This window comes from Eschscholzia californica, unplaced genomic scaffold, assembly GCF_041429995.1.
Source record: "Eschscholzia californica isolate CP2 unplaced genomic scaffold, dmEscCali1.0.p SCAF_5, whole genome shotgun sequence".
NCBI lineage: Eukaryota > Viridiplantae > Streptophyta > Magnoliopsida > Ranunculales > Papaveraceae > Eschscholzia > Eschscholzia californica.
In genome coordinates, this window is record NW_028238472.1 from 34479428 (window position 1) to 34538849 (window position 59422).

Consider the following 59422-nt stretch of genomic DNA (forward strand, 5'->3'; position numbering starts at 1 on the left):
GTCGTCGTCACTCCTGCCCTGCCAGGGCTCAACATCTGGAAATCCCAATCAAGTTTAAGCAATGCTTAAACTTGGAAGTTGTAACTGCCTTAGTCAATATATCCGCTGGATTATCTGCCGTAGAAACCTTCTTCATCGTGATCTTCCCTTCTTCAATCACGTCCTTGATAAAGTGATACCTAACATCAATGTGTGTAGTTCTCTCGTGATATATTTGATTTTCGGTCAAATGAATCGCACTCTGGTTGTCGCAGTAGACCTCTGTCACCTCCAGCTTCAGGCCCAAATCACCTACTAAACCACTCAGCCATATTGCCTTCTTCACCGCCTTTGTTGCTTCCATGTACTCAGCTTCCGTTGTAGACAGAGTTACTACCGACTGTAGCACTGTTCTCCAACTAATGGCACTCCCGCAGAGTGTGAATGTATAGCCTGTCATCGATCTCTTCCTATCAAGATCCTCTGAAACATCTGAATCTACAAATCCAACTACTGAACCACAAGTGTCAGCCCTTCTGTCGTAGACCAGACCAACGTCTGCAATTCCTCCCAGATACCGCAGTATCCATTTCACATCCTGTCAATGACCTCTCTCAGGTCAGCCCATGTATCTGCTTACTACACTAACAGCATGTGAAACACCCGGCCTTGTGCACATCATAGCATAAATAATGCTACCTACTGCACTTGCGTAAAGCACCCGAGACATGTACTCTTTCTCTTCAACAGTTGTTGGTGACAGTTCCCCCGAAAGTTTGAAGTGTGCTGCCAATGGAGTATCGACAGGTTTTGCCTTAGTCATACCAAAATGTTCCAACACCTTCTCGATATACGTTTTCTGAGACAAGAACAATGTCCCAACAGACCTGTCTCTTCGTATCTCCATACCCATTATCTTCCTTGAGGCACACTGGTAAGAAGCGAAAGTGCATTTGCAGTGATAATGGTGGAGAGTATTCTGGACCATTTGATGCTTACTGTAGGGAACACGGTATTCATCATCAGAAGATGCCACCAAGACTCCACATCTGAATGGGTTGGCTGAGAGGATGAACAGGACGATTGTCGAGAGAGTTAGGTGTTTCCTTTCACAGTCAGGCTTGGCGCAGACTTTCTGGGGAGAAGCTTTGAGCTCGGTTGTTCATGTGTTGAACCTGTCACCCAGTGCTCCGTTGGAGGGTGATAGTCTAGAGAGGGTATGGACCGGTACGGATATTTCTTATGGTCATCTGAAGGTCTTTGGGTCTAAGGCGTTTGTCCACATCTCCAAAGATGAAAGATCAAAGTTGGAGTAGAAATCGCGACAGTGTGTGTTCCTCGGTTATAGTCAGGATGATTTTGGGTATAGATTCTATGACCCAGTGGAGAAGAAGCTCATCAGGAGCAGAGATGTTGTGTTCACGGAAGATCAAACGATTAAGGACATTGACAAGTCCGAAAACCCAACTCAGGGTTATGAAGGTTTGATTGATTTGGATGTTGCTCCTTCTACATCTGTAGATGGTCATGTCGAGGTTGAGGTTCAAGTTGATGCACCCGGTGCTGATGCTCCCACACAAGGAGATGGTACTGGTGGTCATGGTGACGATCATGATGGAACACCAATTACTGAGAACCTCCCTACTGTTAGGAGATCTGAGAGAGGTCTGAGACGTTCGACAAGGTATGATCCTAGTGAGTATGTGTTACTTATTGATGGAGGAGAACCTGAAAGCTTTAGCGAAGCTTTGGAAGATGAACATAAACATGAATGATGGAAGGCAATGAGAGACGAGATGGATTGTCTAGAGGAGAACCATACGTTTGAGCTAGTGGAATTACCTAAGGGTAAGAAGGCATTGCTTAACAGGTGGGTGTATAGAGTTAAGCATGAGGAGACCATGTTGCTCCCTCGATACAAGGCTAGGTTGGTTGTGAAAGGATTCAGCCAAAGGAAGGGAATTGATTTCGATGAAATATTCTCTCCTGTTGTGAAGATGTCATCCATTTGGGTTGTAATTGGATTAGCAGCGAGCCTTGATCAAGAGGTGGAGCAAATGGATGTAAAGACTGCTTTTCTCCATGGTGATTTGGAGGAAGAGATTTACATGATGCAACCGGAAGGCTTTGTGAAGAAACGCAAAGAGGACTACGTTTGTCGCTTGAAGAAAATCCTTTATGGATTGAAACAGGCACCGAAACAGTGGTATAAGAAGTTTGAGTCAGTTATGGGGGAGCATGGTTATAACAAGACTACTTCAGATAATTGTGTGTTTGTTCAGAGGTTTGGTGAGGGTGATTTTATCATCTTACTGTTGTACGTAGACGATATGTTGATTGTGGGGAGGAATTCGAGGAGAATTCTGGAGTTGAAGAAGCAGCTCAGCAAGTTTTTCGCCATGAAAGATTTGGGTCCAGCGAAGCTGATTCTTGGTATAAGAATTGTTAGAGATAGAGAGAACAGGTTGATTCACTTATCTCAGGAGAAGTACATTGAGAAGGTACTTTAAAGGTTTTGCATGGATAAATCTAAAGCTGTCAGCACTCCTCTTGCTGGACACTTTAGATTGAGCAGTCAACATAGTCCGAGTACAGATTCAGAGCTGGAAGTTATGGAGAGGGTTCCATATGCTTCTGCAGTTGGTAGTTTGATGTATGCTATGGTGTGTACCAGACCTGACATAGCTCATGCGGTTGGTACTGTTAGTAGGTTTCTTTCTAATCCGGGAAAGGAACATTGGGCTGTAGTGAAGTGGATTTTGAGATATATTCGAGGGACTTCTGGTTTGAAGCTTACTTTCGGAGGTGATGGGCCACTACTGGTCAGTTACACTGACGCTGATATGGCTGGGGATGTTGATTCGAGGAAGTCTACTTTAGGTTACTTGGTAACATTTGCAGGGGGAGTTGTAGCATGGCAGTCAAGGCTGCAAAAGTGCGTTGCACTTTCTACCACTGAAGCTGAGTTTATAGCCGCAACTGAAGCTTGTAAGAAGTAGCTGTGGATGAAGAATTATCTTGAGGAGATCCGATTCAATCAAGATAAGTATGTATTGCTTTGTGACAGTCAAAGTGCAATACATCTCGGCAAGAATTCGACGTTTCATTCGCGTTCGAAGCACATCGATGTGGGGTATCATTGGATAAGTGATGTGGTTGCTTCCAAGGAGTTAGAGCTGGTTAAAGTTCACACAGACGATAACGGAGCTGATATGATGACGAAGGCTCTACCGAAGGGGAAGCTGGAGGTCTGCCGAGGGATAGCGGGGCTGGTTGTTCAGGTTTTCAAAGGGACAACAGGGCTGGCTAATTACAAGACTGTCAAGGATAGCAGGACTGGATGTTTCCAGGGCTGTCAAAAAGAAGCAGGACTGGTTATTCAGGGCTGTCGGGGGAAAAGCGGAGCTGGCTGTTTCCAGGGAAGTCAAGGGGACAACGGGGCTGGTTGTTTCTCCAACCTAGTCGGAGGGGGAGTTTGTTGGGTTTTTCTCCTAGTGGGGAAACCTAGTTGGGTTTGGATTAGGAAACCAAACCCGGACCCAAGTCGAGCTTCTTTGGGTTGGTTACTTAGGTCGGTGATTAGGGTTAAGCTATAAATACTTCCTTAATCTTAATTAGAAGTAAGTTGCACAATTAGAAATGCACAAGGGAAGATGGGAGAGAAGAAGGTTGCCGAGAAGAGCAGGGTTGATCTGTTTCAGCGCGCACAGTCTTCGTTGTTCGGAAAATCCAACGGTGAGTTCTTTTTTTATTAAGCTTATTTGCAGCGGTGTTCTTATCATGTTCATCTAGTATTTGTACAGAGGGATCGTTGATTGGTCGTTGGAATCCTAGTGAATTTAGGATCGTTTTAGACTGAATATTTATGGGTTATTTTAATCTTGTTTGTGAGGTTTTTTTCGTGCTTCTTCGTGTTTGAGATTGATTCTTTTTTGGAAGGGTCTAAGTCTCGGGTATACGTAGTCTGTAACTATTTTGCTTATTATAGTTGATTTGGTTGGACTACGAGTCCCGTGGTTTTTGCTTCTCACGTTGAGGAGGTTTTCCACGTTAAAAATCATTGTCTTATTTACTTTCATTTCTTTGTTTATTGCTCCCACATATTCTTCTGTATTATCCTCGTAACTAACACAAAGGGAAAAACTCTTGTTTCCGCTGCGCCTAAGTGCCCGTTTTTCCCAATAATGGGTGATTTAGGTTTCGGATATTTGTGACCAATGGGCAGGTACTAATTAGAGACTGCTAGCTATAGAGTATGCGTACGATTCACTATGATATTGGTCTCAACCTTATTGAAGGTCTGTTTGCAGACCTTTTATGATCTGTGAACAGACCATCTAGATCTGGTGAACCAGATCTGGTTCATCAGATCTAGAGAGAGGGAGGAAAAACTTAAAAAAAAATTATGTTTGAAGGTCGTCAGCCGGCGACCTTCACCGGTGAAGAAGATGAGGTGGCGAGAAGGTTAGGTGGCAGAGAGAGGTGATGAGATGGAGGAGAGAAAAATGATGACTAGTTAACGGTGTTATAACGGAATCTGGAAAAGGGGGCCATCTGGGTATTTTTGAGAAAATGGGGGCTAGGCAAGAAGCTAGTTACAAAGTTGGGGGCTTTTTGAGAAATAACCCTATTATGTTGACTGGATGGAAACTCTAACTAGTAGTAGTGGTGGTGGTGGTGATGGTGGTGGTGGTGGTGGTGGTGGTGTCAGTGGTAGCGGAAACTCAACGGAAAGTTTGATGCACCCGAAAAGGTTACACACCCAAGCGGAGGTATCAAGTAGTAATTCGGCAAAGCCGGGATCGATCCAAGGATAGGAAGGTAGTTTGGATATCAAAGGGTCTTGTCCCTCGGTCTAGATATTTCAAGCTAACTTAGACTAAAAAGGAAAGGAAACAAAGATAAATGGGGGTTTGATCGAATGAGGTGATAAGAGAATAAAGCAAACAAGTAAAATAAACTAAACTAAACAAAAAAAGTAAACGGGCGAGAGAGATTCGAGAGAAGAGTTGGAGGAACAAGAGTCGGGAGACGGTAAGACTCGATTCGGGCAACAAATAAGTGAAAGAGGTGTCGAAGTCCGGGAATCCATAATGATAAACCTACGACTATGTGTAGTCCGATTTGATGTGTCAAGGTGCAATCGATATTCGACTCCTAAAGTAGATGTCTCTAAGTACTATGTATATCCGGAGATCATACTTAGTCAAACAAACGTCTAAATCGGTTAATCCCGAGTCACCGAAAGTGTCGTCTAGTCGCCTAACTATGTGAAGTGCATGACAAGACACATGAAATTATGACTTAAACTACGATCGATATCGAATACTTCGTTTCGTCTATTAACTATGCGAAGTGCTTGACAAGACACATGAAAATACGATCGAAACGATAATCGAAATAAATGAGCATCAATTTGTAATCAAAACATCAAATCATATAAAACATAATCACGAATTCATCACATTTCATCTCATATAATCGACATACTAAAGTTGGCTAAACATGGTGATTGAATAAGAAATGGAAAGAAAATGATGAGAGAGTTCCCCTTTTTCGATGTGGCTCGAGGCTAGGTTCGTCGAGAAAAATGAGTCTCTAAGTGTAGTCGAGCTCCCCGTAGCGATTTTCTGGATTTCCCTTTAATAGTGCACTTTGGGTGTCCCCGAGCAAAAATCAGATTTCCCCATAGCGACCACCATCATCTTCTCCATTTTCACCCAAACTCCATTAAAGCTTCATCAAGCTTTCTCTCTCTAAAGATTTCTTACCCAAAATCAAAATCAAACCCATAGGAAGCTAGATCATAGCACGGGGAATAAAAGCCCCATGGTTTCGGATCAAGAAGGTTGCCGGAATACACAAGAAAAACCGGCTAAAGAGATGAAGATTCAGGCCAAAACCCTAGGTTATCCGGCAAGAAGCTGCTGTCCCGGCAAGAAGCTACTGTTCCGAGCCGTTCCCAGCAAGTTGCGGCCGTCCTTGCAGCTCCCGTACGCGTCCCTATTGCTGTCCCGTGCATGAAAATCGCGTCCCGAGCTGGTGAGCAACCGGAGCAGCTGCTGTGTGTCCCGGCCGAGCCAGCAGCTGTGCGCGTCCATGGCTGTTCCCGTGTAAGCTGCTGCTCGTGCACTATTGCTGCCCTGCCGTGCTGCTTTGCACCTTCTCCCGAGCAGCTCGAGCTGCTGCCGTGCAGCCCGAGCTGCTGCCGGCCTTGAGCTTGGCCGGCCTTGCTTTGGCCGGCACTCCTCCTTCTCCTTCTTCTCTCTTTCTCTCACTACCAAACCCTAGAAAACTTCAAAAACACCCCAAGAACCCTAGCCCTTTTCTCTCTCCCTTCTTCTTGGTTGTTACTTGGTGAAGAAGATGATGAATAGTTCTCACTTGAATAAAAAACCCTAGACTTAGTCAAGTCTTGACTTGGACCAAAAAGAGTGCCCATAGAATCTCTATTCTTCTCTTCCTCTTTGGGCTCTTGGGTTGGGCTTCTTTCTAAAGCAAGGGAGTGCCTTCATCTTGTCTCTACATTTAGAACCAAGGGGGTGCCTTCATAGAATCCTTGTTTCAAGACCGAACCTCGGCTTCTTTCATTCACAACTTTTCCGTCCGAACTCCGAATCGACTTCCGTTTTCACCGTCAGACTCGTCATTGACCTCACTTGTTGTTTGACTTCTGATATTGACCAAAATGACCAAAATACCCCTGGTGCTCTTTTCTTCCCTTTTGCCGCATAAGATGAAAATGTGATAATTCGCTCTCTTTATTCCGAATTACACGCCAAACCCCAAATAAACTACCTAGCAATGAAAACACATAAATAATTAGAAATAAAACTCTAAAAGAACTAACTCATCAAAGTTAAGTGACCTAAATGTGGCATTTTCACGCCACATCAACATCCCCAAACTTAGAATTTGCTAGTCCTCGAGTAAACAAACAAAACAAGACAATAAAGTAAACCTAGCTCACTTTCGGAGGACTCCCGGTTGCATTTAGCGTATGCAACAAGCCTTTAAACCCTTAGGTTACCCCTAAAGGACGAGTTTTGTCTCGTGAGGGTTTCCAGTGAATACACCCACAAAGTTCTAGATTTCCAAGAGACATAAGGGTTCAACTATCGATGTAAATAAGGTGATGATCAACAAGTGAGAGACTTAAGTATGTCAAACATATGAACCAAACCAATAAACACAAAAGCATGCTAAGAGTGTCCTCACTAATAGTTTTATACTCACATGTAAGTATCCCATCATCATGAGTATCATCCAAGGCTAAAGTAACAAAACCTTGTTTTCTATCATAGCACATTTCGCCTCGACTTTAGCCTCACAGTCATACGCTCTTAAACATGAAATCACTCAAAATCGAATCGTAATGGTTCACTTTCAGGTGTGAGCATGGAATAAACTAAACTCAACACAACAAAATTAAATGAGGATAACAAGTTATAAAACGAAATGATCTCTTAGGAATGGAAATAACTACTAACGGAATGGGGAAGCTCACTCACTCTTCTCACCCACTCTACCCTCTAATAATGTCTCCTAAAGGTCAACGGATACAAGTGATGGAATGGAAGATGATGAAATCCCGAGAATGTCGACGCCTTCAACGATAAAAGAACACTCAAACAACCTTTAAACTTAACTTCTTGCATTGAATACTTTATTTTCATAACACTTACACAAACACAAAATAACACATAACCAAACTTTCTTTTTTTTTTTCTTTCTTTTTTCTTCATTTTCACTTTTCTCTTTTTCTTTTTTTTTTTCGTTTTTTTCGTTTTTTTTCCTTTTTCACTTTCTTTCCCTTTCTTTTCTTTTTTACACACATACCCAAACACCAAAACAAAAGTACAACTAGTATTCTCAACAAATCACCTTTACTTTCACATTTTGCTTTCACATCCTTTTTTCTTTACTTTTCATGCCTTCATTCCCGAGAGTAGTAAGATGAATGGATGGTGGAGTATCCGTTTTCCTAAAGTTGACACCATTATCGGGTTTCATGGACTACAAGAGTAAGGTTTATTCGCTATCCTGATGTCACTCCTAGTGGCTAAGGAAGTTAAGCTCATGAGATCGTCTAAGCTCTATTAAAAGTTGCGAAGTTGAGTAGCTCTTCATTCTACTCGGAGTTAGCGCGGAAGAGTACACTCAAAGGCAATAAAAAGGCTCAGATATCTCACATGGGTTTAAGTCTCCACTAATGACTATTTTAGGTCACTTAGAAGTGTTCCTTCTTCCTTAAGATGATACTCACATGATAGCACACGAACACTAAAGGACTCAACATTCATGAAAAGACTAAGAGCATGCATAAGATTTATCGAGAAAGAGCCATATGCATCAACATACTTAAGAATACAACTAGTATCATACCAAATCTACCCAAAAAAATTTCAAATTTGGTCAATTTGTTGAACCCTCTTGTCTTTTGAAATCTAAGGTCATGATGTCATGCGACTAAATGGTCGTATCCCCATCCCCAAACTTAAAACTAACATTGTCCTCAATGTACTAAGCATATACTCACCAAAAGATAAGAGGTACAATAAGTTAAAGAGAAGAGTGGAAGGATATTACCATAGCCGACGGAGATAAAAATTGATACTACCAAGACTTATGTATTCGAGTTCCAAGTTGATGATAAGCCCATCGCCATCCCCAAACTTGGAACAAACCACGTCCCAAAAGTATACAAAGTGAGAAACACTCCTAACACATCAATATATAACATAAGAATGAAGCATAAGCATGACAACATAAAAATGACCACTCACGCAGGATCACTCGATTGCATCGAACCATGCAATTAGTCATTGATTCTCTTGCTTTCACAAGAGCACGAGTTAGGTCTCGTGGAGGGTTTTCAGAGATGATACCCACAAACATCAAACCCATCTAAATAGACCAACCAATCATATAACAAAAGACGAAATATTTGGGGGTCTACCCATACGAAAGTTTTAACTGGTAAAAACCGTCTCACAACAATGTAATGGTATGGGTTTATACGTGAGATGACAAAAAGTAAAAGGTAATCCCCAAAATTGGATGACGACAAGGCCACAAAGTTTGACATAATAATAGGGAGGACATGCATTTCACTAAAGGGATCTACGTATGTATGAGATATTGGTTTAGATGTCGAACTACAACTTAAGGATTTGCCCATAAGGCTCGGGACTAAGTCAGAAGTTTCCTTAAGTGAAGGTTCAACCAATCGTTTAAACATTATTCTCGTCTCGATATCATACGTGTCCTTAGAGAAATCTATAGCTCCGCTTAAGAGGGCATCCACATCTAGCCATCTTTACTAGCTACAAAGATCTCAGGTAACAAACTAGTCATGTCGTTATGGTTCTCCTGAGCACTAGTAGTATTGTCCCTCTTAACTATCAATGCAAGCATATTCATATCACGAGTAGGGAATAATTGTTTATGAAAAGCGGAATGAGGTTCATCAACTAGTTCAGACTCAGATTTCGACTTTAAAACCTCGTTATGTCCATCTCCTCTCTCAGAATTTGTAAGATCCTCGGGTATGTCTACCTTCATAGGAGTATCCAAGCTAATCATTTCATCACTTCCAAGAATGAAGTTGGACTTAACATTAGCACTAGGTGTATTACCCTCACCTGTACCCTTGAGATTTGTTGGAGTTTGGGGTTGCGAGACCCTTTTCTCGATGTCTTTCAATTCTTCCTCCATCTCTTTAAGGGCGTGCAAGGTGTTTTGGCTAATCTGAGTTTCTGCCTCATAAAATGATTTCGAAACATCTTCAAGAGTCCTCTCATGATGAGACGCATAAGAACCAACTAAGGGCTCTTGAAGATTCTCATAATCATTGGTAAAGACATCACTCCTCGAACCTACGGGCTTCATATGAGTGTTTACGACATTTGTGCATCCTAGTGAGACATCTCGACAAGGAGAAATAGCAGGGCATTCACCCGATAGGTGTTCTCGACTTGCACAACTGCTACAGACACTATCAATCACCAAATCACCATCATGCATATCTATAAATTCTTTCCGAGCCATGTAGGCAATTTTATCTTCTACTTCTCCGTTCTCCTTTAAAAGGCATATGCCTCCTTTTGAGTAATGGTTTCCTTCGGCTATATCTCCGTCACTCTTAACGGGTGTGTCCCAATCTTGGACTTTCTCCGCTAAGAGGTCGAGATACTCCCAAGCCTCATTAGGATTTTTACTCATAAACTCTCCGTTGCACATCACTTCCACGAAGTGTTTCATTTTAGAGGTCAGGTCATCGTAAAAGAAACCGATGACCCTCCATATTTCATAATTATGATGTGGACATGCGAGAAGGAGGTCTTTAAATCTCTCCCAACACCCAAATAAGGTCTCCTCTTTGTGTTGCTCAAAGTTCATAATTTCTCTTCTTAAGGTGTTGGTTCGATGAGTAGGGAAGAACTTTTTCAAAAACACCCTAGTCATCTCATCCCAACTTCTTATAGTCCTAGGCCTTAAAGAATGAAACCATATCTTCGACTTTTCTTTTAATGAAAACGGAAATAATTTGAGCTTAGCGATTCCCTCAAGTTCTCCATTGATTGGGAGTATCGAGCAAATCTCATCGAACTCTCTCAAATGAAAATATGGATCTTCATTCTCTGGGCCTCGAAATATAGGAAGTAATGGAATAATCTCAGGGTCTATGTCTAAATTACACTCATTACTCGGAAATATGATGCATGAAGGTATGCTAGCCATATTAGGTTCAAGGTAGTCTCTAAGACTTCTAAGTGGTCGATGAACCTTATACCCATCATTCAAACTATCATTCCCATAAGCATCCATTGAAGCACAATTAAAGCAAAATGCAAGCAATCACAAGTGTTCAATTCAACTACTACTATCAATAATAGACAAGATACAAATGCACTTAAGCCGCTCAAATAGGTAAAGGTTAGGGAACGATACTAGAGGTGGTGTTCGTTACCACACTTTGATCCTCTTCCCTTTTCTTGTCTCTCCCTTTATATCCCAAACTTGTTAGCTTTCGTCCTTTAGAGCTCTTTGGATGAGTACCTTCGAGAAAACAACAAAAAAAATGAAAAGAAACTACGAAAAATAAACAAAGAAAACGTCTAAGTAAATAAGTAACACTAAACTAATGAACAAAACGACAAACGATCTCCAAACTACTAGACCTATCCCCGGCAGCGGCGCCAAAAACTTGATGCACCCGAAAAGGTTACACACCCAAGCGGAGGTATCAAGTAGTAATCCGGCAAAGCCGGGATCGATCCAAGGATAGGAAGGTAAATGGATATCAAAGGGTCTTGTCCCTCGGTCTAGATATTTCAAGCTAACTTAGACTAAAAAGGAAAGGAAACAAAGATAAATGGGGGTTTGATCGAATAAGGTGATAAGAGAATAAAGCAAACAAGTAAAATAAACTAAACTAAACAAAAAAAGTAAACGGGCGAGAGAGATTCGAGAGAACAGTTGGAGGAACAAGAGTCGGGAGACGGTAAGACTCGATTCGGGCAACAAATAAGTGAGAGAGGTGTCGAAGTCCGGGAATCCATAATGATAAACCTACGACTATGTGTAGTCCGATTTGATGTGTCAAGGTGCAATCGATATTCGACTCCTAAAGTAGATGTCTCTAAGTACTATGTATATCCGGAGATCATACTTAGTCAAACAAACGTCTAAATCGGTTAATCCCGAGTCACCGAAAGTGTCGTCTAGTCGCCTAACTATGTGAAGTGCATGACAAGACACATGAAATTATGACTTAAACTACGATCGATATCGAATACTTCGTTTCGTCTATTAACTATGCGAAGTGCTTGACAAGACACATGAAAATACGATCGAAACGATAATCGAAATAAATGAGCATCAATTTGTAATCAAAACATCAAATCATATAAAACATAATCACGAATTCATCACATTTCATCTCATATAATCGACATACTAAAGTTGGCTAAACATGGTGATTGAATAAGAAATGGAAAGAAAATGATGAGAGAATCCCCCTTTTTCGATGTGGCTCGAGGCTAGGTTCGTCGAGAAAAATGAGTCTCTAAGTGTAGTCGATCTCCCCTTAGCGATTTTCTGGATTTCCCTTTAATAGTGCACTTTGGGTGTCCCCGAGCAAAAATCAGATTTCCCCATAGCGACCACCATCATCTTCTCCATTTTCACCCAAACTCCATTAAAGCTTCATCAAGCTTTCTCTCTCGAAAGATTTCTTACCCAAAATCAAAATCAAACCCATAGGAAGCTAGATCATAGCACGGGGAATAAAAGCCCCATGGTTTCGGATCAAGAAGGTTGCCGGAATACACAAGAAAAACCGGCTAAAGAGATGAAGATTCCGGCCAAAACCCTAGGTTATCCGGCAAGAAGCTGCTGTCCCGGCAAGAAGCTACTGTTCCGAGCCGTTCCCAGCAAGTTGCGGCCGTCCTTGCAGCTCCCGTACGCGTCCCTATTGCTGTCCCGTGCATGAAAATCGCGTCCCGAGCTGGTGAGCAACCGGAGCAGCTGTTGTGTGTCCCGGCCGAGCCAGCAGCTGTGCGCGTCCATGGCTGTTCCCGTGTAAGCTGTTGCTCGTGCACTATTGCTGCCCTGCCGTGCTGCTTTGCACCTTCTCCCGAGCAGCTCGAGCTGCTGCCGTGCAGCCCGAGCTGCTGCCGGCCAAGGCTCGGCCGGCCTTGAGCTTGGCCGGCCTTGCTTTGGCCGGCACTCCTCCTTCTTCTCTCTTTCTCTCACTACCAAACCCTAGAAAACTTCAAAAACACCCCAAGAACCCTAGCCCTTTTCTCTCTCCCTTCTTCTTGGTTGTTGTTTGGTGAAGAAGATGATGAATAGTTCTCACTTCAATAAAAAACCCTAGACTTAGTCAAGTCTTGACTTGGACCAAAAAGAGTGCCCATAGAATCTCTATTCTTCTCTTCCTCTTTGGGCTCTTGGGTTGGGCTTCTTTCTAAAGCAAGGGAGTGCCTTCATCTTGTCTCTACATTTAGAACCAAGGGGGTGCCTTCATAGAATCCTTGTTTCAAGACCGAACCTCGGCTTCTTTCATTCACAACTTTTCCGTCCGAACTCCGAATCGACTTCCGTTTTCACCGTCAGACTCGTCATTGACCTCACTTGTTGTTTGACTTCTGATATTGACCAAAATGACCAAAATACCCCTGGTGCTCTTTTCTTCCCTTTTGCCGCATAAGATGAAAATGTGATAATTCGCTCTCTTTATTCCGAATTACACGCCAAACCCCAAATAAACTACCTAGCAATGAAAGCACATAAATAATTAGAAATAAAACTCTAAAAGAACTAACTCATCAAAGTTAAGTGACCTAAATGTGGCATTTTCACGCCACATCAAAGTTCAGAAAACCCCCAAATTACTTCAAACTTCGTGGACCCTACCAATTCTTTGCCTAAATTACGGAAGGATTTACCGCCGCTGCTACAAAACCTTCCTTCAGAATCTCAACCCTAGCTTCTCTCGTTCTACGTTTTCCAGGACTTACGAGAAGAAGATACGACTAGTTCTCAAACTTATATTAACATTCTAAAGGCACCGTCAGAATTCCAATGTACACTTTCTAAAGGCACCTCCGGACTTTCTTACGACCCGACCAATCTCTTAAAAAAGCTTAATCTCAAATGTGAAAGAATTGATTCTTTTCCATCAGAAAAGGTTTAATTTTCCCATCTTACCTTTACCTACGCACTAAAAATGCTCGTTAAGTTTATACTGAACAAATCTGTTTTATTATGACCACAGACTAAAAAAAGGGGGGCTTTTTAGATAAAAAGAATGATTCTAGAACTTGAAATTCCAAGTGCAAAAAATTTTTTGGAACAAACTCATATTTGACATTATTTTTCAGTTCAATCTTTATATTGTATAATAAGAATAGGACTAAATACATATTATTAACAGAGATTGTAGTTTTACATACATGATATACCTAAACAATTTTGTTTGCCGACAGATTATTTAACTTAACACCATCTTTTTTTATAATCTTACTATGGTGAACCTGAACACTTTTGTTACATCAATACGATTAGAAGAAGGTAAATTGTGTAAAATGTTCTTTCCTATTTCATGTTGTTTATTTACAAATTTTCTACTCAATATTACTAGTCATCAGCTGATGTATGAACTTATGAAGAAGTTGATGTTTCATTTTCTTGATCTTCGATGACTAACGTCCGTCTTGAAGGTGGACCACACAAACTCAGGATCACCTGCCCAAAAAATCACAATTCATATTTATTACTACGGTCTACACAATCATATTAACTTCTATCGTCCGTCATTGGCTGATTTTGTCACGCATGGTTCCATTGAGCCCTAATCTTATGCTCGACTAAGTTCACACATGATGCGTGCAAATCCCAAGGAGTGGGTCAGGCATAGGATTCAGGCAGTATACACTTGGCGTTTGTAACTTGGGTCTACCTAGTATTCATCTGGATGTTTCTTGTTTCTGGGTATTTAAAGGGAAAGGAAGTTGAATAGACTTACGGGTAGAAAAACAAGTCCATGCAGAAAACCTATTATGACCAACGCCAGGTACATTTGAAAGTAATAGACCTGCAAAACATAGAATATTGAGACGTGAGGCACCGACTGGCGGTAATATTGATGCTAAATTTGAAGGATCAAGTGTTAAATCAGAGACCACAAAAACTTCTGATTTTGCAAAGCGGAGGACGATCACTCCAACAAGCTTTGTAAGTGTGATTCCACTGAAAAAATACAGATGAAAGATTTGTAACAAAATCGTTATACGAAAGTAAGTGACATAAAGTGAACTCTAGATGAAAAAGCGGTAACATAGTGCAAATTTGCAGCAAATTAAAAGAATTAGAAGGGCTCAATTATGGCACCATAATTTCCACTTTTCCGTGTCAAAATTGGGACACTTTCTTCTTGTGAGGAGTCCCCCAGTTCTTGTATGTGGGCCGCGTTGGTGATCTTTTTCTTGGTTCTTATTCTTGCATTATTGTATTTTTCTATGCCTTCTGACATTTTTTAATGAAATGTTGCCTTCGTCAATGTTTTTGAGGTTGAATCGGGATACTAACATGGTATATCTTTTATAATTTTATGTGAGGAAGCTTATTAGTCTAGAAAGCGCATTTGCTAGTAAACAACTCCCTATTTGTTCTTAAATTTCCCTTTCGCGCCTCTTAATATATTTGGCACTTCCAGAAACACAAAAAAGAGTTAATGAATGAAGGGTGATGCTGAACCTGAAGACCGAAGCTCCCATTGTACCCAGGGCCTCCTTGGCTCGTTGCCCTCTATCCCCACTGCTTATCTGTGCAGAAGCAAAACTTAGTTTCTAGAACAGTGGATCAGATCCTTAGAGTTCTTTGAGAGCTAAAAAAGGTTGACGTCTAGCGAAGGACGCTGGGGTATATAGAAAATGAAAATAGATATAGATTATAGGGTCTCTAGGAATAAAGTAATAGCCAGGAGGTAAAACTAACCGAGAACGCATGTGTAATGTGCACACAGAACTCAACAGCAATCCCTATTGCCATTACAAGGTTCACAACCGAGATTGCATTAAGTTGGATTCCCAGAAATGCCATCACGCCCTGCAGAACTCAATCTTATTATTAGTCCATTTCGGGACTTGAAAGCATATAAACTACTATAACAGTAACATAACCAAACTATATGCAAAGAATGTTTACCATGAGATCGATGACAATCATTGTCAAGACAAGTAGAATGATAGCTGAACTCCATAAACTGGCATGCAGAGGAACAAATTAAATCAATAAATATGGAGCTACCATATAATTAAAACCAAGAAAAGATCAGATACCTTCCGGTGATAATCAGGCAAACGACAAACACAGCAGCTGTCGAACGAAAAAATTTAGAACATTTAGCACGTAATGTGAATAGGTGAAGTAGATTTCAAACCCGAAAACAGAATATCAAAACCTGCTAAATTCATATTTCACAGGACAAAAGAAAATCAAGGCCACATACATCTCAAAGAAAAAGGAAACTAACCTAGAGCTGTGGCAATGTTTATCAAAGCTGTGCTCCAGATATCAAGGTATTGCTCAAAGAAAATATAAAACATGGCATATGGAAACACTTCGATCTGCATCAGAAAGGTAAGACTTAGTGCGGCCAATGAAAAGAAATACATGGAATGCAAATCAATAGCTATAACATATTTCTTTTGGATCACCATAGTTGGTGCAGCCACTATGGCTATAAAAGAATCAAGATTACTGCTGCTAATTAACAATTTTGGCAAGAACTGGCTAATACACTAACAAGCTTCTTCACAAAGGTTTGTTGTACACTAATCAACATCACTAGCCCAAAAATAAGTAACAAATTTATCACTGAAAATCTTTATTTTGTTCCTACCAGAAAATGAATTCTCAAAGGGTTGATTTATCATTTATTTATTCGTTACCAGAATATGATGATGAGAACTAGTGATTGGCCTCTAGTTATTATGATTGGTTATACACTTACATTCAGTGATTTGGACACTCTTGAGCTGAACTCCCGTGCAGCGCGCATTGAATTTACAAAGTCGCTCTGCGAGAAAGACCATGCAGATTTAATTAAGTGGAAGTAGATTCCATTCATATAATTATAGTAATACTTTTTTGATCAATTAATTAAATGTATACATTCGTACCTGTTTGTTAAGTGGAGTGTGATATGTACGGAATTCTGATGCTTGAATAACACCTTTCTCATAACCTGAAAAGTTGATTTAAGAAGACAAGAGTCTATACACTGTACACCAAGTTTAATATCATCTCCTAAGTCCGGTAGAATCTAGGATTTTATTTTATGGTATGTAGGACCAGATCTGAAAATAGCTACTTAAGGCTTTAACTATAAGAATATATAATGACATTTGGGGCCACTAAAGTACTACAGATCGAGGTTATTTTAAGAGGGCACACACGAACATGACACTGAACAGAAAGCTTATCCTCACATTAGTGATCAATTCAGCTATGTAACAAGGTTTTGATAAGAAATTGGGCCGGATGCCAAATTCTTGTTGGTCTTGGTTAAAACGCATGTAGAAGTCGATTTAGGCTTAGGCTACCTATTCAAACCTGAGCAAACTATGTGCAGATCTTGCATACGTCTGCAAACGCTGTATGTAGATAACTGAAGCCTAAAAAAGTGATGGATCCTTTTACTTTTAGAACACTGAGATGATACCTCCAGTTTGAGGATTAATTCGAATACATTACTAAGGGGGGTTCACGAGAGGTTTAGCTAATGTAAAATGACGAACCCATATATGAAACGAAATTTCAGATATAATCTGATATAAACACAACAATGTCCAGTGGCATAAATAATTCACTTCCATAATGGTAGCCAATTAATCATATGGTCGATGAAATCTGGGCTTGTTTGACTGCTACTGAAGAAAAAGGTTACAATTAAGTGCTGTCACATCAATGTAGATCATACTAACCATTCAAGTCCACGCTGTGAGTATATGCCCCATGGCCACCCTTGGCACAATCAGCCGAGGGTAGAGAATTGAGGAACCATGGAAGTTTATCCCTAAATTGTGCTGTTGTTGGACGATCATTGTGCAAATCTGAGTGGCGGAAGCACTGCAATAGTGAAAACAACTATTATTTCTTGAGACCTTTTCCTCGAAGTTTACATTCTCTAGAAAAAGTAATCCTATTTTAATATGATTGTAACCCCGAAATAAAATAAACCCAAGAAGAAACCAGGTAAAACATGCTATGGACTTGTAAAGTTTTGAAAATGAGATTACCGTGGTACAATCTTTGCAAACCCCACCAAGACCACAAGAATCGTCATCAGGTGAACAGCAAGGAGGCTGCAAAGGCATATACATCTTTTTGGTAAGCCTAGGCACATCCTTCATAAATCAGTATTTACAATAGAAAGTATAAAATCGCAACCCATTGCTAGAAAAATACCAGGACCATGAAAACTACTCCCAAGAAAATGATCACAGAATGTAATGTGACGTAGAGATAACTTTTCTCAGAGAATACAAACTGATAGCTTATGATGGTAAACAATTTTCACAGTTCTTCAAAGAAATATATCAAGAAGTAAGACTGCAAGAGTATACCACTAAAGAATGATTAAAGTTGCAGGCCAACCAGATCCATATGAAACCTCAAATTGCTATGCACCACTAAGAAATATGTACAGGCATCAAAAGTATATTCAGAAATTGGTTAGCTATTCTACCAGTCATACATATCATCTGATAGAATTAATGTGTCAGGGGATATAATATATAGCAAAGACTACCAACGGAACTAGAGCATTCCTTGTCCAAATTTCAAGCAAAGAATAATAGCGGAATTGGCATTGTGTACGGAGAACATATTGCTGGAACTCGGAATAGTAGGTAAAATCATCGTATTATGAGAAAAGAGTAATTAAAGCAATAATCTTCCTTTGTTTTAATTTTATCTTCAATTTGAGGCAAATTCGAAAAGGGAAAGAGTAGAATTTTACAATTGAGTACACTGAAACATGGGAAAGTTCTAAGCTAGATGGATCGCTCTTTGCTAGATATGCAAAACTAGACAAATGGGGCCAAAGACTCCACCCGGATTCATACAAAACGATTGCATGAGATCCTTACCCACTCAGCTGCCTTCATCTCATTTTACCCATTTGACAAACAGAATAAGACGGCACGTACTCAGAGTAGCAACTCAATGTTGAAGTACCACACCAAATCCAAGCAATTTCTTATTTTAAATTATAAAAAGGAAGTATGTGCCTCCAACAGGGAAGCATGACAGGGTAGTTTAAATACTTCACCTGATCATCTGGTGGGCAGTAAGTCCCATTTGTGAACTTACGACAGCAACCAAAAGCTTCTGGAGACATCCATACTAGAAAGTCATCAAGCCAGGAAGCTGCTGGCTTAGCTATGTAGCTTGATTCTGGTACTGAAGATGCTCTTGCTATCTGCAAAAGAAATAAAACATAGATAACTACAGATATATACATGGTCAAAACAACATAAGAAAGTTAAAGCGTGCTCATTGAAGGGAAAAAACGAAAAGCTAATTAGCTCACGCATTTTTTTCAGAATTTTTCATGTCTTCTCTTCATTGACACATTTAGTCTTTAGAACATGTATCCATACCGAGGAATGAAATTTCGGTTTTGGTGAAAATTCCGGTAGACATGGAAATGAAAATATTTCGGTCACTTCAACCAATATATTTCGAAATTTGTCTCCTTGACAAGGCATTTTTAAGAGAACTTTAGTTAAATTTCGGTTTCGATGGAAAATTTGATAGGCATGGAAATGGAAATATATTCCTTGCTCCATACAGCGTACCACACATCCTCAGCATATAATCGGAGGTAACAAAGTACACTACAATAACTATCAAAAAAATGAGGTTTGAAATATATTCTGTTACAAAGGTAGTACTAAAGATTCAAGTTTACAGTTTACAGTTGTTACTTCCCTTTTAACAAGAGAATTTCAGTTATTACTTATTACTCATATCACAAGTCAACTAAATTGATTCAGCAAGGGAAGTTCTTGGTATATGTACATTGTACAGTGCAATAGATATTTCAGTCTCAGGACTATCGAGCAAGACGCCAACTGCATAATCAGTTGTAGTATTTTTCAAAAAAAATCTAATAGCTATCACTTACCTCGTTGAGTAGAGAGTTTGAATCACAATGGCTGATTGAGCATAGCTGGTTAGTTTGTTCTGATTCTGAGCTGAGCACGCAGGTAGATTGGAATTAGTACAAATCGACCAGGAAACTTCAACTAAACAACCACATGAACAGAGACGCAGAAGTTTTAGGATTCCATTGCAGAAGGACAAGAGAGGAAACAAACGTGACTTAGGGTTTCATACCCACCCACTCTCTCTCTCTCACATACACACACAGACATCCTTCCCATTTTGTTTAGATTTTAGTTTTGTTTATTTTGTTTTACTTCAATTTTGACTCCAATTAGGTTTTAGAAGCTCATTATGTTTAGAAAATATTAGTATTATAGGTAATGGCTTGGTTTTAGATAGAGTTCAGCTTTACAATAATATTTTGTCTTGATAGATATAGAACAATTTCTTAAATTTCAGCTTAATTTGTTATCAGTAGTGATAGTAAAACTCCGTTGTAGCTTCCCCAATGAGTTTATCAATGCCTTCGATATTTTCTTGTGAAACAATACCTGCCCAAAAAAGCAACCGACGGCACAGTTGCAATGGATGACGAACGGCCAAGGTCAGATAATGAACAACGACATGCTACAAATCCGGCGACAAACATGACACGATCGAAATTTAGAGTAGGTGCACGAAATAACACTTACAACTATTTCCTGCATAGTTTCCATCGACATGATCGAAATTTCCACCGAAAGTGTTGGAAATTTCAAAATTTCCACCGAAATGGTTAGAAATATCGAAATTTCCACCGACATGATGGAAATTTCAACCGACATAATAGCAATCTAGCAAAAAGAAACATGAAAAACTAATACTATAAACATATCTTTTCCTTCATCTTTTTCATCTTCATTTCTCATAAATATCTCTTGATTCTTATGTTATGTTTTTAATGGTTTCTAAATCTATTTGAATTATTTATGCCCGGACTTGGCTGCCTAAATTGATTTTATTTTAGAAACACCCATGATATAACTGTGTAATTGACGATACCTTCTCAAACTAACATAGTTTGTTACCTATTAACTATTATCAGTAAGAATGTTATATTTTGGGTGTTAAAGTCAAAAAGTTATTCAATTTACCCCCCGACGTAACTGTGTAATTGTTAATACTCCTCAAACTAATAGATAATGTTAATCCATTAGAAACATCATTTTTATGCTTCATTATGGTTTATACTTGTTATACATTATTGAATCATATTTCTATCATTTTTGTAGATTTGTAAGATTTCCACACTGACCGAAACATTTCCACTTTAGGACCGAGCAAAATTTCTACCGAAACCGAAATTTCATTCCTTAGACACAAGTAGCCACTCTCGAACACCAAAATCCAATAATAAGTCATTCCAAAACACCTATATGAAGAAAATCTCACTTTAAATCCACATATTCTGCATAGGGGGAATCACATTGATGGAAATCCCGAGGAAACAAGCTAGCCAAGTAGAGACAGTGAAGCCTCACGGAGAGGGCATTCTGACAAAGCCTGCCCATAAAACACCAAAACTGCATTCGAACAATCGCAACCAAGACAAAGTGAAGACGAGCCGTGGAACCCTACTGTTGTGGACACACCCAAAATGTTCAACAAAGCACCTGGGATGCAAGCGCTTGGTCCAAGCTCGCTAGCGACCAAATGCACATCAAACCTGGTCTCTTGTAAGCTCTTTGAAGGTGCCACCATTCATGGAATGATTGACTCTCAGCCTAGACTAGATCCCCGAACAGCAGACAAAAATGTCCCCAGTTCCCATCACATTCTCCAAGGTCATGTTGAAGGCACCCCACTTACTTTCAACTAACCTGGTGCACCACAAGACCAATCAAAACCATCTCAAAACACAGAACACCGCCATGACCCTCATAAGTATTATGTTAGGCCATTAGGGGCATCCTTACTAAACACAATGGTCTTTCCTCCACCCTACCGTTCGTGCACCCAATTATTTCACCGACCCCACCCTGTGGACCACTTGAGCCAACACAAATAGCATTCTAATGTCATAACCAACCTCCACATGCTTCCATGGGTCAACCTCAATATATTTCGAGATTTATTTCGTGTATCTATTAGAATCAAATCGGTGTTATGCATCCTCTGACTCTTCTAGTCCCATCATGGTGAATGACGATGCAGCAGGCCTACGATCGTCAGACACATAAGCCAGGTGATCATAATTCGTTAGTTCAACAAGAGTTTATTCAGGCATGGGTTCAGCTGTCTCTTCAAGCGCCGACTCCACTACCTAGAAAACCCAACTTACCGGAGGCACGGGTTCCTTGTAATGAGGTTGTGTGAACAGCTCATGTTTGACATAGACAACTAAACAGACGGCAAAGGGGTTAAGGTCGGATACAGGTTAATCAAAAAACGAATCATGCACCACCTAATCAGAGAGGTCCCACAAGCAATTCTCAACCATATAATGGACGACTAACAGATGAGTCAGGAGCAGACCACTAGAGGCGAGATTACCATCCACCTCCACCACCACCCCTTCCAAAAGGTCGTCAAAGACAGGTAAATTATTTTCAAGCTATGGCCTATCTTTTGCAATTTTTACAGCATATCAGGGAGTGGATGTCAGATTAAAGGTGCCTGAGTTTGACGAAACAAAAGTGGGGGTGAATTTGCTGACAGGCTTAATAAAGTGGAAAAAATACTTTGTTGTAAAAACTACAGTGATCCGACTAGTGCGACTCTTGTTGAGACCCGAGGTAGTAGTCTTGCCTAGTGGGATTCACTTCAGAGACATATAGACCAGTCTGGTTTAGTACCAATTACTGAATGGTGGAATTCCTCCAGAAGAATCACAGAATAGAGCTACATGTGCAGCTTGGTTTGCTTGGACAATACGAGCGTTCGGTTACAAAATTTACTGATGAAATCATACTTCTTAGAACACGTAAAATATCTGAGATGATGAAGATCAATACATTGGGCGTCACTCCTCAGCCTTATCCTTGAATATACTGAAAGAGTTCAATATTGTCCACTCTGAAATTCGTACTTCGGCAGACGCTATTCAGCTCCCTCTTAAAGCTGAAAGCAGCCTTTGAATGGCGGTTTTCCATCAGACTCGTTCAACCACAAGCAACACGAACACTCTAACTGGATCTACGGGTAAGTGCTTAGTTGTCATGTGATTGGGCATATTGCAAGTAATGCAGATACAACAGGCATTCCTCTCTAAGTTCGAGGTGAAGTTCCTTCAAGCCAGAGAGGATGGTGTGCATTAGGGGTTCATACCCCACCCACCAGGCCCGTGAATAGGGGGTGCGGGCAGGGCTCCCGCACTTGCCCCCCCCCCCCCCCCCCCCCTCCCCCCTCCCCATCACCACCACAAGTGGCCCATTTCAATCAAGGATATATCATGCATACATAAATAAAGATGCATAATTGAACATAAAAGTCTATCAGCTCAATTGGTAATACTGCTGAGTGCTGAATTCCATCCAATAACCTGGGTTCACGTGGCCTTCCTTTCATATTTTTTGCCGGTTTTGTGTAATGTGGAGAGTACTAGTGCTATATCAATCCTTATTTCTACTTTATTAGACCTCTTTAAATTATTTTTAAATTTTTGGAGTGTTTTTTTTAGCTTTTGAAGTGTTTTTTTTAGCTTTTGAAGTGTTTTTAAAGCAAATATAAATCTAAAAGTATTAAACTTTCAACAATATGTAAGTACATACGTAACGATCATATTCAAAATATCGCCTTTAGCTTCTATTTTGTATGTTCTATGAATAAATGATTTTCTTCCCTTCATTTAGGCTAGCCATGGTCAACAAAAGTAATCCACATGCCCCTAGCTATTTTGGATAATTCGTGGATTAGATGACCAATATGATATTATATTAAAATGAAAAGTTCCATGTAAGTATAAAATTATTATGTTATTTGTATATCTAAACTTACAATCTAATATAAAATAAACAAATTTGTTTTTGCTCACAAGTGATTGCGGATTCAAAAACTAGATTTCCTATAAAAAGGATATTTTGAAATGAAAAATTCCCTACGGATACTTTCTTAAAAACACAATTAGTTGCATCTGTGTTTTTATCTATCTAATAATCTATTTTGTTCAATTTGTCCTAAACTTTTTTTTGTACAGTAGACCCAGATTCAAATTTGGCACGAGGCCCCCAAATTCTTAGCCACGGCCCTGCCACCCTCTCTCTCTCTCATCTTTTAGATTTTAATTCCTTTTAATTTATTTTAGTCAACAATATTTTAACTCTGAGTAGGCTTTAAATCTCATGAGGTTTAGGATATATTAGTACTATACATCAGTTCTTAAGTTTCATACCCCCCTCTCTCTATCTCATCTTTTAGATTTTAATTCCTTTTATTTTGTTTTAGTTAGTACAATTTTAACTCTGAGAAGGTGTTAAAATCCCATTACGTTCAGGATATATTAGTAATATAAATACGTTGTTAGGTTTTAATTTTGACCTTAGAGTTCAGTTTTTGAAAAATAATTATTTTCTTTTGATAATTGAACAGTATTAGATTAGTAATAAAAAAAAAATTTAACTTCAGTTTCTTATCCAAAATTTTATTAAAATTCGTTATAACAAGCGGTAATAAACCTCCTTTGAAGCTTCCGCCAACGAGTTTACTTCACGAAGTCTGATCTAAACAAGATATTAAAATTCGGTAGACATGGAAGTTGAAATATTTCGAAATTTATTTCTTTGACAGGGCATTAATAAGAGTTACTTTGTTAAATTTCGGATCTGAATGCTGAATTGACCCTTCTAACCTACTACGACTCTGTTAACTATTTTTCTAATATAGTTTTCTTTGTATTAACTGTTATTGATAAAGGCCCCATCTACAAGTAAAGAAGGAAACAATGTACATCCAAAGAAACTAAACATTAGGTGTATGAATTGTAGTTCTTGTCTAGTTCATGTTTATCGAGGGAAGAGCGTCATCACCTCATTTCCCATTCTAAGCGCTCAAAAGACTCCATCAATTAATTCCACATTTTCTTTCAACCACGGAATAAAGAGGTGAAAACAGATAGGATTGACAAGGCTACCTGTAATTGTAGTTCTTCACCACAAAATATAATGGCGCGCCTATCCTGAGATGCTCCGTGACATTACTGAAATATCCCTGTACGTGACCAATTACATCTGAGAAGAATACAGAAAGGAAAACATGATATATCTGATAAAACACAAACACAACATATCTGGAACTTACCTGAAGATACGAGTCCCGGGGAAGAACAACCTTTTGTTCCAACCCAGGTTCAATCCTTGTGCATAGTGCCTATAAGGTGTGAAGAAAATCAGGTAAACTTTAACAATGGTCCAAGATCATCAGTGAAAAAGGAAAATACTGATATTGGAGGAACAACTTATGGAGAGCCAGCCAGTGTCATAACTCTTAATCCCGAGAGAAAATTTCATGAGAGAACCATGCATTGTTAACTTATTATGTTACATGTAAATATGTCGCGACTAACGACTACAACAGTTAGCCAAAAACATTCTCAGCCAGTTTAATCCATTGGTGTTAGGACTACATTCCGCTATTCCACAAAGTGGTTCAGTTCAGTTTCGTTCTTCCTAATTGGTTTCTGTTAAAAGGAATATTTTTAATAGATGTTTCAAAAATTTGGAAGTTAAGAAAACTTTTATTTCAAATCTATTGAATAAAGAATCAGAAGCATAGTAGCTTTCCTTTAAAATTAATTTAATTGTGTTGCTCAGGGAAACTTCTCTTCTTGACAATACTGGACTCTACATTATTCAAAGTTACATTCTCTGTGAACACTCTCATTGTTTGTTTTTACTAATCCTCTGTTTCCGTCAGTGATCCTAATTCAATTTATACAGATCAAAAGAGAAAGATAGAATAACAATCAAAAACTTACAATGCTTGCAATAGCAAATCCAGCGAAGACAGCAACTACAACAATTTTAACACCCCAAAGACTAAGAAAAGGTGCGTGAATTTCCTGCAAGGAAGAAAAAAAGAGCTATCAATAGAAAGGAAGGCAAACAAAAGGGAAACGTGCATGACGTATCTAACTAACTTATTGGCTCAAATAAGCAAACGGATTTCTATATACACTGTAGCAACTTATGTTGCTTCCCGAGGACATCTTTCTTGTTGAAGTGCCTTACATTCACAACTAAAATGGTTTCAGCTAATTGCTAATCTTCTTCATCCTTAACAATAACAAACTGATTCTTAGCTACTAACTAAGAACAAGTCAAATAGACGGACAATGAAAAGCTAAAGCCAGTTTCCTGAACTTTTGTGGAGTATCAAGGAGTATAGATTCAAGTATTGCAGTTTCTAAGTTCTCCATTATTAACCATCATTGATCTTTATCTACTAGGATTTTTTTGTTCTGTAATGTCACGAAGTTCAAAAAATGCATACCGATCAAGTTAAGTTACACTGCTTCAAGGCTGCATGTGTTGAAACGTATAAATGTTCCACAATGCTGACAATGTCCACGTATTTCAAACCGAATTCATGCAAGAACTAGCAGATGCATGGTGTGAAAGAAAATATAAAAGACCACGGCATGGAGTCCAAATGATCGCATTACCTTGGCGCAACCCAATGAAATTCAAATAAAGAATGGTTTCGCTCAAGGGGAAGATATAGCTACTGGAATTTTGGAATTAGGTTAAAAGTAGCAATTCGATAATGTTTCTTTTGAAGTTTGAATAGCCGCAGAGAAAAAGAACATCTTTATGAAGGCCTACCTTCATATAGCGCGTCAGCAATCCAGGTTTTCTCTGTCCAATACCTATATTTCCTTGAGATATTTTCTTCAATTAATAATCCATCTCAAGTTATAAGAATGGTAAATAAAACACACCAAAGTGCTACACTAGTATAAAGGAATGCAATTCAAGTCAGTAAGTATACGTCAACATTCAAGAAGAGACTTCTACCAGTTACCTTCATCAGATTCCCGGGGAGATGAATAAACTTTTATGCATGGGAAACAGTCAACCCGGTTATCTTCAGTACGTGAGAAGTCAAAAACTATCAAGGCAACAAAAGCAGTAACTTGCAAAAGGAAATCCAAGAGAACAGCCAATGCTGTAGAAAAGAAAAAGTAACGGAGAAAACAAAGTCAGCTAAACGACTTCACGTAGTTCCAAAGATAGACAGTAAAAAAGATCAAAAGCTTCAATGTGAGGTATAATATCTTTGACCTGCAAACATGGAGAAAATTCGACAAGCTGGCATGGAAATGAAACTTCCTACTGCAAATGCTAAAACCTCTGAAAGACTAGCTAGTGTTATGGATGGGCCAACTTCAACAAGTGCATTACTTATTCGCCCTTCTAAAGGTAACTCCACCGGCTGCCGTTTCACAGCATGTACCAGGATGCACATGTTATCCACTCCCACCTGGCACAAAATTGCAGATGTATGATATTGCTCATAGATGTCACAATGAGCCAATTATGAGAAAAGTACATAAATTAATAAATACATTGTGAAAGATGTAAGGACACTCCTCCAGAGAGGTTTTCACGAATGAGGTATGAAATATGAATACAATAGTCTCGTACAATAATTTTCACAATTATATCAAGTGTTTATTAATAAAACTATTCAAATTTAATCTACTTTATTTTGTACTAGCAGATTCTTACATAGATATCTCCATGAAAGATTCGAAAACCTACTGAAAACCCAAAAGCTTGTTCTGAGATACTCATTAAGCTGGACAATTTTAGACACAAAATAACTACAAAATAATAAGACCCCCCTTCAATACCATCTCGCATATAGAAAATGATAAATACCTACGGAATATGGACCCTAATATGGATGACCATATCAGAAACCATAACTAGGTGCCTTGTTTGCTGAGTAGAAAAAGGTTAATAGAGGGATATTCTTTAAGAGAAAAGGAACTTACTGCTAGCACAAGGAAAGGGATGACTTCCATTATGATTAGAGTAGATTTAACTCCGAGAGCACTGAAAAATCCGACAGATCCAAGGACAGAGAGCATGACCACCACTACCCCTGAGAGACCAAGCAATACCTGGAACCCAATCAAAGAGATCGACGTATTTGCATACAGATACATAATATGTGAAGGCAAGTAGCCAACAAAAGCTCTATGAAATAAAATAGAAAAAATTACTGAAGTGCATACAACAATAATTGCTAAGTGCTCGGTGCTCATAAAGTAAGACCTTACGGAAGAGCAAAGGTCATACCTTAGACGAAATGAAGAGGGAGGACAAGTTAGGTGTATCTCCCAAAGTCAAAGATATGTAAGCAAACATCACAATATAGCTAATCTGTAATCAAGTAAGAAAGAACATGCTGTCAAAAGGAAATCTCTTAGAAAGTATGCACTACCAAGGAATCGTCACTCATTAACCGGGAAATTCTAACTCGCCTACTAAGGATCCTAGAAGTTCTAATCTGGTCTCTATAAAAAGACAATAGATGAAAACTGTGATCAATTGGACAACAGGCCAACTTAGTGTATCATTCGAAAAAGGTAACCTAAAGTGTAGATAGTATTCTTCACTATAAATACTGGGAAATAAGTGATTGTGCCTTCGTCAAGAATTTACACCAATATCATTTTAGGATAATCTGAAGATTAGCACGAATCCTCCACTAAATACTCACCAAAATGGTAATAGCATCTGCAGTACTTTCTCTTGTCAGTTCATCTTGGATAGAGTTTTCTGACGAGAAGGAGAGTGTAAGATTTCTGGCCCTAACCAGTGGCAGTAACTCTTCCTGTTGGACAAAAATGGAATTAAAATCTGTAATCACAAACAATTACCCAAGTAAAAAATAAGTAAATAACATCATTTTGAAGTATCAAGTAACAAAAATTTACTGTAGTTCATCACATATTTGCAAATCTGGACTACATAAACAAAATAAAGTGCAGTGTAATATTTTCTGTAAAGATGCCAGTCTATCTAAGAACCACAAATACGTACTGTAGCCCTACATAGAGTTAAAATGTGCAGCAAAAGGTAACATAAGAAAGAAAAGATATGCTTTACTACAAGCAAGGTACTATAGTTTAATTTTTTTGGTGAATTTTGCTCACCACAATGAGAAATATGAATGGAAATATTATCTAACTTTCAATGTGAGGATGATCTTTAAGAAGAGAAGATCGACATCCTAAAAATACAAAATTCTACTCTGGGTTTATTCTGGAATGCTTATTAATTCGAAGGGAAGTTTCATAACCAACTTTGTGTTCATGATCCACCACTTGGTTATCTAGATAAAACGCCAGAAAACAGTACGGGAGATAGGCTAAATGAAAATGGAGAATAAGGTATTTAAGTAGCAAAGTAAGCGAACCTTCACTAAGTGAATGAAGGCCTTTTCCCAAGCAACTGCCTTCCCGTTTCCGTTGCCTGTTTCATCAACATTGTTTACCACCGGGTACGTCACTATGAATGCAGAAGCCTGTCATGAATCATACACGGAATTACTCGGTGATAAAACTAGGTCCTACCTCTGATTACTACTAAATCAGTAACTTCAAGGATAAAGCTTAGTCATACCTCTGAATAGTTGCTCCCGGAAAAACCCCCTAGTGCTGTGCTAGGATCAAGAGGGCCCTTAAATGCACTCAAACATGTTTCCGTAGAGGTAAAATGCTGAAGATAGAAAATTATGGTAAGTGACTGTCATTGGTCTTTAACACTTCAAAACTTTAGAACTAAATATATACCAAGACAATATTGACTACAATATTAAACCAACTTACCAGAAAGCAATACTCAGCATGATCAAGCCCGCCATAATCATCATATTTTTCAGGGTCCATTTTAAAATACTGTAAACAGAAATCAGATGTATATAGAAGAAAATAAGATGCAATGATGTCTTATACAAAAGACGGTAAAAAGAACTTATGAAATATCATGAAGAAACATTGAAAATTTGATGATTCACGACATATCAACAATGAGTCAAACAATGTAATAATCTTTTGAAGACAGCTTTGCACAAGCCATCAACTAACTAGATAGCAGCTAACAGAGACACCCTCGTAATAGAAAACTACCATACAAATATACTGCTTTCGACATCCTGAAGCTTGCACATGCTAAGAAGAACAGATATGAGTTAACGCAGATGCAAGGACTAATACCTGCAGAACACTTTGAGTCGCACAGTCACTGCCAAGTGGCTTCAAGCAGATGTCGGTCAAAGATACCAAAGATCCAGAATAATTTGCACGAAGTCCATCAACCTGTAAATTTTAAGCATAAAGAGGAGCAATATGTCATTCGCACTATTTAGGATTAAAGAAATCTTGTATATGTTGGAATTAGGTAAAAGCTAGTTAAGATAAAACAAATTGGTAGGTTAATTCATACCAAGAATTATATTTGACAAATTATAATAAAAACTCAGATTACCTTCTTTTGTACTTCAAACATTAACTGAATATTGTCATCTGTGACAATACTAGGTGCCTTTCCATGTTCATTTGGAATAGTTGCTAATATGAGCTGCAATAAAAAAAACCAGCAAAAATTAAACACTGAACAGTTCGCTTTTCTTATTTGCTTTGTACTTTTCCAGTTCTTTTACCCATGAAATGAAGGTTTTCTTTGAACAAAACAAGTGATAGTGGCACAAATTACTTGCGATTCAAAAACATTCACAAGAGAAAGAGCAGCCAAAAGAGAAAATAAGATTCATCACCTGTTCAATTCTGTAGAAAGGGGCCAAGTGGGTGTCAAAGAACTGTTTCTCCTCTGCAGCTTTACTTCCATGCCCAACCCATAACTGAAACAGAAGTTCTAATACTTAAGAGAATGGCAACATTTGAACAATAATAAGGGGTACTATCACGAAAACATAAAAATGGAACTTCAGAGTTCATTGGAGCCAAATTAAGGAATTTTTAACAAGTTTGTACACAAAATTATATGTTAATGGATTTTCAAAAATAACAGGTTAATAACCCTCATGCGGAATTATCAAACTCCATTTTTAACTTTAAAGGTATATCTGCAGGGGCGGATCCATGGGGGTGCGAGGGGGAGCGGCCGCACCCCCTCGATCCTCCCGTAAAAAAAAGTATAAGTAGTAGTAATAATTTTTTGTTTTTTATACATCTAGTTATAATGGATATGTATATAACTATGTGTGTAGAAGACACAAAGGAGGGTCTGGCGTGATGGCAAATCGCGGGAATTGAAACTACTTGACCATGAGGTCATGAGTTCGAAACTCACTTTTACTTCTTTTTTTTGAAGTGCTCTGTGGCTTTTAAATGTCTATTTACAGCAGCGTGCACAGTTATGTCGAAATAATAGAGTGGCCTGATGGTAGTATGGACCGCCTTCTGGACATGTAACCAAATTTGCACGAGTTTGAGCCCAATTGTCCCCTTTTAGTATTTTTTTTTTTTTAAATAGATTATATTCAAAAACCAACTTATATAAAATCAATTCAAATATCTTAAACTCCTACAAACTTCAATTTATCTACCATAAACTCTATAAACTTCAATTCATCTACCATAAACCCCTACAAACTTCAATTCATCTATCCTAAATCCCTACAAATTTCAACTCATCTACCCTAAACCCTACAAACTTCAATTTATCTACCCTAAATTCTATAAACTTCAATTCATCTACCATGAACCCCTACAAACTTCAACTCATCTACCCTACAAACTTCTATTTTATCTACCCTAAACTCTATAAACTTCAATTCATCTACCATGAACCCCTACAAACTTCAATTCATCTACCCTAAATCCTTACAAACTTCATTTTATCTACCCTAAACCCTACAAACTTCAATTCATCTACCCTAAATCCCTACAAACTTCAATTCATCTACCCTAAACTCTATAAACTTCAATTCATCTACCATAAACCTCATACAAGCCCCAATTTATCTACCCTAAACCCCTACAAACTTCAACTCTAACCATAAATCCTACAAACTTTAACTCATCTACCCTAAAGCTTAAACTCTATAAACTTCAAATCATCTACCATAAATCCTATAAAATCCAATTCATCTACCCTAAACTTCAATTCATCTACCCAACCATCCAACTACACAATTTTTTTTACCTCTATATATATATCTCCCATTTCTTCATCTCAAACCACACTAAAATCACTTCTCCTCTACTAAGTTCTCAGCTTGATAATCACATTTACAATATGAGGCAAAATGACGATTTCTCAAATTTAGACGGAATTGGAGTTCTTGCTAGAATGTTGGTGGAAACTAAGATGGAATTGGAGCTCTTGCCGGTTGCAACTGCCTCTGTTGAAAGAGTTTTTTCATCTATGAAGCTAGTTAAAACACACTTAAGAAACAAGATGGGTGATGTGTAACTAAATGATAGTTTAGTAGTCTTTATTGAGAAAGAAGTTTTTAGTGAAATTGACAATGAGTCGATTATGCGAACATTTCAAAATATGAACTCTCGTAGAGGTCAATTCCGTCTGTAATCGTTGATGTATCAATATAATTAATGAATATAAGTATTTTATTAAGTATTGTGTTTGCAAAAAAAAGTTATTTAGGTATATAAATCCGCACCCCCTAAGTGAAAATCCTGAATCCGTCCCTGTATATCTGCTAAATAATATTAGCTTAATAAAATAAATAAAGCATTTACTAATATTAGTATAATAAAGTAACACGAACACCCATTTCTAGGAATATAAAATCCAACAGGAAATCATAATAAAGTATAGCCAACACAAATTTTCATTACCCATGCAAGAGACAAGCTCTGCAAATCACAGTTTATATACTCCATTGAATTAACTCACAACTATCACAATGCAATACCTTGTCAGGTCGTGTTTCCACCTCGAAACGTATAAGACCTATGGAGAGTAGAAGAACAACAGCTAACGATGAAAGCAGCACAAGAGTCGGGTTTTTAGCAACCCAAGTTCCATATCTCCTGGAAATGATAATAATATTGGGAGACATAAATTAGAAAGATCATTAGGTATTTGTGGAACCATCATTCATTGCGTAGGCATTACCTGTAAAAACTGGACATGTAGCCTTCAACAACAGAAAGTTGGAACCCCTTCATTATGGGAGGATGTTCTTCAAGCATCTGTGATTATTTACTTAGAATAATCATTTATTTAGATACATCAAAAGAACCATACACTGATTTTGTGGTAGTTAGCCAACGCAAAACCTATGAAATTTATTGCATCATGTAAGAAGTCCATCTCTCGCTATTTGCCCTTCGAATGTTGGACGATCACTGATAGACTTTACTGACTACAATCTAACTCAAACATATATTTCCACCAAATGTAATAAATTGGCAAGAATGATGGGTGTCTCAACTAATCAGACTTCATCCTTAATACAAACAGCATAAATGGAAGTCTGTTCATGAAAGAAATGAGAAAGTTTGTCTGCATTCCGAGAAGCAGGTCTTCAGGGCCAGAGTATGAAATGGAATGCCAGGAACATATTTTATTGCATATCACCTCAATTAACAGGTACCCTTAGTGAAAAAAGAATTAATTGCATGTCAGGAGGCCAAGACAGAAGCTAAAACTTGGTAACAAAATGGAAAAGAATAACCTTTTTTTAATTCCAAGAGATTGACGTACTTTAAAAATTGAAAAAGGACTTCACCGTCAGAGCACCATATTTAAATCACAGACCTTGGTCATTGTATATATTCAAAGAGATCAACGTATTTTAAAAATTGAAAAAGGACTTCACTGTCAGATCACCATATTTAAATCACAGACCTCGGTGATGGTAAAGACATCTTTTTACATGAGATACTTCACTCTGTCAGGAAGGAAAACAATAAAAGAAAAGATGACAATGCGCTAACAGCTAGAAAGTAGGACCTACCTGCACAGGGTGCATACCAGCTTTTTGCTTGTGAAAAGAGTGGATTTCACCTTCATCCATTTCATTCAATAATGGTTTCATTTCAGATTCAGAGCTCCTTTTCTCTCTTTTATGAAATAAACCCCATCCGAAAAACATAGAAACTAGAACAATATATACAATGGCCAATGAAAAGTCAAGGCAATTGACCTGCATCGTCAGAGAGTGAACAGAAGTTATAAAATAGTACTCAATATCTGGAAGGCCACAAAAGCTACATAATGTAATGCATGTTTCTTGGTATGTAACTCTGTGAGTCTGTAACTACATATGGAACCCAAGTTATCGTAAATCAATAGAATACACCACAGAAAAAAAAAAGTAGGATTCTTATTTCATTTCCTGTTATGCTATTACCTTCAAAAACCCACTCCCAATAGAGCATGAATGTTTCTTGTGCGGAGAGGGAGGGGTTGAACTAGAGCATGTTGGAGAGGAAGGACAATCACCACAAGAACAGCCAAGTGAATTATCACCACATGAATAAGCAGATACATTCATAGGTTTCATTCCAGATGACTCGGGAGCAGTGGACTGAAACTTCATGGCATACGGTGATCCAGGTTCATAAAGTTCCGCTTGCCGCCCAATAAACGCAAACCACTCTATAAGACCAATCAGAAGTAAAAACATCATCTCAATTAGAAGATAGTCCATCCATATATAAGAGCACCTTACAGAATCCATCCACAACCACAACTGCTTGCAAATGGCAAAGACTATTTAACAGTCTTTGAAAAGCTCTAGAGCCCCACATCGACATTTTAATTATTTTAATCAAAATAAAACTTTGCAGCCCACACTGTCATCAGCAGCAGTTGAAAAGTAAGTAGTGTAAGACTCTTAGGTGCTGTTGAATGGAAAGACGAGATTGCAGTCTCCAAGCTTAGCTATAAGGGAGCAATCCTAACAGCTAACCCATAAATTATGATATACGCTGGAGAAAGCAGCTAAAACTAAATTTGCAACTTGCAATAAATACTAGGAAACCACCAGAAGGTCCAGAACCAAATAAGTGCTGGAAAACATTTTTAACACAAACAGATGGATGAAAACCAAACAAGTGTTCTTAGACTATATGTTTTCTTTTTGAAAAACTGAATGGAAGTTTTATTAAGGAAATATAGAAATACAATGGATAATCAGGAGAAACAAAAAGGAAATACAGTAAATATCGGTTACATGATACGTTACAATATCCATGCATCCCAATTGTATACGAAGTCAGATTATGTGATCGTATTAGTGTTTTCTATCATCCTTGACCATAGGAACAGAATCCCTTTGACATCTTCTACTGCTAGTGTGACTATATGAGATCCATTTACTGTATAAAATGTCTGTCATGACTCACCTTTAAAATTTGAAGCACCAGCACCAATAAATTCTATGGCTCGAGTGTTCATGGTCCCAAACTTCACATCCTTGCAAGAATTAAATAACTCTTCCCCAAAAGCATCAGTTACATAAAAGTCAATACCATCCACCGTCAAATTTTTATTAACCTAAAATGAGACAAGTTAAAATTCATTTGATATGTTCTCTGGATAAGCATCTTAAACTAATAGAAAAGTTAATCTAAAAACATCTCGAGTTAGAATAAAACTTAGTAGAGGAGTGCACATAAAAGGCGGGAGCTTAACAACAGATATTAGAAAAAACATCAAGTAAATGCAATTGAAATCAGACCCTTGATATTATCTTTCAGAAGGAAAGAATTCAGTTACCTAATGGCTAATGCTTACGTGCCCCTATAAATCATAGAAGTTCAGTGAATTTTATGATAAATCAAATCCAGTTTGAAGTGTTTATGGAGCACCCATAGAGGAAAGGAGTGAGAACCATGTCACGGGTTTATTGATGCTTATGCTCATCATGTCAAGGGTTGAACTCAAGGCCAAAGGTAATAACATCTCTAATGTAAAACCCAGAAAATACAAAAATAAACATTTATTAGTCCTATGTGTCACGTTTTATTTGGTGATCTCCAATCAATTTGTGCCTACGAGACAAAATAGATATCCTTTAGTTACTCTAAAACTCCAATGGAAGTCTCTAAAGATACTTCATTAGTGTAAAGATGTCACTTGACAACTTGATAGAAACAAATTAGTAATTAAGAAGTTACAAAGGAGTTATAGGAACCATGGGTTCGAACTTCTAACCAGATGGTGTAATCTCATATCCTGACCTTTGAAATAGAAGTCACATTGATGAATTGGCTTTGATTAGGAGAACAGGAAAGTTCACAGAATAGATTCAAGAAGTTCCTCAAGCACGCTGGGCAGCCTACAAGAAACGGAATTGCCTGCAAACGATTCAATGCTGTAAGTAGAAAAGAAATATGTTTGTGTCCAACAGTACCAACAAAAAGAAAAGAGCAAACAAGATGGAAAACACCAAAAAAAAGAACCTTCTAACATCTTTTATACCTTTTAACTTATAAGATCGACATAAAACTAACATCGGGTCTAATAAATGCCAGGATGAAGCAATAAATGAGCTACAAGAAACTTGATATAGATGCTGATAAACAATTCTAAAATTCAGTTACTTAGATTTATTTTGAAGCTTACCTTAACACTGGAACGTAAACTAGAACATTACAAGTCCCAACTTTGAAACTTTAAGAAATAAAACACAGTCAGATAACTCGTAAAACATAAGAAACAAACCAACTTGTTTTCAGTTCCTTCACATTCAAATGAGTTCCATTTCCAACACATTATTTTTTTACTAACAGTGTTAACATGATACATTAACTTTTCTGTCGCAATAAATAAAAAGAAAACGAATAGTATCCTAGCTCAGAAACATATAAAATAATCATCAATAAGTCATAGATGTATAACAGTCTTACTTGTTGAACTTGTGAACGTAGAGTATCAAACTGAAACTCAGTACAACAAACATTCCCAGTGATTGTTGGACACAAACTTTGGATCTTTGAAGAAAGCAGCTCATCTGGCTGCCAAATCATATCAATTAAAGAAAGGAAAACATTATTTTTTCTAATAACCATAAAAAATTGACTACAAAATTCATGTAAAATGGCATCTCTAGCACTAGCAGGGTTTTTTTCCTTTAATATAGAAGAGTCTAGCATTTGCACAACGCTAACACTAACAAATGTATATTTACTAAAAGTATCACAACCATGTATTGTTGTTGGTAATACGTCGCTATATTCGTTGCAACCATAACAAATCTTAGAAACTAAGTAATACCTTAACAGCAGGAGAACCGAATGGGCAGTTCAAAATTTTTCCATCACTTCTTTTTCCACAAGTATCATACATTGCACAATAATCTTTTGAATGTAATTCCCTGACAATTTTGAAAAACCACAGGTAATAAACGATAATTTTCAGATTAACTTATATTGGAAATTCTCATTTGTTATACGTAATTAATTAACATCAAGTAAACATTTGGTATCCCAAATGGTGGATAATGTTGACATAAACTCCAAAATCATGGAGGTCGCAGGTTCGATTCCCGGAGGAGGTGGATTCCATGGTTTATTGAACTTGGGTTATTAAGGTATAAATAGAGTTGTTGGGCTTTAGGTCATAGTTTAGTTGGGATATAGACCCGTTCTTGATAGAGCTTGAATAAGGCAGTTATCGTGCTTATCACATTTTGATGTATCAATGCCATTGTAATGACTATCGTCGATTGTAGTCAATTTCCAAAAATAAATAAATAAATTAACTTCAGTTTTGGAAATTATATTACTTGGTTGTGCCACTGGCAGTCAAAATGAACCCTGAATCAGAAATCTCACTGTTCACTGAAGGTATAATCGTTGCCTGAATACAAATATTAGATTATACAATTAGATAACCCTAAAAATACCAATAGTATCACTTCAATCAACTGCAGTAACTAAAGTCAAACCTGTTCTAATTCTCATCTAATTCCCAAAATTACTGAATTAAGAAATTGGAAAACGAACTTTAAATACATAAAACTAAAATCAACAAAACCTGTAATAAGATCACAATCTCGGTTTAGAAATGCCTAATATTGACCTAAATGATAAAACTGCAAAAAATGAAAACTTGGAAGAAAAGGAACCAAGATAACACCAAAATCACATAACCGAGTATCTCATCAAAACATGAATTCAATATATTTGAGAAGAATCGATTAAATCGTAACACCGAAAGCATCAGGAAAATCGAAAGCAAGAGAGGTGAGAGAGAAGAAAGAAAAAAGTAAAACGAATGGATGATCATAAACAAAGAAAATACGAAATGAAGATGAAATTGATATCAAATTCTTACTAGTAAAAGAGAGATGGATATGAAAAATCCAAGCATTTTTCTCTGAAAGAATTTCATTGTGGTTGAAGAGCATCAGGAAGGTTGGTAGAGGAAGGAGAGAAACCAGAAGAGTAGTTACTGAGCATATAAGAGTCAAACCGCCTATTTATTAGAGGTGTCCATTTAGTAACCCAACCCACCGAACCAATCGGTTGATTTGGACTGTTTGGGAACACATCCAATGGTTTCTCGATTAACCCCTCGTCACCAATTGCAAATTGAGTTTACCCCCTCAATAATGGGTAATTGAGCTTAGAGCATCTCCAATGCAACACTCAACTTAAGAAATTCAATTTGACACACAGGATTATTTGAGTTTTTAACAAAAAACACTCTCTAATACAACACTCAACTAGAAACTCAATATGATGTGGCAACAATAAATATTGAGATACTCAAAAGAAAACTCAATTCTTGTTGTATTTCAATTGGTCCACATCATCGTTTTATATATTAAAATAAGAAACAAGAATAAATCTAAAGTAAATGTTGAGTTTTTTTTTAGTGTTGCATTGGAGAAGAATTTTGAATTGAGTATCTCAATTGTGCCACCTAGGAAAGAGAAACTCAATTCACACTTGACACATTGGATTAATTGAGTTTTTGTTGAGTGTTGCATTGGAGATGCTCTTACCCCTTAGATTTACTATTTTTTACAAAGACACAAAGGCTGTTTTTGGCGTACATAAAATAAATCTACCAAGAGCAATTATCCTTCAATATGATTACTCGTAGTTATGCCACCTTATTTTATTTCGTCGTTAATATGATTAGCAGAGATGGATTTTGTTTGTACATTATTCAATTTATGATTTTGGTCACAAAGTAGGGGGTCATATAGAAATTAATTCTTAAAAATTTACCGTTTTTTTTTAAGTTGTCGCAAATCTTTTGCAAATGAGTTGTCATATTTTTGCAAGCATTTGCCACAATTTTGCAACGAGTTGCAAATAGAAAAAATTGAACAAAAAGAATGATAGAGACTTGGCACGATGTACTTTGTTTTCTTGTTAATCTATATTCTAAGAATGTTTTAGTTTCTTAATATAATATAATATAAGAGGTTCTGTTTCAACACCATAAAAAAAAAAAAAAAAAAAAATGATAGGGACTTGGGGAGTTTCACAAAGATTTCCCCAAATAAGTATTAAGCATCTCTCTTCAGCGGTTTGGTGTTTCTCGATTTACAAGCCCATGTATTCCCTCTTTAATTCCATCAAACCACCTGCATCCCCTTCCATTCTATTCCCTGTTTTACGTTCATTTCTTAATACTGTTTGGACTGTTTGGGAACACATCCAATGGTTTCTCGATTAACCCCTCGTCACCAATTGCAAGTTGAGTTTACCCCCTCAATAATGGGTAATTGAGCTTAGAGCATCTCCAGACTCCAATGCAACACTCAACTTAAGAAATTCAATTTGACACACAGGATTATTTGAGTTTTTAACAAAAAAACACTCTCCAATACAACACTCAACTAGAAACTCAATATGACGTGGCAACAATAAATATTGAGATACTCAAAAGAAAACTCAATTCTTGTTGTATTTCAATTGGTCCACATCATCGTTTTATATATTAAAATAAGAAACAAGAATAAATCTAAAGTAAATGTTGAGTTTTTTTTTAGTGTTGCATTGGAGAAGAATTTTGAATTGAGTATCTCAATTGTGCCACCTAGGAAAGAGAAACTCAATTCACACTTGACACATTGGATTAATTGAGTTTTTGTTGAGTGTTGCATTGGAGATGCTCTTACCCCTTAGATTTACTATTTTTTACAAAGACACAAAGGCTGTTTTTGGCGCACATAAAATAAATCTACCAAGAGCAATTATCCTTCAATATGATTACTCGTAGTTATGCCACCTTATTTTATTTCGTCGTTAATATGATTAGCAGAGATGGATTTTGTTTGTACATTATTCAATTTATGATTTTGTTATCCCATGCCAAATATGTCCTTAGTAGTTTTGCCAAAAATTCTAAACTCAAGGGGTAAGCTCAATTACTAATTACTAAAGGGGGTAAATTCAATTACTAATTAGTATTGAGGGGGTAAGCTCAAAAAACCCAAAAATCAAAACCAAAAGGTTTGGTCGGTTTATGGATTTGTTTGGCAGGTAACCGAAAAAAATCAAACCAAATCATTTATTATGTAAAAATATGTAATTGGGCACGATCTCGGTCTGTTCTTCAAGAACATACCTCCGACGAAGGTCTCCCTTCGCCGGAATGTTAGAGAGAGAGAGAAAGAGGAAGAGAAAAAAAAAATTTGGTTTTAAGGTCGTCGGTCGGAGAAGGTGATGAGGTGGTTGGTTTTAACGAGGTGGTAGAGAGAGAAAATATGCTGGAGGAGAGAGAAAAAAATGGAAGAGAGAGAGTAACGGTGTTATAACGGAAGGGGGCCATATGGGTATTTCTCGTAAAGTGGGGGGTCAGACGGGAAGCTGGTCACAAAGTAGGGGGCCATTAGGGAAATAATCCTAAATATTAATATATGTGATTCCTAGGGAATGGGAATCACAAACCTACCTCCCCCTGGGTTTGCTATTACCCCTTTTTGAGGGAATTACATTCCCGGGCCCACACCATTCCCGCAAGCCAAACAATGATCTGGAATGTGATTCCCGGGAATCACAATCCATTCCCACGCCGTTCCCGCGCGCAAAACATGGCCTTAGGGTGTAGGATGAGATTTTGGGACAATGCAAATTATGGATTTATGAATCCTTAGGATTCAAGAGTCATACGATTTTTGGTAGCCAAACAAAGCAAGGAATCATGAATCCTACCAAATCCCATTTTTTATAGGAATCCTACTTAGGAATCCTACAACCAAACACACGATTATTGTATTATAACCGCCATGTTGGAATTTGCATTGTGAGTACAAAGTCTAACCGTACTTCTATTCCTGAACAACTGGATCACGAATTTGGAACTCCGCCAGGAGTGTTCACTTGGCTGGAGAGATCCACAAAAAAAAATAGTGTGAGGGAGAGAGCCCGACAGAAAGAGTTGGAAAACCAGCAAGAGGGAGAAAGAGAGTGAGCAGAAAGGGAGGGAAACGAATAAAGAAAGAAAGAGAGAAATAAATAAAGAAAATGAAAGAGAGAAGAGGTGGTCAGTGATGGGAAATAGTGATGGTGGTTGGAAGTTCTGGTAGCGGAAGAGAGGTGAAGATGAAGATTAGGGAGTAAAATACAATCAAGTAAATTTTTTAACTTAGAATTAAGATGTCCCTAAAGTCAATCTTAATTGACTAAATCTTTATTCCGTAGAGAATTTTATGATGCCCCAAAGTCGCGACATATAATTTTCCTCACCCAAAACCTAACGAGAAATTCTATTTATCCCTCCATTTGGTCTCTCCCCCAACCCTCCACTTAACGTGGTGACATATCACTTAAGCGTGGAATAAATGAGAGAGAATGGTGAGAATATATGCTGAATTGATATGTCGCCACATTTGCGGAGGGCAGAGGAGGGACCAAATGGAGATTTTTGAAACCTAAACCTTTCGGCTCAACTTTTGAGAATAAAAATATATTCAATGTATGGAAAATAAATCAGCAAAAGGTAAACAGAAATGATCACATTCAACTTGGAGACCAAAACACTAAATTCTTTCACGCCAAAGCCATTAATCGGAATCGGAAGAATCGTATATCCGCCATCAAAGACAACAATGACCACTGGATCCAAGAAGCCTCGGATATAGCCAATGTTTTCTCGGCCAATCTGCGTAACATCTCCACCACTGAAAACCCTTGCTGTCCTAATGAGATCCTCAACCTTTTTCATGCTCAGATCACCGATAGCCAGAATCTTGTTCTCACTAGCACCCCTACGGAGAAGGAGATCCACAATTCAGTCAAATCCCTGAAACCAGAGGCGGCTCGGGTCCGGATGGTTTCCCTCCGTTTTTTTACCAGTCTAACTGGAATACAGTAAAACCGGATATCATTCGGCTGGTCTCTGAGTTCTTCCATCATAACCACCTGCCTGAGCAAGTCAATCACACTCACATCTGCCTTATCCCCAAAACCAAAACCCCCCAGTCGACGGCCGACTATCGTCCCATTAGCCTTCTTAACACCACTTACAAAATCATTACTAAGATCCTAGCTAATCGTCTCAAAACAATCCTTCCTCACATTATTTCCCCGTTTCAAGCGGCCTATGTTCCGGGTAGGCAGATCACGGACAATATTATCATCAGTCAAGAAGTGGTCCATTCGTTCAAACTTTGTAGAGGAGCAAAAAGTTTCTTCGCTCTAAAACTCGACATGTCCAAAGCCTTCGATCGCGTTGAATGGTCGTTTCTTTCAGACATCATGAGGAGTATGGGATTTGACCCAAAGTGGATTAGTATGATCCATACGTGTCTCTCCACTTCCACCATGGCGGTCCTCATTAATGGTAGGCCAGGCCCTACCTTTAATGTCAGTAGAGGCATTCGGCAAGGTGATCCCCTCTCCCCCTTCCTGTTCACCTTGGCCATGGAAGGCTTGAGTCGTCTACTGGAATCGAATCATCTGAACTCGCCTTTCCATGGCTTTCCCATTCCTGGCACTAACATCAATCTCAAACATCTCCTCTTTGCCGACGACTGTATTATTTTTTGTCAGAATTCGTTAGTCAACATCTCCTCGCTGCAAAATATCCTTGATATCTTCTGTCGGGCGTCGGGCCAGATGATTAATTACAATAAATCTACGATCTTTTTCTCCAAAAATACCCATCCGAAATTCAAGCGTATGATCATTCGCAACTTTAAAGTGCATCAATCCTCCAATCTCGATAAGTACCTGGGTACTCATCTGTTCATCAATGCCAACAAAAAGAAAGTCTTCTCGACCCTGATCACCACTCAAATCCAAAATAAACTCTCTAAGTGGCAATCCTCTCTCCTCTCTCCGGCTGGCCGCTCTGTTGTTATCAATACAATAGCAGCGGCCGTTCCCCGATACCAAATGCAATGCTTTGCCATTCCGAAAGGCATAAGCAATCGCATTGAAGTTCTGCAAAGAGCTTTCTGGTGGGGAAAAACTCGTTCCATCCATACCATTAACTGGTCCACCATCTGCCTCCCAAAGAAGCTGGGAGGTTTGGGTTTTCGTTTCCCGCACCTCGACAACCAAGCCTTTCTCAGTAAACTAGTCTGGCGCCTTTTCACTGACTCCGGCTCTCCTTGGGCGGGGATCCTCAAAGCCAAGTACTTCACCAAAGAGCACAGACCAAAAACCGCGAAAAATAATCACTCGTGGCTCTGGAAATCCCTAGCCAAACACGTTGAGATAGTAACCAATTTAACTTTTTGGGACATCAATAAGGGCACGAATATTAATATCTGGCATGATTACTGGATTCCCAATTACCCTCCACCCCTCAGTAACCCTATGAATAGTACCCTCACGATTGTCTCTCAGTTAATTACTAATAATACGTGGAACTTGACGATCTTAAACCAATGCTTTACTCGTGATATATGCAATGCTATTTTAAGTATCAATTTACAGGAACATATGCAGGATATCCCCAGATGGTCACTTACCAAGACAGGTAAATTCTCTATCAAATCTATGTATTACTATCTCCGCACAGAACATTACCCGGTTGAAAATAAGGAGTGGGCCTTCATATGGGACATGCAAATACAGCCAAAAATCAAACTATTCCTTTGGAAATGTTGTACGAACAGCCTACCGGTTAGAGAGAAAATTGGTAAGTATGTGGGAAACAAATTTAATTGTGAATTCTGCCCACAGACAGAAACTCTGATTCATATGCTGTTACACTGCGATTTGGCTCAGGTGATTTGGTTCCATTTTAATATCTTGTCCACTAATATCACTAATCTTGTTGACTGGATTATTTCGTGGAAATCTCTTGACGATCAAATCGGAAATCTTTTTGCTAACATACTTTGGCAGATTTGGAAAGCTAGATGTGATAAATGCTTCTCCAACATACAAATAGTACCAATGAAAATCATAGACCAGATTAAATGTATGGCCCTTGCCCCTCTGACTCAATCCACCAATAGCAAGATTGATAAAACTACTCCTTGGGTACCACCGGCTCCACCGTTCAAAAAAATCAATGTCGACGCCTCTTTCATTACAGCCCAGGAATTAGCAGGGATTGGTCTTATCATGCATGATGACAGAGCGAACTTTGTCGCAGCAATGGCTTGCAATGTACGGGGTCAAAATGCGGAAGAATGTGAAGCTTGGGCGATCTTTAAAGCTCTCCAATGGTCGAGAAAAAAGAACATTCATTATGTACATATCGAAAGCGACAACAGTTGTCTAGTGAAGTGGCTCAACAGGGAGGCTTCGGAGATATCCTGGCAATCAAGCAAAGTCCTCGATAAAATTCTTCAGATGGAAGCACAATTCACCAGGGTGATCTACTCTCACATCCACAGAGAAGGCAACTACAAAGCTGATCAACTAGCCAAGTGGAGTAAGATTTATATAGGCTCCTGGGTATGGCTATCTTTATCGGACCTTCCAGCAGTGTTGTACCAGTGTTGGTCGTAGTTCTGTCGGTCGGCTTGGTGTTCGTTTATGCTCAACAAAAAAAAAAAGGGAAAAAAAATTTTACTATCATGGATCCAGGAGTTTAGTACAAGGTCGGCTGAGCCCACCACAAAAAGAAATAAGAAACAAAAAATCAGAAACAGTAAACAACCAAAGAACTTAAGCATCATCAGCGCCAGCATTCAGTTCGTCGTCGATCTCCTCCTTCTCATTGGTACCATCACCATCAGCTTCATTGAGCTCATAATCAACGCTCTCTTCTACGTCAACCGAATCTGAATCTGAAGTCATGTAAATTTCCCGATGAGCTAGAAGATCATTAGCATAATGTTTCACCAATCAGGAGCCATCCTCTTGAAGGCACCAGGGTCTGCTGAGCTTTGATATGCAAGTAACCATAATCCCACCCGTTTCGGAAGCCAATGACAACCTCCTCCTTAACTTTCATTGGGAAAGCAGGTGATGTTCTTCCCTTTGCCTCAAGATGAAGGCCAACGTTAGATAGAGCTTCCGCTCTCTCTCTCTCTCTCTCTCTCTCTCTCTCTGCTTCTCTGCCAACTCCAGATCACGTTTCATATGTGCGACCATTTTCTTGGACTGTTCAATTGTGCGTCAAGCTCGTCTCTAATAGACTAATCTGATCCAACTCCTTCAGAGTTAACCTCTCCCCCTCTACCTTCGCCAACTCAATCACTAACTTGCTTGAATGCTCCATACTATCTGCCCTTTCTATCTTGCAAGCATTCATCGAAGTTTGGGATTCATCTCTTTCAGCCTCAGCTATACAACAAGCATCTTGATCAAAGCTAACATTTTTCATTTCCAATTTTACTACAGTATTGTTTTCAAATCTCACATCTTTGTTTCTTTCTCTTCTCAATTTTCTTACTTTATCTTCTTCCTCAATCTTCATCTTCTTATTCCCTCAATCTATTTCTTCTCACTACTATCTACATGAACCATATGGAATAAATGGCTTCATCACATGGTTCAAGTAACAGAAATTTCATTTCTTATCTCGATCTTCATACAGTCATGCAACTCCTCAACAATTGAGAATACCTCTTGAGATTGTCTATGAGACCAATCTCCAGCAACAAACCTATGAGCCTCATTATCCACATGAACCAAGCTGTAACCTGACACTACCTTCACACCTTTCTCTCTCATCATCCTTCTCATACTCGCCGCTTCCTTCCATAACCCACTTGATGTATACATGTTTGATGCTAGCAAATAACCAGCCGAACTCATTGGCTCTAGTTCAAGAACTCGAGCCACTGCTCCTTTGCCAATCTCACTGTTCCCATTATAATTCCTACAAGCACTCAATAATGCACCCCAGACACTAGCACCATCTTTAACTTGTTCGGGCACTTTTTTTATCAAATCTAGTGCGCTCTCGGTAAATCCAGCCCGTCCTAACATGTCTACTATACATGAATAATGTTCAAAGCTTGGTTTAAATCCTTGTTCATTAGTCATCTTCTCAAACAAAGACTTGCCCTCTTCGACCAACCCACCATGTCCACAAGCTGATAACATGGAGAGAATAGTAACTGCATTCGGCTTTAAACCATGTGATTCCATCTCAGCAAACAAAGAAATTGCTTCTCTCGCTCGCCCATTCATCCCATAAGCAGATATCATAGCACTCCAAGACACTATATTTCTTTCAGTCATTTTCTCGAAAACTTTTCTCGATAAGTCTATCTCCCCACATTTAGAGTACATATCTAGTAAGGAAGTTGCTACTGCTACTTCTGCTGCCAACCCACTTCTAATTGCTAAACCATGAGCCCACTTGCATCTTCTTAGCTCAGCTGAAACAGCACAGGCTTCAAGAAGACTTAACACAGTAACAGAACTGAATTTCTCTTGTACCAGAACCATCTCTCTGAAGAGGTTTATGGCTTCGTCCGTCTTTCCCGAGCTAGAAAATGCTGAAATCATTGTGCTCCATGAAATCATGTCCCTTCTCTCAGTCTGTTTGAACAATTTCCAAGCAAGTTCAACCATATTGCATTTCGCATATGCATCGATCAAAGAATTCACAATCAACTCATTTAAATTGAATCCTCTTCGAATAACTCTTGAATGAATAGACTTGCAAAACTTTGGTTCTACAAGATTCTTACATGACTGAAGAAGAGTGACCAAGGTCACTTCATCAGCTTCAATTCCATTTTTCCCCATTGAATCAAACAATGCGAGAGCTTCTGAAAACAACTCATTATGAACAAATCCAGATAACATGGAATTCCAAGAAACAACATTCCGCCGAGGCATCTCGTTAAAGACATCAAAAGCAGATTTTACGTACCAACACTTTGAATACATATCAACAAGTGAATTTCCTACAAACATATCGAAGCCGAAACCTCTTCTAAAAACATAACCATGAATTAACCTTCCTATATCAATGTCCTTTTCGTGAGTACAAGCTTTAAGAACACTCACCACGGTAAGCTCATCGACTAGTTCAAACTCCTCACCCGAAAACATGGTTTTAAACAACTTAAGTGCAACCTGCCCTTCCCCATTTTTCACATACCCTCCAATCATCACACTCCACGACACAACATCTCCTTCAGGAATTTCATCGAACAATAACCGTGCAGATTCCATATCACCTGATTCTGTATACAATGACAATAAAGAGTTCTGAATTGAAGCAGAAAATGAAAGAACCCCACTCCTGACAAGAAACCCATGAAAACTAAGAATTTGTTTGGTGTCACCAATATCACGAAAAGCTTGAAGAACAAGAACCAATGTGGATATATTTGGTTCAAAACCTGCAATTCTTGCTTCCAGAAAGAACCATATACCATTCTCCTTGTTATTATTATTATAAACACTATTTTGATTAAGATGACCATGAATCACAACATTCCATGAAACAGAGTCCTTGTTCTTCATTTCTGAAAAGACACCCATTGCTGAATTGATGAACCCACACTTAATGTAGAAATCCATGGTTGAATTTCCAATAGAGGTGAAGGATTCCAAACCTTGTTTTAGAATACATGTATGAATAGAAGAACCATAGTTGAAGTTGTTGAGATTTGTGCAAGCTTTGAGTACAGGAGGGAACAAGTCTGGGTCTAAATGGAATGGATGAACTTCAGTAGTTCTTCTCATTCCCTGATAATGGGTAAGTACTTCCAGCCATTTTCCTTTGGATGATGAATCTTGAATCCAAAATTTCCAGTTCTGGGTAGCCTTTGAAAATGGAGAAATGGGTGGAAATCGCATCCTAGCTGATGCATATTCAGTGGGGACTTACTGGATCAAAGCATTCAATTCTACAATCCATGGATGGCCGGTTAACTCCTAGTAGGAAGGTAGTGTTTGTTTTTTTCGGAAGTCTGAAATCTGACTTGATGTCAAAATTGACTTGAGTCAGACTTAAAGTCTGAATTCAGTCTGTGTTTGTAAGAACGGAGCCGTCTAAATGGTTAATCCGGAGCCGTCATGGATATATTAACTACTCAAATAAATCGAGAAAAAATAAAAACATTGTTGGTCTAAATAAAATACTAAATATCTTACTCGGTCGAAGATGAATCAGCTAGAGACAAGTAAGATTTCGATTTGATTGGTACAGAGATGAAACAACTTCCCTAACATCCACATGTTGGGTGATGGGGATTGTTGATTGACTTTAGATACAAATATTACAAGTAAACACGGCAAAAAATACTAGACCAATCATTGAAAGTCCCTGAGAAAAATGCAAATTACTTCCCAAAGAATGCTAGACACTTCTTCGATCACAGGTAGTAACGATAATCTTTATATTCCAAATATTAATGAATGAACAATTACTGAACAACAACTCTCCCATACCAAACCATTATAATGTCACTGAAAAGGAACAGATCAAATCTTAAATAACTGTGTATCGATCGACATATATATAATCACGTACACAGTTCTCACTTAGAGAGAAAGTGTGCAGATTATCAGTTTTTTTTCAGTGAGTGCCCATATCCACGAGGTCTAGCAGCAGTATCGCCGTGCAATGGTGATTGTTGGTGAGCTTGGCTCTGGTTCTGGCGATGGTGGCTGCTAGAGGTGCTGCTGGTCTCCTTCGGAATAAATTTGATAGCTTGGATCTTTTCCAAAGACTCGACAACTTCTTTCATAGATGGTCTGTTCTTTGGATCTGAAGCCAAACATTTTAGACTAAGTTCACCTGCCTTTAAAACACCTTTAGGAGGATATTGTCCTTCTAGTTTATGATCCATTACTTGTATTAGTTTTCTTCGGTCGAGTAGAGATGGCTTTAACCAATCAACCAAATTATGTCTTCCACTTGGTCTCTTTGTGTCTGCTGCCCGTAAACCTGTTAGCATTTCTAGCAAAACCACTCCAAATCCATATACGTCGCTTTTCACGTACAAATGCCCTGCTCATATTTGACCAGTATATGCATTCATTACAGACGTGTACATTTAAAGAAGAAGAAATGGAGTACATTTATTTCAAAGAAGATTATGAATCATGACTTTGACCAAGACAAGCCTTCGAAGAAAGTCAAAGGCAAAGGAAAAGTAAAACTTGTTAGTTTTTTAATAAGGTGACTCGAGATCAAGAGGGTAACTATTAAGTTTGTGGGAACGTAAAACCGTGGGCATAGATTCCCTAGACATTAGATAGACTTTGACATGAGACTTCCTTTTGTGTATACATCACTAGCCTATCACGAGTGTTTTATTGGGTGCTTGTGGACCCTGTGTCGATCTGGTGCCTATTATAGAAGGCTTAGCTCTGATACCATATCAAGTGTGGGGCATCCAACCCAAAATGCAATAACTAGAGAGGCCCTAAAAATAGTATACTTGGTCAGGATGCTTCACTTTGTCTATGTGAGACTATTTTCACACGAACAGCTAAAATCACTGTCTAACTGAGTTATAAATACCAAGATATCATGGTACGGGATTTGGTTTCTTCGAAGAAATCCAGCTTTTGGCCTTTTGTTCTTTTTAAGTTGGCCCAAACCAATAAAAACTTCTCAAATCTTAACTAACAAACCTAATCGACGTTTAGCTAGAAGCATAGTAGAGTTCGACTTTTGTAATTTTATATAAGAGCCCACAAATCCAAAAAGCTAACATTTCCCTACACAATTATTCAAGGCAGCTTAATTACCTGTAGCAACATACTCAGGAGCTGCATACCCATATGTACCCATGATCCGTGTTGTCACATGTGAGTCACCAGCTGAAGGACCGTTTTTCGCAATCCCAAAATCTGATAATTTTGCATTGAAGTTCTACAGCGAAGGAAATGAAAAAAAAACATCAAATTTCATAACTCGATTGTGTTACCGAATTTCCTTCTTTTAATAGCAATATCAAATTAAATATATTACCGCATCCAGCAAAATATTTGCAGCCTTGAAGTCACGGTAAATGATTTGCTTTTCAGATGAATGTAGGAAAGCAAGACCTCGAGCAGCACCTATTACTATCTTGAGCCGTAAATTCCATGAAAGCGGTTCCACAGTTGAAACCCCTGAAAAGACAAAGATGTACTTATAAGAGGATGACTAGAAAACATCAGATAGAGAGTTGAAATCTATTATTCTACTTCCATGCTATATTTAAATCGTACTTCTAAATAGGTGGTTTTCTAAGCTTCCTTTTGACATAAATTCGTATACGAGTAAGAGCTCTGTATCCTCCCAGCAGTATCCCAACAGCCTCACCAGGTTGGGATGATAAAGTCTGCCTAAAAAATCCACCTCAGACTGCACCAAAATGATCAATAAACGAAATGGAGATTAAAAGCAAGACTAACATCATTAGACCACTAACACTTGTAAAATAAAACATTTTATTCAAAGATTAACTTTAATAAAGATAAAATTGTATTATTAATTTAACAGAGAGAGAGGGGACGGCAAAGTATTGACAAACTATAGGTAAACAACGACAAGTTGGTGGAATTTAAGCTAGCGCATTGAAAACCTATCATCACTTCCTTTCAGCTTTGACTTCGCAAAAAAAAATTTAGGCGAATCCCACAAAAAGGAAAATTTCTTAGTTTTTAATGTGGTAAACTTTTGTAATAATCTTTTGACTGATTGAATATGAGAGCTGACTTATCCTTCTACTCTCCAACAAGAAAACCTCTGAAACTACTACTTGCTCCATAGTAAAACCATATCCAACCATATGCGACTGAGAAATAAGAAATTCTCCTCTGCCTTTATGAGTTTTTCGCCTCTTAGATTGAATAAAACATTTAAGATGGAAACGGGAGTCAAAAAGCTAAAGCCCTCTATACCCCCTTAGTGTTCATCACAAAATGCATACTTCATCAATCTCAAAGGCGCTACAAGCCTTAAAATGTGTTTACCAAAATGCTAGTAAAACCATGACAGTAATGCATATTTCTGAGAACAACCGTGTAATTATAAAACTCAAAATAGCATTTCTATTGTTCGCCTATTTAAAGAGAAATCTTATGCGGTCTAAAATAGTTAAGAGAAGGACTCTTTCGGAAGATGTATGTGTTCAATAACTCATCATTGAAGATCCATTAAATAGAGATAGAATCAAAATGAAAGAAAAAGTGAACAACAACCAAGTAAAATAACCAATCTTATCAACCAAAATAACTAGTTAAATAACATATCCTGAGAGGCCTTCTATTTACTACTAAATATGCAATTTCATCCGACTAAACCTTAGTAAGACTTTAATAGTTTACGTTCTTTCCTTTTTTAGTTCTGACTTGCCAAATTTGACTTGTTAAATACGAAAAAAACTGATAGCTATTTCGGGCAGATTTGAGATAACCTTGAATCGTAAGTAGACAAATTTGTAGAGCATTAATATGATAAGCTCTGTTAAGTTTTGGTCATCCAACTCGAACCCAATTGACAATGAGCGGAGAGGACCTAGACATTAGATTCTTGGTTGCGAGATAGACCTTCTCCGATGTGGGACTATTCTCACAGGTTCAATGATTTTGAACTATTGAAAGTCAACTTGAGAACTCAAAGTGAGGGGAAATAGAGAATGGGGTTTACCTGCCACTCTTGAAACCCTTGGACGCTCTCTGATTTTAATTTCTTGACAGCAACAACCTTACCAGTACCAAATTTTGAAGGTGCATGAGTCCTCTCATCAATATAACCCTTAAAAACTTTCCCAAAACCTCCTTCACCTAATAAATTATCAGGTCTGAAATTTCTAGTTGCAGTCTTCAATTCTGCAAAACTAAAAACTCTTAGGTTTGGGGTTGGCAAGATTTGTCCATCTGGGTATGCTTCATTAACACTTCCACTTGCTGAAGAAGAAATACTATTATTTCCATCACTACTCCCAGAAAACCCAGTTTCGTTGGTATTGGTCTTAGAAGTTCCTGTTACAATTTTAGTGAGAGAAACAAATTAAGAACCAAAAATTTAATAAGAGAAAGTGAGAAACTCAAATCATAAGAAAAAAAAGTTAGGAGTACCTGGGGTGGCAGTTCCAGTGTTGGTTGGACTTTGATTAACAATCGGAGAACCCATACAATTTCCCATTTCAACCTACCAATTTATGATATCTTAAAACCGATTAGTGATCATAATTATGGGTTTCTTTCTTCAACTAAGTTCTTTGAATTTGTTAAGATGTGGAGAAAGAGAGAGACAGAGAAAGAAGAAGGGTAGTGGAAAAACTTGGAATTTGTTGATTTATAGACCAACAATTGATTGGAATGTTGGAGACTTTTTCTTCCTTCCTCATCTTCCTAGTGTTTGGCTTTTCCTCTGTTTCTTTTTTTACTTCTTGAATTATAAAATTACAGAGCCCACCATATACCAAGACCCACAAAAGTCAGAGATCAGAATGTTGTAAATTTTGCTAATGAATTAACTTAATGCTAACCGTTAGTTTAAGGGACCACACTTACTTTCAAAGATGGGTTACTTCCCAAATGGCCCCCAACTTTGTGACCAGCTTCCTGCCTAGCTCCCTACTTTATCAATAATTTCCGTATGACCTCCTTTTTCAGTAATCTTTAATTTCCCTTTACTCTCTCTCCTCCATCTCATTTTCTCTCTCTGCCACATCATTGATCACGCCACATCATCGTCTTCCCCGGTAGGGGTCGGCGGCCGGCGACCTTCAATTTTTTTTTCTCTCTCTAAAAAAAAGATTTCCTTTCCTCTCCCTCTCTAGAACAGATCTAGAGAGAGAGAAAAGAAAAAAAAAACAAAATTTAGAGAGAGAGAGAGTGAAGAAATTTTTTTATTGTTTGAAGGTCGCCGGACGGCGACCCCTGCCGAGGAAGATAATGATGTGGCAGAGAGAGGTGGTGAGATGGAAGAAAGAGAGTGAAGAAATTTTTTTTTTAATTGTTTGAAGGTCGCCGGCCGGCGACCCCTGTCGGGAAGATAATGATGTGGCGTGATCAATGATGTGGCTGAGAGAGGTGGTGAGATAGAAGAGAGAGAGCAACAGTAACTAAAAAAATTGGGTCATACGAAAATTATTGATAAAGTAGGGGGCTAGGCAGGAAGCTGGCCACAAAGTTGGGGGCCATTTGGGAAATTACCCTATGGAAAAATTGGTTGTAGTCCCCAAAAGTGGGGGTTAATGAGATTCTGCGTCCGCCCGAACGTGTACAGGAAAGTAGGCGTAGGTCTAAAGCGTCAGTTTGTACTTTTTTTCCGACATTTTTCTTTCCAGTTGTGCATTTTTTTTCTCCTTTACCTGTACAATGTACATTAACAATCAGACCTTCCTTTTTTCTCACTAGACGCGACAGATCTTTCTCGGCTAACGCCGTAACATTCTGAAATTCTTTCCTGCAAATTATCAAATTCAATTGTATTAGTAATATTCATAAATCAAATTTCAAATTATAAGAGCAAGTTGCAGAGAAGAAGAGAGAGGGAGAAAAAAATAAAACCATATTTAGTGGAGAAAAATATATGTGCGGGTGAGGGGAAGTGATTTATGTAGTTAGATTGTAACCGATTTTCTCCCCATTAATTTCTCTTCCTCCCACGATTCCTCCCATAATTGTCAGGTATCTAGTAAATGTCAACAATATCGTTGCAGTTAATTTGTAAGAAGCATAACATCTAATACAAATGAGGGTATAAAAGTGTAATGGTAGTTTCAAGAAGTTAGAACTTAATTATTGACACTAATACCCCTCTATTGTAACTCGATTTACACGAAAGGATTCTATATCATCCGTCGGATGTGATCCCAACCAAATCTCTAAAATAAAATAGATGGTCAGACTTATCCCCTGGATAACCGACTGAGGTGTTTTAATATATAGGATTTCTCTCTATAGTTTCTTCATCATTTCTCTCCCTAAAATTTTATCTACAAATCAATGAAGCAAAAGTTAATAGGATTTTGAGAAGATTTAAAGGATTCATCAACAAAACTACATGAAGTATTTCTTAAATAATCTAGATTTTTTTTTTCTCAAACAAGTTTGGGTTTCTTTTCTTGAAAATATTTGGAGGTTTTGTACCAAATCTCTATTATAAATTTCCAGTTTTAAGATATTGGTATTACCTTATTTCGAAATGTACAGCAAATAAATTTCGGTAAAATAGTTTAAGTTTTGGAAGGAATGTATAAAAACATTTATTATGTATTGTACATAACAAAATTCCCTATAAATTTTTAGTAAAATAGTTTAAGTTTTGGAATGAACATATATGAAATTTCACTATGTATTATACATAACAAAATTCCTTATAGTTTTTCAGTAAAATAGTTTTAAGTTTTGGCTGGACTGTATAGGAAATTTTATTATGTACTGTACATAACAAAATGTCATGTCCACAATGTCATGTCCACCGCCCTTTGGTGTAACGGTAAGGCATCCCTCTTAAGCCCTTGGGGTCGAACTGGGTGGAAGCAGTTTATCCCCAAGATTTATCCCATGTAATTTAGGCACTAAATAAAGTAGTTGTTGTCGGCCTTCAGGCCTCTTTAATCATTAGTTTAACTTAAGCCGTTATCGTGCTTATCACATCTTGATGATGTATCAATGCCTTGTAACTTTAACGTAGATCGTAGTCGATTTCTCAAAAAAAAAGTGTGTCCTATAAGGTTTCATTAAGATAATTTACATTTTGTAAGGAATGTCTATTTTATTATGTACGGAACATGACAAAATGCCATATAATTTTCAGTAAAATAGTTTAAGTTTTGGAAGGATGAATCTTTTGTAAATAAAAAAATGTACAGTACTTAATAAACACGGGTTTTTCTTTCATGGATGACACATTTGTAATTTTACCAGAAAAATAAGAGAAGCACGAGATTCTATTTCATGGCAAATCTGTAAATATTGTGTAAAGTACACCAAGTTTTGTAAGTGGAAGCCTAATGGTGTTATTGAGTTGGATGTCTCTAGTACTCCTAGGGAATTGCTTGATATTGTTAAAGATGATAGGAATGGCAAGATTAGACTAAGGAAATGTTGGCACTGAGTGCTTGTAATCTTTTTATTTTGTTGCTTTTCAGCTTGTCTTTCCTTTGGGTCTGGGCCCTTTAATCCCAGCTTTCCAATGCAAAAAAAAAAAGTTTTGTAACATCAATTTTCTAAAATGATAGGAAACTGTTGTGTGGACTTATAACGAAATTTTGTTTTGGACGGGATTGGGTTCTCAATAATGGGTTGATTTTAGGGCTTTGGTCTAATACCCTAACAGATATTGTACGATTCAGTGTATTAAAATATTCTTCAAACGCTTTAGTTATTTGACTTAAAATAATATTCAAAATAACAAAGAATAATAAAATTTTCTATTTTTTATTCAGGTAACAAATTTTATAGAGGCTATAATATTTTTTAGGTAACTGATTCTTTAAATATTTTTTTTTGAGAAATTGTCTACGATTTACGTTAGTCGTTACAAGACATTGATACATCATGAAGATGTGATAAGCACGATAACCGCCTAAGCTAAATCAATAATGAAAGCTATGTTTTAAAAAGCGGCGCCTAGGCGTCGATCACACGAAAAGCGGCAGTTAGTCGATCGACTAGGGCATGAAGCCCTAGACGATTTCAAAAGGCCGAGTAAATCAACGATTTTAGCCGCCTAGCCCCGAAACAGCTAGGCGGCCAGTCCCCGACTTAATCAATTGGGTTAAAAGAAAAATCCTAATTTCGTTAAGGTTTTTCTACGTATCTTTATCAATCTCGTTGATAAGTATAGGCGGAGAAAAAAAGAACATGCTGCTACAACTTTAGATAGAGAATCAGAGGAAAAAAGTTTCAGCATCAATAATTTTAGAGAACGTAAGAAACTTTAAAGAGATGATTAGAGGAAAAGAAGAGTCCGATAACAGTCTCGAGCTGTTTCGATTTCAGTTTGCTCCTTATCGACTTGATTTCTTTCTCTCTCTTTCTCTTCCTCTGTCCAATGTTCTCTCTCTCTCTCTCTATGTACGTCACACCATCAGCCATGCTTGTTTCCCCCTTCTTTCTCTCTCCTGCTTTTGTTGGCGTTGGAAACCATTTTCAACTTTTTTCTTTGATCTGGAATAAAAATGTTTTAGACCCGTAAAGAAAAGGTATATATGAATCTATAATATATATATGTACATACATATATGTAATGTTTTAGACCCATAATATACATATGTATATATATATATAATAGGAAGAAATTCGACTAGTCCCGATGACATCACGCCTGGTAGCTAGTTCCCAGTTGTCCGACTAGTCCTCGTTTCTGATTTTTCGAGCTTAGAATGGAAGAGACCTAAAGCCCAACAACATGAAAGAAACCTAAAGCTAGATAAACTTATTACATTATTTATACCTTTAATGTTCAATAAACATCGATTCCGCCTCTTATGGGAATCGAATCTGGGACCTCCAGAGTTTTGGAGTTTATGTCTCTTTTTTTTCGGAAGTTGGATTTTATGTCAACACTATCAACCACTTGGGCAACCTAGTAAATACATAATTTTTTATATTAAATGTAGTATTTTAATAAAATTTATATATTCAGAATGTATGTTTTATTAGCTTTTTAACAAGATCTACTTTTAGTACATTCTTTTTCAAGAAGATCCAGAAAAATGATATCTTTTTCCTGTTTTTTGCAAACTGTATTTGCAAATTTTGGAAACTCTATTTGCTAAATGTAAACTCAATTTCTAGATCTTTTAAGCTTGGTATGCAAAATGTTCTTGCAAATCTGACTTGTTGGTCTTGCAAACTGGGTTTGCAGAATGAAATCTCGGGTTTAAAAATGCAAACTTGGTTTACATAATATTGCGAATTCCATTTCCAGTACACGAATTCCATTTGCAGACCTCAAATTTGATTTGCGGAACGCAAATTTGATTTGTAGATCATACACATTCCATTTGCATAGTGCAAATTCAGTGTGCAGATCTTGCAAACTCGATTTGAAGAATGCAAGTTTGATAATAGTTTGTTCACATTATTTCATAACAATGGATTTGAGGAGAAATAAGAGGAATAAAAAATTGTTCGAGGCAAAACCGATATTGCTCCTACCCGTTTTGATCTTCGTCGATATGAAACTTTACACTCAAATCCCTTTACATTCTCTAAACTCAGATCTTATAGACAAAAGTTCTTCACCTAGAGCGAAAAGAGCCAAGTCTCATGATTTTAAAACAGAATTGGTTAAGTAGATCTAGACACACCCTTTTATCATTTCTCCCTTTAGAACCAAATCTCATGATTTGTGTATAGACTCCCTTGGTTTTTAACATTAGAGCATCTCCAATGTAAAACTCAAAAAAAGTCTCTATTTGTCCTATGTGTCTAGTTTCAATTGAGGTTTTCACTCCTATGTGGCGGAAATTTAGATCTTCAACTCTTTTGTGTCTCCAATGCTCTAAACTTAATTATCTTATTTACTTATGTGTCATAGTTATTTTTGTAAAGAAATAATTAGTTATTTAGAAAATATAGAAGACTCGATTTCTATTGGTTGAAATTCAAATATTGATGAGTTCGAGAATTAGAGATATCTCAAGAGGAGAGTGTCCTCTTGAGAAAACTCTATTTCACCCTCGACATGTCATCTTAGAGATCCAAACAGAGTGTTGTATTGGAGAGAGTTTTCAAACAATGACTCTAAAAATCTTATGTGGCATTCAAAGTTTCTTAGATTGAGTTTTGCATTGGAGATGCTATTAGGAACATGTGTTCTAAAAAGACACTCAAAGTAGCGTTGAAAGAAACGATGAATTTATTGTACAGTTGTACTTGATTTTTGTACCATATTTCATTTTTACATTATGGCTTAATTATATTTAAACCTTCCATTTTCACCAGCGGATTGTTTTGGTCACCCAATTGTGATTGAGCGTCCATTTTTGCCTCCAATCATGTTTAATCTTCTGTTTTCGCCTCACATCACTCCTACTTCTCCATTTTTTCCTTCGTCTGATTTTATATAATTATTTCTTCTCCAAATTCTTTTAGATATCTTACTTCCGTATCTTTCCTCTACCTAATCTCTTTTCTCTATGTCATATCCCTTCCTTTACTTCAATAGTCGCCTACGTAGTTGCGGACCTTTCTTTCTTCTCCTACTCTTTCAACTCTCACCACGATCACCAACACCAGTGCCTAATAATTTTTTGTTGAAGAGCTTCAACTGTATAAGGTTAGAATTTGAAGCGAGAAATTTAAGCATTTCACCTTCAAGACAGTAATCAAGAAAACCATGTGAAGTTAGTGCCAATTTAATGAAGTTCTAGGGCTCTTTCCAGTATGATTTTTCTGCAACGCGTCGAAACTAATCAAAAGTTGTCAAATTTCCAAGACTTTCTAGTAATACTCCAAAGAGACAATTAGGTTGATGTTCTCCAAAAGGCCAACATTATCAAGGGATTTTGCTGGAAAGATAACTGTTTAAGAGATGTAAATTTTTTAAGAAATCAAGTTTCGTAAAAGAATTTGTACGACGGGAAAGGGCCTCCTTTGTCTGTGAATAGGTGAATCGCCCCCTTCAGTGACAAAGAGTTGAGAGAGAAAAAAAGGAAGAGAGAGGGATAGAGAAGGGTGATTGGTAAGGGGAGCTGAAAATTGTTGCTGGGGAGTTGTAAAGATTACTAAGGGGAGATGGGACTTTTGGATTATTATTTTAAAGACTTTCTATGTTACAGATTTTAAATGTAAAACTAATAATCTGTAGGACTCAAGTGTAATATAGTCAAATATCTCAGAAATAACAAAAGAAAAAAAAAAACACTATCTTCTTCTTTCCTTCATTCTCTCTTCTGAATTCGACTCTCCCAATTTTTTTCCGGCTTCTCCTCTTGCAGTCTTTTTCCTTCATCAACTACGAGTTTCCGGCGACTTCTACTCAAGTATTTTCCCTAATGAAGGAGACATCACCAAAATCTTATGAGTTTTTCTTCCCCTTCTAATTTTTTGGGTTTTACTGAGTTTTATATCTAGGATTTTGATAGGAATGCGTCAAATGATGTTAGTTGCTTATTTTGTATTTCCACTTTTTTCTATACTTAATATTGTTTATTAACATAAAAAACTATTTCTAGGGTTTTAGTGAGTTTTATATCTAGGGTTTGGTAGGAATTTGTCATAAAATGATGTTAGTTGCTTATTTTGATTTTCTCATTTTTCTATACTTAATATTGTTGTGTTAGCATGAAAACTATTTTTAGAGTTTTACTGGGTTTTATATCTTGGGATGTAGTGAGTTTTATATCTAGGGTTTTGGTAGGAATTTGTCATAAAATGATGTTAGTTGCTTATTTTGTTTTTCCCCTTTTCCTATACTACAACATGTTATGCACTTAGAAAGTTTATGTTTGTTTTTGCAGAACAAGCGTAAACTTTTAGATAACATGGAAGCTTGTGGTGGCGGAGACACAAACAAACCGATAAGTCTGAATCGTGGAAGAA

General features: G+C 37.7%; 4 protein-coding genes and 1 non-coding gene across 6 annotated transcripts; 2 read left to right on the plus strand and 3 right to left on the minus strand.

Moving 5' to 3' along the window:
- The first annotated feature begins 10292 nt into the window (after nt 1-10292).
- Nucleotides 10293-10398, plus strand: LOC147538793 (small nucleolar RNA R71). Its single transcript, XR_015226818.1, has one exon. It is a non-coding gene; the product is annotated as a small nucleolar RNA R71 (small nucleolar RNA).
- A 3497-nt stretch (nt 10399-13895) lies between these two features.
- On the minus strand, nt 13896-38377 carry LOC147538794 (uncharacterized). 2 transcript variants are annotated; one of them, XM_086641427.1, is made up of 39 exons: nt 37923-38377; nt 37372-37445; nt 36861-36960; nt 36494-36601; nt 35825-35941; nt 34988-35138; nt 33991-34238; nt 33595-33783; nt 32751-32827; nt 32548-32665; nt 30424-30507; nt 30135-30227; nt 29864-29965; nt 29477-29545; nt 29271-29366; nt 29065-29172; nt 28366-28479; nt 27942-28025; nt 27635-27763; nt 26919-27117; nt 26659-26802; nt 26460-26503; nt 25613-25696; nt 24937-25005; nt 24770-24846; nt 19682-19751; nt 18824-18973; nt 17790-17855; nt 17475-17619; nt 16671-16735; nt 16502-16567; nt 16022-16115; nt 15828-15864; nt 15694-15751; nt 15484-15594; nt 15244-15311; nt 14670-14736; nt 14513-14581; nt 13896-14232 (listed from the first exon to the last, which is right to left on the minus strand). In XM_086641427.1, exons 1-39 carry the CDS (start codon nt 37977-37979, stop codon nt 14149-14151), a joined length of 3885 nt encoding a protein of 1294 aa, XP_086497553.1. In that variant the 5' UTR covers nt 37980-38377; the 3' UTR covers nt 13896-14148. The 2 variants fall into 2 exon arrangements, with proteins under 2 accessions (XP_086497553.1, XP_086497552.1); XM_086641426.1 differs by having other exon boundaries at nt 26460-26512; nt 37923-38314.
- Nucleotides 38378-43981: 5604 nt separating this feature from the next.
- On the plus strand, nt 43982-44515 carry LOC147538795 (uncharacterized). The gene has a single exon (XM_086643012.1). It carries the CDS (start codon nt 43982-43984, stop codon nt 44513-44515), a length of 534 nt encoding a protein of 177 aa, XP_086499138.1.
- Nucleotides 44516-44561: 46 nt separating this feature from the next.
- On the minus strand, nt 44562-47848 carry LOC147538796 (Tetratricopeptide repeat (TPR)-like superfamily protein). The gene has a single exon (XM_086641394.1). The coding sequence runs from the start codon at nt 47771-47773 to the stop codon at nt 45506-45508; it is 2268 nt and encodes a 755-aa protein (XP_086497520.1). The 5' UTR covers nt 47774-47848; the 3' UTR covers nt 44562-45505.
- Nucleotides 47849-48232: 384 nt separating this feature from the next.
- LOC147538797 (putative serine/threonine-protein kinase PIX13) lies at nt 48233-52449 on the minus strand. Its single transcript, XM_086641395.1, has 6 exons — nt 51995-52449; nt 51564-51898; nt 50141-50276; nt 49899-50041; nt 49676-49799; nt 48233-48929 (listed from the first exon to the last, which is right to left on the minus strand). The coding sequence occupies exons 1-6, from the start codon at nt 52059-52061 to the stop codon at nt 48484-48486; spliced, it is 1251 nt and encodes a 416-aa protein (XP_086497521.1). The 5' UTR covers nt 52062-52449; the 3' UTR covers nt 48233-48483.
- Between the last annotated feature and the right edge of the window lie 6973 nt (nt 52450-59422).

Coding starts and splice junctions, on each gene's coding strand:
- LOC147538794 (XM_086641426.1), bottom strand. CDS start 37,979: ATGAAATTCTTTCAGAGAAAAATGCTTGGATTTTTCATATCCATCTCT. Junction 17,856..18,823: donor ACTGCCCACCAGATGATCAG/GTGAAGTATTTA, acceptor ATGCCTTTGCAG/CCTCCTTGCTGTTCACCTGA. Junction 16,568..16,670: donor ACACTCCACTTAACAAACAG/GTACGAATGTAT, acceptor TCTTTCTCGCAG/AGCGACTTTGTAAATTCAAT.
- LOC147538795 (XM_086643012.1), top strand. CDS start 43,982: ATGGCCCTTGCCCCTCTGACTCAATCCACCAATAGCAAGATTGATAAA.
- LOC147538796 (XM_086641394.1), bottom strand. CDS start 47,773: ATGCGATTTCCACCCATTTCTCCATTTTCAAAGGCTACCCAGAACTGG.
- LOC147538797 (XM_086641395.1), bottom strand. CDS start 52,061: ATGGGAAATTGTATGGGTTCTCCGATTGTTAATCAAAGTCCAACCAAC. Junction 51,899..51,994: donor CACTGGAACTGCCACCCCAG/GTACTCCTAACT, acceptor AAATTGTAACAG/GAACTTCTAAGACCAATACC. Junction 49,800..49,898: donor CAAATATTTTGCTGGATGCG/GTAATATATTTA, acceptor CCTTCGCTGTAG/AACTTCAATGCAAAATTATC.